Source organism: Maylandia zebra, linkage group LG9, assembly GCF_041146795.1.
Source record: "Maylandia zebra isolate NMK-2024a linkage group LG9, Mzebra_GT3a, whole genome shotgun sequence".
NCBI lineage: Eukaryota > Metazoa > Chordata > Actinopteri > Cichliformes > Cichlidae > Maylandia > Maylandia zebra.
Genome location: NC_135175.1, coordinates 37,341,533 through 37,412,521, shown reverse-complemented (window position 1 = coordinate 37,412,521; position 70,989 = coordinate 37,341,533). Strand labels below are relative to the sequence as shown.

The following is a 70,989-nucleotide window of genomic DNA, read 5'->3' as shown; positions in this document are numbered from 1 at the left end:
GACTCTCCACCATTTGCTCTTATAACTGAAGAAGCTTCTTGGATGAGAGGTGAAACGTCTTCATGGAAACCTAAAGAAGCCCAGACGCTTTTCTTTGCAAGCTCCTCAAACTACGATGACCTGGATGACCGAGAACCTTCACAGACACTTTGCGTGTTTCAGATTTGCTTCTCTGAGCATTGACTTTCCCGCTGCGGCGTAGCGGCACTGCATCCTCGAGGACTCTGACGCACTGCTCCTCACAGCCGTCCGTCTCTGAGGGTGGCGTGCTCAGGTTCTAACTATTGGGTAGTGGCTGTGTGACCTCATCGCATTTGCTCGGCATTCTGGGAAACTCACGGTGTGCTCCTGTGAATCGCGCTGCAAATTGATAAACATGCCGCCATTTCCTCCTGAAAATAAAGGATCGAACCTGAGATCAGACACACGCTAAGCCCTCATTACCCAGAAGGCACCAGGGAACTGCTCCCCTCCTTTACAGAGGGGGGATTCTGGGATAGAGCCTGATTGTCTCCCTCTGTCTCTCACACACACACACACTGTCACGTTAGCCTGATTTGTTCTCTCACCCCTCCCTCCCTGTTTACCTCGTTGGTTGTCATGGTGACAGTGTGATTAGCTCTGCAGTAATTAGCTGTTAATGAGGAGAGGGGGAGGGGGCGGAGCCTCTAATGAGATTTTAATATCAGCTGCTTTTGTTCTGTTTGTGTTTCTGTTTAATTAATGAGGCAATTTAATCCTGTGTGTGTGTGTGTGTGTGTGTGTGTGTGTGTGTGTGTGTGTGTGTGTGTGTGTGTGTGTGTAGGTGAAGTGTTGTAAGTACTGGCCTGATGACACGGAGATCTACGGCGACATGAAGGTGACGCTGATCGAGACTCAGCTGCTGTCTGAGTACGTGATCCGGACCTTTGCTGTAGAGAAGGTAACACACACACACATACGCACACACACATACGCACACACACAATCCTTCGTTATGTCCAAAAACCTCTGTGTACACACACCTCTACAGTTCAGTTCAGCTCCATCAGTGCAGCTGTTCTCCAGCTGTTACAATAAAGTTGAACATGCACATGAACAAAGGATCTACACGAGGTGTAGGCCGCCGTGACCTCAGCTCGCTGACACTGACACAGCACAGAGTTGTCTTCAGTTGTTTCCTTTCAGAGGAACTTTGACCCCACCTTACCTCAGGGACGTGGGTGGAGGAGTGAGGTAAATTTGTTGATTCCAGGTCAGAGGTCAGTCGTGTTTTTATATTGGAGAATTTTGTGGATAATGTTGATGTAATCTACAAGAGAGCGAATCTTATCAGGACGTGAGTGTAAGCATGTTGGACAGAGTGTCAGAGTCTGGTATGGTAACCTGACAGGAACAAACTGAACGGGAATATTACACCTGCTGGAAAAATCCACAACAAACGTCATCACGTGATCTGCGTCATCGCACCGTCTAAAGGGAAGCTCGTTCTAAACTACAGTCGTCAGGACGACGTTAGACCTGCGTCCACCTAGCAACAACCCGTGTCAGGGACCATAGCATCACCAGTGTGCTGAGCAATCAGAATCACAATCGTGTTTATTGGCCATGTATATGTGCAGACACATACAAGGAATTTGGTTCCGGTAGATGGTGACTCACAAGCACAGCAATGTAAATCACACACACACACACACACACACACACACACACACACACACACACACACGTGTCTATATATACATTACACATGCATACACATACATACACAAAGCTGTGTAAACCAACTATAAATAACCAATCCAAACTTATATACATAAACTACAGGATGACAGAAATGAATGAGGTGGAATGAATACTACAAAATGTACATAAGGTGCAGTTGCAGTCTGGCAGTGGGAGCAGTGTGACAGGTCAACTGTTTAGGAGGGAGATGGCGAGGGGAAAGAAACTGTTCCTGTGTCGGGTGGTCCTGGTCTGCAGGCTTCTGTACCGTCTGCCAGAGGGCAGCAGATCAAAAAGTCTGTGTGCAGGGTGTGAGGGGTCTGTGATGATTTTCCCTGCCTGGTTCCTGGTTCTTCAGATGTGCAGGTCCTGGATGGAGGGCAGGGGGGCATGATGATCTTCTCTGCTGCCCGTACAGTCCGCTGCAGTCTGCTCCTGTCCTGTTTAGTGGCTGCACCATACCAGACTGTGATGGAGGAGCACAGGACAGACTCAATGACCGCAGTGTAGAACTGGATCAGCAGCTCCTGTGGAAGACTGTACTTCCCCAGTTGTCTCAGGAAGTACATCCTCTGCTGGGTCTTTTTGAGGATGGAGTTGATGTTGGTCTCCCACTTCAGGTCCTGGGAGATGGTGGTACCCAGGAACTTGAAGATCTCCACAGTCGACACCGGGCTGTCTGATATGGTGAGGGGGAGCAGACTTGAGGGATGTCTCCTGAAGTCCACTGTCATCTCTACAGTTTTAAGAGTGTTCAGCTCCAGATTGTGCTGACTGCACCAGCGTACCAGCCGCTCAACTTCCTGCCGGTATGCAGACTCATCACCATCCTGAATGAGGCCAATGACAGTGGTGTCATCTGCAAACTTTAGGAGTTTGACAGCCAAGTTCTTGGAGGTGCAGTCGTTAGTGTAGAGGGAGAAGATGGCGCCGGTGAGGTTGGCTGCCGTCACGACTGCTCCGACCACTTTTTCTTTGTCTTTGTTTTTTAAGTTAGTTTTCAGCGTTTCTAAATCGGCAAAATCATCACCATTGGGTACATTAGGTATGACAGTGACACTCTTGTTTCTATTGGTATACAATGTACTCACAATTCGAAGTTTTTAACTCCGGATCCGAGCTGGCCAAGTGAGATCTTGAGGGAGAACAAAGGGAAGCGGCGGCGGCCTAGAGAGACACGAGCCGGCGTCAGGAACAGGCTGAGAGCTCGTGCACACCGCACACTTCTGCCTAGCATCCTGCTCGCCAGCGTCCAGTCACTGGAGAACAAGCTTGACGACCTCAGGGCCAGGGTAAAGTTCCAGAGAGACATCGGGACTGCAATCTCCTCTGCTTCACCGAGACATGGCTGAACCCAGCGGTGCCGGACCACGCCATCCAGCCGGCCGAGTTCTTCTCGGTTCACCGCATGGACAGGACACGGGACTCGGGGAAGTCAAGGGGAGGCGGCGTGTGTTTAATGGTGAACAACAACTGGTGCAACAGTGCGAACGTTGTTCCTCTCACACGCTCCTGCACACCAAATCTGGAACTACTGTCCATCATGTGTCGTCCTTTTTATCTACCTCAGGAATTTAAATCGGTCATTATAAGTGCCGTTTATATTCCACCACAAGCGGACACGGTCACCGCCTTATGCGAGCTGCATGAGGCACTCACACAGCACCAGACACAACACCGGGACGCTGCGCTTATTGTGACGGGGGACTTTAATAGCGCCAACCTCAAACGCGCAGCGCCGAACTTTTATCAACACATCACCTGCCCCACCAGGGGTGAAAGGACACTGGATCACTGCTACACTACGGTCAAGGACGGCTACGAGGCACAATCCCGCCCCCCGTTTGGCAAATCTGATCACGCCGCCATCTTCCTCATGCCAAAATACAAACAAAGGCTAAAACAGGAAGTTCCGGTTCAGAGGAAGGTCGCGCGCTGGACGGATCAATCGGTGGCCACGTTATAGGACACACTCGATGACGCAGACTGGGGCATGTTCAGAAACAGCTCCGACGATGACGTCAACGTGTTTACGGAAGCGGTTGTGGGATTCATCGGGAAACTAGCGGATGATACCGTGGAGACAAAGACTATCACAACGTTTCCCAACCAGAAGCTGTGGGTGGATAAAACCATCCGCGACGCTCTGAGATCCCGCACCGCTGCCTACAACACGGGACTCACGACGGGGGACATGGACCCGTACAAAGCCGCGTCATATAACGTGCGGAGGGCGGTGAAAGAGGCGAAGCAGCGCTACGGGAGGAAACTAGAGTCACAACTCCAACAGAGTGACTCTAGGAGCCTGTGGCGGGGACTAAGGACAATAACGGACTATAAAGCACCAACAACCGGTATGACGAACGCGGCCGTGACTCTGGCAGACGAGCTGAACACTTTCTATGCTCGCTTCGAGGCTGCAGCTAAGGACTCCAACAATGCTAGTGTTAGCGGCGCTAACGGCTGCAGACAGGAAGATACTGCCAGCACCGTCATCTCCGAGCATGAAGTAAGGAGAGCCTTCAAAAGAGTGAACACCAGGAAAGCAGCAGGACCAGACGGCATCCCAGGTCGTATCCTAAGAGACTGCGCATACCAGCTAGCTCCTGTGTTCACTGAGATATTCAACATCTCTTTATCTCAGTCGGTGATCCCCACATGCTTCAAAGAGTCCATCATTGTTCCTGTCCCGAAGAAACCCCACCCTGCTTCTCTCAATGACTATCGCCCTGTAGCCCTCACCTCAGTAGTGATGAAGTGCTTTGAACGCCTGGTCAGAGACTTCATCATTTCTTCACTACCAGACACACTGGACCCACTACAGTTTGCTTACCGTCCAAATCGTTCCACAGACAATGCCATCTCTCATCTCCTCCACACATCACTCACTCACTTGGACACTAGAAGGGGGAATTATGTTAAAATGCTCTTCATAGACTACAGCTCTGCATTTAACACCATAATTCCCTCCACACTCACCACCAAGCTGGAGCATCTGGGACTCAGCTCATCTATGTGTCAGTGGATCTCCAACTTCCTAACTGGCAGACCACAGGCAGTAAGGATGGGCGGACATGTCTCAGCCTCCACCACTCTCAGCACTGGAGCCCCCCAGGGGTGTGTTCTGAGCCCCCTGCTGTACTCTCTGTACACATATGACTGTGTGGCCACTACCAGATCCACCACCATCATCAAGTTTGCTGACGACACCGTCGTGGTGGGCCTGATCTCTGATAACAACGAGACGGCCTACCTGAAGGAGATTAGGAATCTGGAGAACTGGTGCCAGAGGAACAACCTCCTTCTAAACGTCAGTAAGACAAAGGAGCTGATAGTGGACTTCAGCACTAAGCAGGAGAGGAACTACCAGACCCCCGTCATCAACGAGTGCCCAGTGGAGAGAGTGGACAGCTTCAAATACCTCGGAGTTCACATCACGCAGGACCTGTCATGGTCCTGTCACATCAACACCGTGGTGAAAAAGGCCCGACAGCGTCTCTACCACCTCAGACGCTTGAGAGACTTCCAACTGCCCTCCAAGGTGCTCAGGAACTTTTACTCCTGCACCATAGAGAGCATCCTGGCGGGAAACATCTTAACCTGGTTCGGGAACAGCACCATGCAGGACAGACGAGCTCTACAGAGGGTTGTGCGGTCAGCTGAGCGCACCATCCGCTCCGAGCTCCCTGACCTGCACTCAATCTACAGCAGGCGGTGCTGGACCAAGGCCAGGAAGATGGTGAAGGACCTCAGCCATCCCAACAACAGACTGTTCTCTCTGTTGAGGTCAGGAAAGCGATTCCGCTCCCTGAAGACCAACACAGAGAGACTGAGGAGGAGCTTCTTCCCGCAGGCGATACGGTCTCTCAATCACACCACCACACAGTACTGACCCACACATATGGTTCTTACACACACACTGGACTTTCTGGACATTGTTTTCACTTCATTACTTAAATCACTTTAAGCATATTTGCACTGCACAAGACATAATGTGGATCGCACAACACTGGTCACTATATTCTTTATTTCCAGTTAATACTTGTACAGCTGCTGTTATTGTGTATATATTTATTTATATTTCTTCATACATTCTTATATAGTTCTATATTGTGTATTTTGTTGTACAGTTATTTCATTTTTAACCTTAATTTATATTTTATTCCTTCATAGTTAAATTTACCCTTTTTAATTTTTCATATTTATTTCCTATCTTATTCATAGCCTTTTCCTTTTTTGTTTTCTTTAGGTCACGAGCAGTTGTCCAAGCATTTCACTACATATCGTACTGTGTATGACTGTGTACGTGACAAATAAAATTTGAATTTGAATTTGAATTTGAACAGTAGTGGTGAGAGAACACATCCTTGAGGGGCACCAATACTGAGGGACCGAGAGGTGATCTCCCCAGCCTCACTTGTTGCTTTCTATCTGTCAGGAAGCTGGTGATCCACTGACAGGTAGCTGGTGACACGCTGAGCTGGGAGAGTTTGGAGGAGAGAAGTTCAGGCACGATGGTGTTAAAAGCCAAACTAAAGTCCACAAACAGGACCCTGGCATAAGTTCCCGGGCGGTCAAGGTGTTGCAGGATTTAATGCAGCCCCATGTTCACTGCATCATCCACCAAACTGTTTGCCCGGTAGGCAAACTGCAGAGGGTCCAGCAGGTGGCCTGTAATGTCTTTCAGATGGGCTAACACCAGTCGTTCGAAGGATTTCATGACCACAGACGTCAAGGCGACAGGTCTGTAGTCATTCAGTCCTGTGATGATGGGTTTCTTGGGAACAGGGATGATGGTGGAGCGTTTGAAGCAGGAGGGAACTTCACACAGCTCCAGGGATCTGTTGAAGATGCGAGTAAAGATGGGAGCCAGCTGTTCAGCACAGGTTTTGAGGCAGGAGGGTGAGACGCCGTCTGGTCCAGGGGCTTTCCTGGGCTTCTGTTTCTGGAATAGTCGGCTCACATCCTGAGTGTGTATTCTTAGTTTCAGGGAGGAGGAAAGGGGGTGAGAGGTGTGGTGGAGGTCGTTGAGTCTGAATTGAAGAGGGTGGTGGTGGTCGTTGAATCTGGATTGGGGAGGGTGGTGGTGGTCGTTGGGTCTGAATTGGAGAGGGTGGTGGTGGTCGTTGAATCTGGATTGGGGAAGGTGGTGGTGGTCATTGGGTCTGGATTGGGGAGGGTGGTGGTGGTCGTTGGGTCTGAATTGGAGAGGGTGGTGGTGGTCGTTGAATCTGGATTGGGGAAGGTGGTGGTGGTCATTGGGTCTGGATTGGGGAGGGTGGTGGTGGTCGTTGAATCTAGATTGGAGAGGGTGGTGGTGGTCATTGGGTCTGGATTGGGGAGGGTGGTGGTGGTCGTTGAATCTAGATTGGGGAGGGTGGTGGTGGTGGTCGTTGGGTCTGGATTGGGGAGGGTGGGGGTGAAGGGGGGAGAGGTGGAAGGTGTGTTGGGGGTCAATGTCTGAAGCAATGTCCCTGGGGAGGGGAGGGTGGGGCGTGGGAGTCTGTCCGTCTCAAACTTTCAGTAGAAAGTGTTTAACTCGTTGGCCAGGTCTTTGTTTGCTTCAACAGTGGGTGGGGGGCGTCTGTAGCTGGTGATTTCCTGCAGGCCCCTCCACACTGATGCAGGGTCGTTGGCTGAGAGCCGTTCTTCCAGCTTCTGGGAGTAGATCCTTTTAGCTGCTTTGATCTCCTTGGTCAGTGTGTTCCTGGCTTGCTTGTACAGGGCCCTGTCACCACTTCTGTAGGCGTCCTCCTTGGCCTTACGAAGATGTTGAAGTTTAGGAGTGAACCATGGTTTATTGTTGTTGTATGTGCAAAAGGTCTTTGTTGGCACACACACGTCTTCACAGAAACTGATGTTTGATGTCACAGTGTCCGTCAGCTCATCCAGGTTCTCAGATGCAGCTTCAAAAACAGTCCAATCAGTGCAGTCGAAACAGTCCTGCAGTTCCTGCTTTGCTGCGTTAGTCCACTTCATCACAGTTTTGACTACAGGCTTCGCACGTTTGAGTTTTTGCCTATAAACTGGAATAAGATGGACCAGGCAGTGATCAGAATGTCCCAAAGCTGCCCGGGGCACAGAGCGATAGGCATCTTTTAGAGTGGTGTAGCAGTGATCCAGTATGATGTTGTCCCTGGTGGGGCAGTCTATATGCTGTCTGTATTTAGGGAGTTCGTGGTTTAGGTTTGCTCTGTTAAAATCCCCAAGAATAATTGTAAAGGAATCCAGGAATGTCCTCTCCAGGGTAGTAATCTGGTCAGCCAGCTCGCACAGTGCGTTGTTCGCGTTGGCCTGTGGAGGGATGTAAACTCCAACCACCATGAAGGAAGAAAACTCCCGCGGTGAATAAAAAGGTTTACAGTTGATGAAAAAACTTTCCAAGTGTGGGCTGCAGTGTTTCTGTAACACTGTGACATCAGTACACCAACCTTCGTTGATGCAGAAGCAGACTCCACCACCCTTTGTTTTCCCTGACAGCTCCATTTCGCAGTCCGCCCAGTGAAGCCCGGCAGATTTAAGACAGCGTCTGGGATATGCTCACTGAGCCAGGTTTCAGTGAAGCAGAGGGCAGCAGAGCGTGCAAAGTCCTTGTTAGTCCAGTTTAAGAGAAGTAATTCATTGACTTTGTTTGGAAGGGAGCGGAGATTTGGGAGGTGAATGGAGGAGAGTCCCGTGCGGAATCCTCGCCGACATAGTTTCACCAGCGCACCAGTGTGAGTCCCCCGTCTACGTCTCCTCCAGGAGCCACAGAGAGCTGCTGCGCCTCCAACTAAAATCTCCAAAAAACTTTCCGGGTTTGTGAAAAATGAGAACTATTGTGAGATGACTGCCTGATGTTTAGCAGTTGATCTCTGGGGAAAGTGATGTGGTTCGAGTGATCAAAAGTGCAGAAAATAAACAAAAACAAAAAAAGTGCGAGAGAGCGCAGTACCGAGGCTGCCATCTGCAGCGCCATCTTGAAAGTGCACAGGTGTGTGAGTAATCAGAAGCTGTGTTTCTATGGATGCTTCATGCATGTGTCAGTGGGGGCCCAGTTTATCAGTGTTTATTATGAATGTATTTGGGACTGACGTGGTCAGTGAAGGTATTCTGATGTCACCGCCAGCAACTGAAGGACTTAAAGCTAAAATATCTTTATGTTACACCTGTGCACACAGAGGTGTAACACACACACAGACATGTACACACACCTGTGCACACACAGACCTGTGCACACAGAGGTGTAACACACACACAGACATGTACACACACCTGTGCACTGACCTGACCTCCGCTCTCTGTCTGTGTCAGAGGGGTGTGGCAGAGATCAGGGAGATCCGTCAGTTTCATTTCACCGGTTGGCCTGATCACGGCGTCCCGCTTCATGCCACCGGGCTGCTCGGCTTCATCCGCCGCGTCAAGGCCAAAACCCCACCCACCGCCGGTCCCACTGTGGTCCACTGCAGGTACGACTTTTACTGTCATTACTAGTAACAAAGAAACTTCATCACTGCTGACGTGACTGTGTGTGTGTGTGTGTGTGTGTGTGTGTGTGTGTGTGTGTGTGTGTGTGTGTGTGTGTGTCAGTGCGGGGGCGGGACGTACAGGATGCTTCATCGTGATCGACATCATGCTGGACATGGCGGAGAGAGAGGGCGTGGTTGACATCTACAATTGTGTCCGCGAGCTGAGAGCACGAAGGGTTAACATGGTCCAGACTGAGGTACACACACACTCACTCACTCACAAACACACACACACACACACACACACACACACACACACACACACACACACACACACACACACACTCACTCACTCACTCACTCACTCACAAACACACACACACACACACACACACACATTCACACAGTGAAATACCTTCTACCTGTGTGCAGGTGTTCTGACCTGCAGGTAAACACTGTTTTACGTGATCACTAATAACTTAATGTTTCAAACTGCACGTGCTCAGTTACTCAGCTTCATTCATGATCAAAGTTTCATCGATCATTCCTCATTGTCTCCGACTCGTCCTCACATCTTCGTCGCTGACTGACAGGAAATGACAGAAATGAACGCCGCGATGACCTTCTCTAACTTTGAATGTCACTCGCCTGTTCTCCAGCCGCCGTGCGCTGACATTAATCTTTTATGAAGTGACATTTCAGCAGCCGACGTCCCGTCAGTCAGAGCTGGGGAGGAGGAGGAGGAGCTTATTTAAACAGTGTCTGACCACCTTCCTCTGTCTACCAGGAGCAGTACGTCTTCATCCACGATGCCATCTTGGAGGCGTGTCTGTGCGGTGACACAGCGATTCCAGCCAGTCAGCTGCGGTCGGTTTATTATGAGATGAACCGATTGGATCCTCAGACCAACTCGAGTCAGATCAAAGAGGAGTTCAGGGTAACGTGACGACCATGTTAATATTCTTCACGCTTCGTTTAGAGCACGAACCTGCCAGCGTCCATGAAATAATCAAACCACATCACAGCTCTGAGTGATGACATCATTGCACCGCAGTTTCAAAATAAAAGTCAGAAATTCATATTATACAGTCTAAATATTGAGCCCGGTTCTGTCTGAGGTTTCTTCCTGTTAAAAGGAGTTTTTCCTTCCCACTGTCGCCAAAGTGCTGCTCACAGGGGGTCATATGATTGTTCTCTCTGTGTCGCTGTAGCGTCTTTACTTTAAATGGATACGTTATTGATCCCACATCGGACGCTTTTGTGTTACAGCAGCATGACAGCGAGTAAAAATACACAACAATAAACGACACGGTTAAAATAAAAGTGCCACAGACACCCAGTAACAAACTGGTAACAAACTGGTGACACAACACACTTACGCTGTATGAATAAAACTTAAAAATCAAACAAAAACAAACAACGAGATTAAAACTTGAACACATTTTAAAAAATGAAGACAAAAATTAAATCACTAATTAAATGATTACAAATAATAAAATTAATGTTAACAAAAATTAAACAAAATCAATGAAAATAATAATGTTCCGAAGTCTGAGAAAGTAAAAATATGACATGAGATCAACTCATTAGGTTAGAAAGAAGGTGTCAGGTGTGTGTCCTGTTACATGTGTGTGCGCGCACAGACGCTGAACATGGTGACGCCGACTCTGCGAGTGGAGGACTGCAGCATCGCTCTGCTGCCCAGAAACCATGAGAAGAACCGCTGCATGGACGTGCTGCCTCCAGACCGCTGCCTGCCCTTCCTCATCACCATCGACGGGGAGAGCTCCAACTACATCAACGCTGCGCTCATGGATGTACGTGACACACACACACACACACACACAGTGGGTTTGATGAATGTGACTGCAGATTCGCAGCTTTGATTCGAAGCTTTTGTTCCACAATAAGTGAAGCAGATTAAAGATGGGGAGCTGATCCGATATCTTTTCACTGGATCTCTCAGTTTGGCCCAAAGAGATGTGAGTGCAGGTGAAGGAGAACATTAGGCTGAAAAGTAAACCAATCAGAAACTCTGAGAGCGACCAGCCCAGCCGTCAGATTCTTTGTTTAGCAAACAGCACAGAGGACTGAAGCGGAGAACACTCAGTCGCTCTGCCATCGTGCTGTCCTGCTGCAGCGGCTTTCTCGCTGAGCGCAGATCATTCATGAATTCTGTGTGAAGTCCTTCAGGTGAGCTTGTTGCCCTGTTGTGGAGATGTGTTGGATTCTGTGTTATACTTGGAGCCTGTCATTTGGTGGCGATAGTGAGTGGAGGACTTCTCTTCTAAGCTAACATTAGCAAGTGCTGCTCGGTGTCGATGCAGCAGAGGCTTTAACACCGAGTGTTAGGGCACTCAGAGCACAAGCGTCACTGCCTCCGAGTCAGTTACACCCACATCAGACCTGCCTGAGGCAGCCAGACAGCTGTCGCTATAGAAACTCCAGGAAAGTGTTTAAAATATCAAAGTTAACGCTAAGGTTCAAAGAAGGAAGCACGCGTTCAGAAATCTGCTGAAAACACCGACGTCGGAAATCCTGAGCACGGCTGTGTACAACAGTGACATCCACCCTGCTGTGTCTGCTTGTGTGACATCACTTCCTGCTGTCTGACTGACCTCGTGTCATGCAGAGCTACAAGCAGCCGTCGGCGTTCATCGTTACCCAGCATCCTTTGCCCAACACGGTGAAGGACTTCTGGCGCCTGGTCCTCGACTACCACTGCACATCCATTGTCATGCTGAATGATGTCGACCCCGCACAGGTGAAGCTCCACCCACACACACACTCAAAGATTTTCAGATATATTAGAACAGGTGGGTGATGATGACATCATAGCACAGGTGCTTTGGTAAGGGCGGTGTAAAACTCATGAGCTGATCAATAACTTCCCTTTGTGTATGTGTGTGTTAGCTGTGCCCTCAGTACTGGCCAGAGAACGGTCTCCATCGCCTCGGCTCGCTGCAGGTGGAGTTCGTGTCCGCTGACCTGGAGGAGGACGTGATCAGCCGAATCTTCAGGATCTACAACACAGCCAGGGTGCGCTTTTAGATTACTGTTACTTACCCGTAAATATGCTGCGTTACTAAACCGTGATTTTGTTTGTGAGAGTGTCTCATGACAATGACGTGAGCGCGTGCGACGTCCGTGGTAGCAACAGACGTGTGCAGATCAACAATGGATAATATGGAGTGTTGGAGGGAGTATGACCATGCAGCATTTAAAGCTTGGAAGTAATCACATTACTTTAAGTCTGATTCTGTAAAAAGTGACAGAAACATTAGCGCCTGCTGTAAACTCTGCGTGGGAAGAAAACTTCTTTCTACAGCGAAAAATTAAACTTCAAATCTGATCAAGCACCGAGCACGCTGCCACGTTTTTTAAAAATCCCGTCCACACGTAACCACAAAAACGCGCTAGGAAGATGCCAAAGCAACAGGTGGCGATATATTCCTAACCGTGTAGAAATGTTGGCCAATCAGAAGTCTAGAAGCCTCGGTGGGAAAGAGTGAACAAAGATGGCGCATAGAAGCAGAACCGAGTCCTGTGTGTGGAAGGACAGTAACTGTGTGTGTAGGCGCACACCTTTGACGCTGCGTTTTCTCCGTTTTCCTCGTCCACATGTAAACGCAAAAACTGGGTTTTCAAAAATCTCCACCCTGGCAGGAGTTTTTAAAAATCTCAGTTTTCAGTGACTGAAAACGCAGTTTACGTGTGGACGAAAGGTGCAAACGCATAGAAAAATTTGCGTTTTCAAAAATACCCGGGTGGATGTAGCCTTAGTTTGTTTCCTGTAAAAACCTGGCTGCCCTTCACTCTGTAAGTATCAGTAGGTTGGAATGTCAAATAAAATACACTGAAATTTGATTTATTAAATTGATTTAATGTAAGTAACAAACTTGAGCCAAACTCAAGTCCAGCCAGGTTTACACCCAGGCTGCTCTTGTGCTTACATTTGGTCTCAGCTCACAGTCAGGGCTTTGTCACGCTCGCCTTGATCTTCACCAGGAGCGACATATGCGTTGGGTTGTTGACATGCTGGAAGACAAAGTGATGACTCCGACCTAGTTTAGCCTGACTGCTTCAGGTCTTCATTCACATATCCTTCTTTCTTCATGGATCCACCCACCTCGATGAAATTCCCAGGTCCAGACGCAGTGAAGCATGCCCACAGCATAATACTGCCACCACCGTGCTTCACTGTGGGGCCGCTGTCCTTTGGGTCGTAGCCTCCGTCTTCTTTCTCAGTCCGTCCCTGTGCAGGGTTCTATTGGCCGTCTTCTTTGAGACTAGGATTCCTGACTCGGCTGAGTCATCCATTAGTGTCTCTGCCGTGCTGGAGCCCTGAGAGAACCACCATTGTGGCCGTGGTCCTGTCAGGGCGATGGCTGTTCTCTCACTCTCCCCTGCCGTGGTGGCTGTTCGCCATCGTTAGAACCACCTCGCCTCTACGTGACGTCTCTGTGGATGTGTAATTACCTTTGTCTTCAGATCCTGACGGAGTAAAACTGCATCACCCTACATGGAGGGTCTGTTTGGTTTTGCCCTCACATATTCAGGGCGCGTTTGATTTCTGTGTAATAAAGCTGAGCTGCGCCTGTGTTTGATCCAAGCCTCCGCTCTCTCTCTCCTGCTGCACCAGATTTAGCTCAGGATGTGTTTGATTTAAGCCTCCTCACCTCCCCATCGGGCTGAGTTTGAGTGCGGCTGTGATTCAGGGCCTCGTTTCCTCCATGCGTCTCAACAAATATCGGCTGTGTTTGATCCGCGCTCCCGTCTCCACCCGCCTCGCTGTGGCAGCTTGATTTTGGTGTTTGAGTTAAAGCTCTCTCCTGCTGTCTGCTCACAGGAACCTGTCTTTGCTTTCTTTCCTGTCTCAATAAGCTTCCTAATATCTTTCCTTTCCTCTCATTTCCTTCCATCTACATTATATATCTTCCTTTCCTCTCTCCTGTTCTTTCCTTTCTTCTTTACTCCTAAAATGTATTTCTTTTGACTTCCTTTCCCTTTCTCCCTTCACAGTTTCCTTACTTCCTTTCTCCTTAGTGTTTAGTTTAGAGGTACACTTGGTTCATGTTTCTGTTCTTCTGGGGAAGTGTTTGATTATACATTGGTTGTTTGGGGCGAGCTTGTTTTGACTGCCTGGTTCTCCCTGTGTCTCCAGCCGCAGGACGGGTACCGCATGGTGCAGCAGTTCCAGTTCCTGGGCTGGCCGATGTACCGCGACACGCCCATCTCCAAGCGCTCCTTCCTCAAGCTCGTGCACCAGGTGGACAAATGGCAGGAGGAGTACGACGGCGGCGAGGGACGCACCGTCGTCCACTGCCTGTAAGAGTACACACAACACTGCACGCAGCACTGCAGAAAGTACTACACAGTGTACTACACACAGTACTGCAGACAGTACTACACAAACTACTACAAAAGTACACTGTCTTATAATACACACAGTACTACACACAATACTACATAAAGTACACTGTCTTTTAATAAACACAGTACTAAAGACATTACCCTTTAAGAGTACCACACAGTATTACATGCAGTACTACACATAACACTACAGAAAGAAAACTGTGTTTTCATTAATTTACTGCAAGAGTATCACTGTTTCTTACACAGGAAATACACACAGTACTGCAGAGAGTACTGCAGTATCAGTAGTTATAAAGTTTGTGTTTGTGTGGTGTTTTGTCTCCATCTAGTGGTCACAACATAAACTGCTTTCATTCTCATCTATGTAACCCCTGACTCCACTCTCCTCTCCTCTCCTTCCTGCACTGCATGCTGGGAGTGTGAGTGAATGGGTGTGTGAAGGTGTTTGGTGAGTGTGTGGAGCTGCTGAGTGAGTTTGGGACGTTTGGACTGTTTTTTCCAGAAAACTTTATGGGTGGTTAAAAGGTAAGGCAAGTTTATTTCATTGTGTTGTGTGAAGTGAAGAGTTTTAGTTAATTCGCCAGTTTTACCTTGAGCAATGGCGTCCCTCCCTAGTGAGGGTTCGCCTCCCCTGTCTATTAGACAGGGGAGGCCCCCCCAACAGTACACCGTGGAGCAGGCTCTGCTAGCTTTTGGTGAACAGGTGGGCCATGAGAACACAACTTGCGGCTCTCGGATGAACAAGGCTGTGGTTACCTTTCTCCGTGAGGAGCGGTTGGTTCACCTGTTAGTTGAAAGGGGGATCATTTTGGATGATTTGTTGTGGCTGTTTCACCACTGTTTGCGGTGACCCGCGTAGATGGCGTTTATCCCCAATGAGCTACTTGAAAAGGAACTGACCTGCTTTGGAAAGTTTGCTAGCGGGTTCAGTGTTGTTCGTCTTGGCTGCAAAGATGCCAGACTGCAGCACATTCAGTCACTATGAAGGCAGGCCTTCATGTACTTGAACGATCCTTCACAGACACTGGAAGTGTCGTTTAAAGTGAGATACGAAAACGGCTTGTATACTGTTTATGCAAGCGCAGTTAGCATGAAGTGCATGTTGGCCATAAACGCTCATCCTGCCCTCATAAAGAGCACGAAGTGCGCAATGACACAGGTAAACAGCAGGGCCATGCTAGTGAAGCAAGTGAGCGTGCCGTAGATGTCGGTACGAGAGAACAGCCCGCTAGTAGCGGTGTGGACGAACAGCCAGCTACGAGCTGCTAGCGGCGCTGGGTGACAGAATGGAGATCGCAGCCAGTGCTCCACAGGCCGGATGGAAGTGATGACAGACAGGACAGGAAAACTGTGGAGGAAAATCAGGACAGAGGCAACGACAAGTGAGGTAGGAAATGAAAATGTAATTTCAGGTTCTTTGAGCGCGGAAAATGAGGAAGAAGACTTGTTTGAAGATGATTCCCTGTCACGATGCTCTGACATTGTTTCACAAGATGAACATCAGCAGTCGTATTCCTTAGAAGATATAAATCGCTTTTTGGATAAGACATTTAGCAGGCAGTCTGTGGAAGTCAGAGTTTTTTCCAGATGTCGATCAATTTATAAACTCTGTTCTAAAGATAAGGAGAGTTGTTGGCTATGAACAGTTGAGCAAACAGAAAAGATGCCGCCTGAAAAAGATCCTGACTGTGTTGAGGAGGGAAAAACAAGGAAAAACTCATTTAAAACCACAGTAAAATGTTCGGAGTATTAAGGGTGTCTTTTTTTTTTTTTTTTGGAAGGGTCTCACTGTCTTTTCCCTCTTTCTCTTCTTCCTCTTCTCTCTGTCTTTATGGCAGGCTTGAGAGTGGGTACGCTTAACAGTAATGGGGGAAGAGTCAGAGAAAGGCGAGCAGTTTTGGTGGAACAGCAGGAACAAAAACATTGATGTGGTTTTTTTAGTAGTACTGTAGATAATGAGACAGAATGGGGAATGAGTTGGAGTGGGCAGGTATTTTTAAGTTATGGCACTAACCTCAGTGCAGGTGTAGCAATTTTATTTTCTAGGCACCTTCAGCTGTCACATGTCTCCGTATGTGAGGTAGAGCAGGGAAGGGCACAGGTAGTACAAGCAACCATCAAGGGAACACCTTTTGCTTTATGAATGTATGCGCCCACAACTCAGCTGCAGGTCGTGTGAGGTTATTTCGTAAAATTAATTATAAATTATCACAAATACATAGTGGTTCAATAGTGGTGGTGGGAGGGGACTGGAATTGCACAACCCACCCTTCAGTTGACAGAAACACAGGAGAGCCTCACCCACCTTCGGGCTCACTTTTATCTTTCTGACTGATGTGTGGAGAAGGCTCCATCCCACAACTAGAGAATACACATATGTGAACGTTTCTGAGGGCAATGTGAAGGCAGTGTTACAAGATAAATATATATTGTTAGTGCCTATTTTCTGATTATATTGTTTTATGTATTTTAATAATAAAGGCTTGTAAAGCAAAGCCAGTTTTGACTCATAAACCAAGTGCTCAGCCAAACTGAAAAACAGGAAGTTTAGTGCAGAGCTGCAGAGGCATATTAATAAAATACAGGAAACCAGACAGAAAAAGTGGAACTAGTAACACAGAAGGGGTTGTTTGTATCGAGGCTGTGTGTGACGTGTAAAGGACCAAAATAACACCTATATGAGACACATTTTTGGCTTCTAATGTTAGAGATTCTGCAACTGGCTTTGGGCTGTGCGGGGCTCTCTCTTCCAGAAGATGATTGAATAAAGAATTGTAAATGTTTTGACCACTCTGAGTCGGGTTTTCTCTCTTCTACCATGGGGATCAAAGAATCGGGTTTAATAGCTATCAATCAGACGTATAATAATAGACTAGTTAAGGCAGAAATTTCACCTGTTGGTTTTTCTGATCATCATTTAGTGACTGTAGATATTTCCTTATTGATGCACTCTAACATTTGTTCACCAACATGCTTTAACATGCAGCTGATTCATGACAAAGAGTTCTGTCGAGCTTTTTCTGACTTCTGGTGTCACTGGAAACAAAGGAAAAATTACTTTTGCAATTTGGCTGAATGGTAGGAGGTGGGGAAAACGCAGATTAAGCTTTTTTGTCAACAATACACGTCACATCCAACGGCCACTGTTAAAGACTGCTTTGAGGACTTAGAACGAGAGCTCAAGATGCTAGAGGATAAGATCATAAGTGGGACAGATAATGCAAATAGTACCTGGGACGGTAGGAGGAAGGCTTTAGGCAAGTTTCTCCACAAAAGAGCAAAAGGTGCTCTTATAAGAACTCGGATTTCTACTGTTGAATAGATGCCCCAACCAGATTTTTCTTCAAGCTGGAGAAAAGGGTTTGCGAGTCACACCACGTGATGCACTTAAGGCTTCCAAATGGGAAGGTGACATCTGACCCAGTAGAAATGAGGAAGCTTGCCATTGACTTTTATGCCAGCCTCTTTAGTTCTGACACGTGTGACCCTGAATGTGTGACGAGGATGCTGGAGGGGCTGCCACGGCTGTATGAGGCTGAATCGGCTGTGTTGGAGTCTGCTATCTCTTTTGAGGAGATGTCTTCAGCGGTTCAACAACTCAACGGTGGTCGGTCATCAGGAGTTGATGGGCTTCCTGCGGAATTTTACCAGGAATTCTGGTCGCTGCTAGGAGAGGACATTCATGAGGTTTTCACATTCTGTGTGACCACTGGGATCTTGCCAACAAGTTGCACGAGGGCAGTTTTGACTTTACTGCCAAAGAAAGGGGACCTGGGCTCGCTCAAACATTGGAGGCCTGTCTCTTTGCTTTGTACGGACTACAAGATTCTTGCAAAATGTCTTTCTAACAGGTTGAAGACCTGTATCGACATGATTGTTGATGTGGATCAAGCATACTGTGTCCCTGAAAGAACTATTATGGACAACTTGTTTTTAATTAGGACATTATTGATCTGGCTCAGAGACTTGGATGTGGGTTTTTTTATCTCTGGATCAAGAAAAAGCTTCTGATAGAGTTGATCACCGCTATTTGTTTAAAACTTTGGAAGCTTTTGGGTTTGGGAACATTTTCATTTCTTGGATCAAATTGTTGTACTCAAACACTGCTGTCATGTTAAAGGTGGGGGGAGGGTTAAGTCGGCCTGTTCCAGCTCAGAGGGGCATAGGGCAGGGATGCCCTCTTTCTGGTATGTTGTATACGCTGGCCATTGAACCCCTTTTACACCATCTTAGACAGGGACTCTCAGGTTTTACCTTTGACGAAGCAAGAAGCACAGTAAAATTGTCCGCTTATGCTGATGATGTTACGGTTTTTATAACCATATTAAAACACTCAGACTGACACTGGACTTATATGAGCAGGCATCCGCAAAGGTTAACTGGTCAAAGTGTGAAGGTTTCATGTTGGGAGGGTGGGTTGATAAAGAGGAGCCGGTGTTACCGGCAGAGTTACAGTGGAACAGGGAGGGACTGAAGTGTTTGGGAGTGTTTTTGGGAACTGATGCTTTTCAGGGGAAGAACTGGGAGGGTGTTGTTGAAAACATTACTGCCCGGTTGTCTCGATGGACTTGGGTCTGGCCACCATTGTCCTACAGGGGGAGGACTTTGGTTGTTAACAACTTGGCTGCTTCTGTACTCTGGCACCGTGCCACTGTTTTTGAACCTCCGGCCTCTCTTATCAAGGAGATACAAAAAAGACTGGTAAATTTCTTCTGGGGAGGGCTTCACTGGACCAGGTCTGCTGTGCTGTCTCTATCTGTGTCAGAGGGGGGTCAGAGTTTGATTGACCTTCACAGCCGTATCACAGCGTTTCGTCTTCAGACAGCACAACAGTATCTTTATCAAAAACAACAACCACCCTGGTTCAACACTGTATCTATGCTGCTTCACAGAATAAAGGACCTTGCATATGACAAGCACCTGTTTCTCATAGACCTGACTGGCATGGACCTTTTGCAGACCTCTGCTTTTTACCAGTCTGTTTTGACTGCTTGGAAGACTGAGAACAGTCTCTCTGTACTTTAAAAACAATTTGATGGTGATGTTGGTGAGGAGCCTCTTTTTTACAATCCCTTGATACCAAGTAGAAAGCTCAGCACTGCTAGTGTATAAATGCTGGTCTAACCAAGCTGGCAGGCCTGAGGACAGCAGGGCAGTGATGGATCTAAGAACAGGGAACCACTGTCTTTTCTGTCTAACTGAGGAAACACTGCAGCACCTGTGGCTTGGCTGTCCAAGGCTATCTGGCCTTTTTTCATCGCTGCAGCAGTGGCTTTGTGGCCTTGGAAGAGTCTCTTTATCCTGGGTCCGAGGTACTCTGCAGTGGAGCGTAGGAAGGTTTGCTTGATTAATTTTTTAATAGGTCATGCTAAGATGAGTATATGGCATTCAAGGAGGAACAAAATGAAGGGAACAGGATCTGTTCATTTAGAGATTATGTTTAAAGGGTTAGTAGGTGCACGTTTGAAAGTAGAATTTGTTTATAAGATGTTGTCCAACATTGAAGAGTTTGTCTCTATTTGGGGAATTAACCCTTTAAAGTCGGTCTGAGCGGGCACGCTCCATTTTGCGTAACTATTTTTAAATCCCGGTAGAACTGCAACCACGTAAGGTAGCGCAATAATTTTTCTTGCATATAAAACCGGAGGAGTTGTACTTACATCTTATGCCATCAGCTTGTCCTCGGTCACAGTTTCCTTCCACATAAAGCTTTGCAAAAACTGCATAAAAAGCACTTGCAGCAACAAAAACATAATATTCCAGAAACACGCTTTGCCGATCCGATCAGCTGTTTGTAACACTTCCTATGCTGGAATAGACGTCAGCGCGAACTATTGCATGTCCGCCATGACCTGCCCAAAACCGAAAGTGACGTCATATTCGTGGAAATGTAGTTTTTTACCAACTTGGCCTTGTAAGACTGTACTGGTGTTTTTAAAAGTTATATTTGACTTTATGACTCTCTGTGTCGTTTCTGGGATGCTTAGGACTCATATTGCACTGCTGGAAATAGTTTATTTTGATGCACATGCTGTTTTTTTTGCAAATTTGCTTTATAATATTTATTTTCGTTTTTTCTGCAGTATATAAAAATTGGTGCATTTCAAAAATAAAACTATGAAGACACTCAAAATAAATTTCCTGTGGTGGGAAACTATTTTGTGCAACTTTTTTGTATTTACAGTTTTGAGGGATAAGCCTCTTAAACTTCTCTAACTAGAAATATATGTTAAAAAAACAAAAACGATTTTCAATTTTTTTCTGGTTTATTGCACATTTTTGCAATTTATGTAATTTCTATGCACTTAATGCAGACATATTATTAAAATTTGGGCTATAATGGTTGTATTGATGTAAAGCAACTTGAAATGCTCCCAAAAATGGGACTACAGCATGTAAACATATAATATAAGCTCTGGCGGACTTGGTTCTATGGTAGGTCTTAAAGGGTTAATGCAGTTTTGTGTAAAATAACTGATGATAATTTAGTTCTGAATTTTTGAAAAAAGCCAAATGGAGTGTCTTCTGTTTCTGTCTTCATTTTTGTGTTTATTGTATTTGGGTGGGGTTGATGGTGGTCATTTATTGGACTGATGATTATCGGTTGGAAAAATCGCCCAACCTTAATGGTTAGTTGGTTAGTTACAAGGTAAGACAGGTTTATTTCATTGTGTTGTGTAGAGTGAGTAGGTTTAGCTAATTGGCCAGTTTGACTTTGAGCCATGGCGTCCCTCCCCAGTGAGGGTTCGCCTCCTGTGAACAGTGAACAGACAGAGGCAAGGACAGGTGAGGCTGAAGATCGAACTGCAGGTTCTTTGAACTTGTTTGAAGATGATTCCTCATCACAGTTTTCTGATATTGTTTCACAAGATGAGCATCAGCAATCCTACTCCTTACAAGACATAAACTCATTTTAAGATGGAAAATTTGGCGGACAGTCTATGGATTATTTTCCATATCTTGATGAGTTTATAAAATCAGTTCTAAAGATAAGGAGAGTGGTCAGCTATGAACAGTTGAGCACACTAAAGAGATTCTAAGTTGAGGATGAAGAAATTAGGGAAAACTCATTTAAAGGCACAGTAAAATGTTTGGAGCACAAAAGGTGGTGTTTTGGAAGGTTTCGCTGTTTTCACAGTGTTGCTGTAGATTAAGAAGTAGGCACCAAAAATGATGGATTTTCCTAAAGGATGAAGGAGGGACCTTCCGGAGTCGATGTAGTATTTCTGCAGCAGGTTCTCCCAGACGTAGCTAGAAATCCTTGTACAGACCTCACTTGGAGAAACACACCGTGGATCTTCGGTGGTGGGTGGTCCATGGGGCCATGGCCACAACCAGACATGTTGCACATATGGACCGAGTGTAGAGGGTAACTGTGCTTTTTGTCAAGCTGAGCACACCCTGCAACATTTGTGGGTTGGGTGTCCCAGGCTTGTTCTTCTCTTGCCATTACTGCAACAGTGGTTGGCTGGATATGGACAGGTGCTGGAGAATACAATGTTCATTTATGGTCCCAAAAACAGCAGCACAATGGAATCAGATTTATCTTTGCAGCTTTCTTACGGGTTGGGCAAAAAGGGGAATCTGGCTAACCTGCAGAAACAAAATGTAAAGGTCTACAAATTTAGAACTTATGTTCAAAGGTCTGGTGTCTGCATGTATTATGATAGAATTTACTTCTTATATAATGGTGACAGGTGTGGATCATTTTATTTCTGTTTGGTTGGAAACAAATGTCTTGTGTACAGTGTACAATGATTTGCTTGTTCTTGGTTTATGACAATTGTAAATGTTTTTGTTTTTGAGGGGTGTTCTTGTGAATATATGCAGTAATATTTTTATGTGCTACTTTATGTAACTGTTGACAGAGAACTCAAAGGTCTTCTTTCTCCTGACTCCTCTGTCCTGTCTCCTCCTCAGGAATGGCGGAGGTCGCAGTGGTGTGTTCTGCAGTATCAGTATCGTGTGTGAGATGTTGCGTCAGCAGCGCTGCGTCGACGTTTTTCACGCTGTAAAAACTTTGAGGAACAACAAGCCAAACATGGTCGACCTGCTGGTAACCACCAACCTTCATCACAGACACTGGCTCGCTTTAACTTCAATCATTATTATTTCTATTCTCCATTTCTTCTGTGGTTTAGCAAATTATTTTGTATTTGTATTTTATGACTAAAATGAAAAAAGGTTAATTTTACAGTAAATCAAAGAGGAACTTAACACTGAATCCATAACTGTATTTTTTAAGACTAAAATATAAAAACATTTTCTCAGTAATAATGATATATTATTATTATTATTCATAATTTTCTGTTATGTTTTATAATAATTATTGTATTCTATAAACATACACTACCGGTCAAAGGTTTTAGGACACGCCAATTTTTCCATTTTTTTATTGAAAGTTATGCAGTTTAATGTCTCACTGCAGTCTGACATGAAAGCATAGTACAAATACTGTATGCACCTAGTTGATCAGGGGTTCATCCTGCAGCAACATAATGACCCAAAACATAAGTCCAAGCTGTACCAGAACTACCTCAGGAAAACAGACCGTGATGGTGAACTTGAACACATGGAGTGTCCAGTGACCCGTAGTGGATACTGAGTTGTTTTTACATCATACTGTGTAATAAAAAGTGTTTCTTTTTTAAAAATGTGAATGAATGACATCTGATGTCTGTGTTTCCATAGGAACAGTATAAGTTCTGTTATGAAGTCGCTCTGGAGTACCTGAACTCTGCTTAGAGCCTCCTTCAACATAGAGGAGGAGGAGCAGAGAGACTACTGACTGAAGAGGAGGAGGAGGATGAAGGCATGTTTACACTGCCTGGTTTGAACTGTTGGATTCTGTGAGCGACGCTCAGCGTTCACCTCGTGTCACTTTGTGTTTTTTTTTACCCTTTTGTTGTTTCAATGAAACTGAAACGATAAAAACACCATCAGAGCGGGTCGCCTCACCTGTCAGCCATCCCCACCACCAGCACAGGAAGTCCTTACAGCCAGGATTCAAAACAGGATGTCCTTGCAGTCATGTTTTGTACAGGAATCTTTAACCGTGTCCGATTGCTGGTTGAAATCAGCTGACCTGTCAGGAAGAAGCTGCTGTCGGCGGAGAATCATTAACTCTCGCATAAACCCTCTTACCTCTGAGATTGAAGGGACCCTAAAATCTGATTGACTTTCATTTGTGAATTCATGTCATGTCAAGAAGTGTGAACTTAATCATCCCTCTGGAAACAAGACTGGGAGGTGGCTGGATCACGCTGACCAAGGTAGCTAAGATGGTTTGACCCTGCAGAGGCCCAAGCCCAGGAGGCCAGAGGAAGTCACTCGGCCTGAATCTGAGTGCCATAGTCTGGCCAGTTATGATAAAACTTATTTAACCAAACAAACTTCACCAATTTGAATCTGCCAACTCTTCCCCCAAAGAGGCCCAAAATCAAACCAAATCTGGCAGACATCACAGAGCCAGAGTTGTCAGAACACGTGTCTGCCTTCACGCAGCCGAGAGTCTGCCGACATTCAGCTGAGTCTGCCAAAATTAGCAGAGTCTGCGGACACGCTTATTTATAAAGATGATGTGAGTCCTGGCAGCTGTCTGGTATGAAATGATCACAGCAAGTAATTAGTGATTAGTTCACCATTGGTCAAGTTGTGTACATCAGCAGTCCCCAACCTTTTTTGTGCCACGGACCGGTTCATGTCCGACAATATTTTCACGGACCGGTCTTTAAGGTGTTGCGGATAAATACAACAAAATAAAAACAGTACCGCTACCAAAAAAAAGAAGATTTATTCATAACACTCAGGAAAAGACCTAGGGAAACAGCGTTAACGATAAAAACGGTTTAAAAAACGATAAAAACCATAAAGTTCACACCCGAGCCTCAACTCTCACAGCCTGTTACCAAACGACCGGTCCGTGGCCCGGGGGTTGGGGACCGCTGGTGTACATGACATCAGAGCTCAGGCTTGTTATTGTGTTTAATTAAGCACAGTCATGATTAGAAGCTGAATGATGCCAACATTTGTTAATATATTTTTCTTTATTTATGTGTAGGGATGGGTATCGAAACCCGGTTCTGTTTCACTTCCTTGGAATTGTTTGCCATTTTTGCAAACGATTCCCTTATCGATTCCAGTCGCCCCAAATGACGTCACCACGTTGCGGAGCGTCATTTACCTGGCAGGAAACATGGCGGCTCAAACGCTCAAAAGTTTGGTTACACTTTTCGAGAATGGATGACAACAGTGCAACTTGCAATACTTGCAAAGCAGATATTTCATTTAAGGGAGGAAACACTACGAATATCAAAAGCATTTGCTCACAAAACACACGATGACCTTAAATGAATGTCGTGTTTTTAATTCCGCTCGACTCGTGAATCTCAACCCAGCAGCAGCGGTAACGTTTGCACGTCCTCTCCCGTTAATGCAGCAGGTAAATAATCAGCTAACAGTGCATATTATGTTAGCGCGATCTGCCTTATTACAAACCTGCCATTACTGTGCATTTAGTGACCATGATGAGAGAGACAGAGTCTGGCTCAGATGCTGGCAGTTCTCGCTGCAGTCTGCCGGCAGCGTCTCCTTTCAGGCAGGATAGACGAACGTCACCGAGCAGTGACTCAGTTTGTGGTCAAAGGTTTGCACCCATTTGCCACAGCAGATGATTTTCAGTAAGTGAATGTGTTTAATTGTAGGCAGGGACATTACTGGATATTCTTGTGTAATTACTACAGAATAATTTATGTTATGCTTTGTTATTGCTACAGAAGAATATTTATTTTATTATTTTACATTTACAATGTTTTTCCTGGGGACCCTGTGACACCCCATTGAAGAGCCGTAGGCTGGATCTCTTAAGATCTCATTGTTGGGTTTGTAAGGCCATGTTACTCCTAAATTTCTATCTTGTTCAAAGAGAAGATATAAAACAAAGTTCTGAGCTATTCGACCTTAGTGTTCTCCTTTTTTAAAAAGAATCAATAAGAGAATCGAATCGTTAAACAGAATCGAAAATGGAATCGGAATCATGAAAATCTTATCAATACCCATCCCTATTTATGTGTATCATTTATTTATGTGTAAAAATGCCAACATGATTTTCACAGGTTTTAAATCAAAACACTTTCCTCTGATGAGTCTGACGTGAATCCATAATCTCTACAGAGCAGCATGTGGATGTGTTAGAAGAGCTTGGTTTAATCAGTTATAGAAATATGTGAGGAGGACACAGAGACGGCAGAGAGATACCAGGATATAGTGATCCCTGATACATCATGTCATCATGGACCATCAGTACGATCCAGTTTGAGAAGCTGGAACCAATAAACCAAATTAAGTTGATGAACTGGATCCTCAAATTAACCTCAACTCAAGGCCAATTGCTGTCCATTGTTCCAGAGCTCACTCACAGAGTTCATTGCTGAGAATGAAAAGATGATTTTTTTCATGTTTTCCACCTGAGGACTTGTGTATGATTCTGGTTGGTCTAACCTTCTTGGGTTTTTTTCCACTTAGATGTTTAAAGATGTTTAAAGACACATTGAGAGTCATCATCCGTTTTCTTCTCTGACGTTTAATCTCTGCTGCTTCAGATTTAAAAGTAACTGAACTGGAAGCATCGAAGCACATTGTCCTTCGTCTGGTCCTTGACTCCCATCACTTTGTGGTTTTCAGTGTTTCTTTGTTGTGTCGTCACGCAGCAGGTGGGCGAGGCCAGCTGCTGGGTTGTTTCAGACTGTTAATAATGTACATAGAGCAGCGGGAGGCAGGAAGAAGAATATTTATTCCTTCATTTGTTCTTGGTGTCCATGCCATCCTCGTTCTCCTGAAGCACACAGAGAGAGACAATCATGGTGGACAATTTCAGCGTTTCGCCAACAGAATCACAGGTCGCGGTCTCAGCCCGGTCCTGTGGGTGTGGCTTCGCCTGAACCCTGTCGATGAATGGCTCTGGTGCTGAGGAGAACTTAATGAAAGCTTTTATTTATGTTGCTGATTCCAGAATATAACAAATAAAAACCTGTATACACTCTCCAGCCTGTGTCTGTCACCTCACTGAGCCAGCCAATCATACTTTGTGTTGGACGACGCACGTAAAGCACTTATAAATGTTTCAGTTGTTTCATTTTTCTTAAGAACAGTTCCCTGATTAAGGCAAGGCAAGGCAAGTTTATTTGTATAGCACAATTCAACAACAAGGTGATTCAAAGTGCTTTACAGAGACCTTAGAAACAAGAACAAATAAAAAGCATGATTTAAAATTGATTAAAACAAGCAAATAAACTAACTAATTAACAAACAAACAAACAAAACAGTATATAAAACAGTATGAACTAACAGTATAAAACAGAAATTGTAAAAAAACAAAAACAAATCAACAACGAAACTAACCAATAACCTAAGCTGGGTGAACTAAGATTAAAACATGAAAAACCCAGAGCACGGATACATAGAAAAACTTTGAAACACGACATGAACACACAGACTAAACGCACACAAGAGGTGATCAGGGGAAGTGGAGACACATGGAGAAACCGCAGATTAGAATGAACATAACAATGTCACAGAGTAAAATTAGAAGAGTAAAATCAAACACACTGAACACAGAAACACAAGACTTTCGAAATGAAACAGGAAACGTGGAGAGACAGATATGACAACACAAGCTTGACAATATGGAACACAAAGACCTCAAACACATGACAGACTGGAGACCCTAAATAAGAATAACACAAGAACTTATAATCACAAACATTACATAAGAAACTCAAAAATACAGAATACAATCAAAACGCTGGCTCAGAGACCCAGCCCCTGACAGGTATTCTGGATAGGTTTTGTGACCCACGGGTCTTTAGTTTCAAAGGCTGTCAGGGTTGAGATGATTGTGCCAGTCCAAGCCAAGAGTGGAACCCAGTACACGTACAGACTAAGTAAGGACAGGATCAGAAGTTCAGTTACAATCATCTAAAATCTGAATTTGGAGTAAAAACTGAGAATAACTATGCAAACAATTTGGGTACAAACCCAAAGTACACAGTAAAACTGAAAGGTTCAGTAAAAGCTGGAGTCCTTTTCAAATATTTTCTGTAAAAATCAGTAACCCTCCCTGAATACTGAAGTGGCTATGACATGAAATGATGGTGTAGAATAAGACTTAAACTGAAAGAGAGCCTTTATTATGGCTGATGACATAAAGTTCAAACAAGGCAGAAGCACAGTGACTGAACTAAACTATAACTAAACTGGGAAACTGACACTGTGATAAACTATGAAGACTCAGAAAACTATGACTATGAATGTAAAGACTGGCTGTGAAAACACGGAGGGTGGGAACACGGACGACGCGATACAGACTGAATGAAACACAGAGACTAAATACACGTAAGGGATGATCAAGGGAAGTGGCCACGCATGGGAGCACAGCTGACACACATGAACCTAAAGACAGGACAGGAGAAGTGAAACTAAATACACTGACATTGGACACAGACTTTCAAAGTAAAACAGGAAACGTGGAGATTAGACATGACATGAACTTAACATAACCACACAGACATGACGCATGACAGGTAGACGCACGAACCAGGGAGACTGAGTACAGGCGGAGTTGACATAAACAACTAAGAAACAAAGGACTAAACAGCAACCTAGAAATTAACTAGATGAACTAAACTAGGGCACAAATGAATATACATTAAAAAAAACCTCAAACACTGGGTCACACGACCCAGGACCATGACAGATGTAGCCGGCTGAGGATGCCGACTTTGCAGTTTCCAAACCACATGGTCCGAACGCTCTATGGTGCCCCTGTAGAACATGGTGAGTGTGGGAGGAGGGAGGTTGGCCCGCTTCAGGTATCTCAGGAAGTGGGGAAGCTGCTGGGCCTTTTTGGTGATGGAGGTGGTGTTGGTGGTCCAGGTGAGGTCGTCTGAGATGTGAACTTGGTGCTGTTAACAGTCTCTACCGTGGAACCGTGGATGCTGAGTGGTGTGTGAGTGGAGTGGTGTGAGTGGAGTGAGTCTTCCTGAAGTCGATGATTCTCCCTGGTTTTGTCCACATTCAGTGACAGGTTGTTCTCGCTGTACAAGAACACTTCTCCAACTCCAACCCCCGACGCATGTGGCAAGGACTCCAGACCATTACAAACCACAGGACCACCAAACCCTCCCCCGCATCCTCTGATGTCTCCTTCCTCAACGAGCTCAACAACTTTTATGCTCGTTTTGAGCGAGGGAACCCCACAACCACAACCAAAGCAGACATGACGCCAGACCACCAACCTCTGACTCTCTCCCCCACCGATGTAGGAGCAGTGCTGAGCAGGATCAATGTCCACAAGGCTGCAGGCCCTGATGGCATCCCCGGGCATGTTCTCAGAGCGTGTTCTGGGGAGCTTGCAGGAGTGCTCACAGACATATTCAACCTGTCCTTGGCCCACGCTGTGGTACCGGCCTGCTTCAAATCCACCTCCATCGTCCCGATACCCAAAAACTCCAACCCATCTAGCCTCAGTGATTACCGCCCAGTAGCACTCACCCCCATCATCACTAAGTGCTTAGAGCAGCTGGTCCTAGCACACTTCAAATCCTGTCTCCCCCCCACCCTGGACCCCCACCAATTCGCATACCGCCAGAACAGGAGCACAGAGGATGCAGTCTCCATCGCACTGCACTCTGTCCTCTCACACCTGGACAACAACAACACCTACGCCAGAATGCTGTTTATAGACTTCAGTTCAGCATTCAATACAATCCACCCCTCACAACTCATCAGGAAACTGACAGACCTGGGCATCAGTTCCCTCATCTGCAAATGGTTACTGGACTTCCTGACCAACCGGCCCCAACATGTCCGGCTGGATAACCGCTGCTCATCTACCATCACAATGAACACCGGTGTACCACAAGGCTGTGTGATGAGCCCTTTCCTCTACTCCCTCTTCACCCACGACTGCAGACCTGCTGATGGTTCCAACACCATCATTAAGTTTGCAGATGACACCACGGTGATTGGCCTCATCAGTGACAACGATGAGGCCGCCTACAGGGAGGAGGTGGATCGTCTGGCTGAGTGGTGCGACACAAACAACCTGCTGCTTAACACCGAGAAGACCAAGGAGCTCATCGTGGACTACAGGAGGAATGCTGACCCACATCCACCCATCCACATTAAGGGGACGGCTGTGGAGCGTGTGAGCAGCTTCAAGTTCCTGGGAGTCCACATCTCCGAGGATCTCACCTGGACGACCAACTGCTCCAAGCTGGTCAAGAAGGCTCACCAGCGCCTCTTCTTCTTGAGGACTCTGAGGAAGAACCACCTGTCCTCAGACATCCTGGTGAACTTCTATCACTGCACCATCGAGAGCATCCTGACCAACTGTATAACAGTCTGGTACGGGAACTGCTCTACCTCGGACCGGAAGGCGTTGCAGAGGGTCGTGAAAACTGCCCAGCGCATCGCTGGAGCACCACTTCCTGCCATAAAAGACATCTACAGGAAGCGGTGTCTGAAAAGGGCTGGGAAAATCATCAAAGACCCCAGTCACCCATCACATGGACTCTTCACCCTCCTGCCCTCTGGGAGGCGCTACAGGAGCCTCCGGACTAAGACCACCAGGTACCGGAACAGCTTCTTCCCCACAGCTGTCAGACTCCTGAACTCTGCCTCCTGACATCTGACCCACGTTAACACATGGACTGAACATACACACACACACAATGGACAACTGTACCCTCAAACACACAATAATAACATGGACTGAACCACCACTCACAACCACTAGCACTTTATAGCCTCTGTAGAAACTATCTACACCCTCACTTATCTTAACTGCACTGTGTAAATAATCATTCTGTACATTCGATAATCTTTAATCCTACAACTGTTTACAACTTGCATAGTTCCCATTTCTGTATAGCTGTATATCTCAGATTCTGTAAAGTTATTTATTTCATATTCTGTATAGTTTTTCATATTTATATCCTGTTCATATCCTGTACATAGCTTGTACTCACTACAGCCTGTACATACTTATAGTTATAGAATATTCACAACATACTTCATACCGTGTACATTATAACATACCATAATAGACCCATTTCTGTAATATACTCACATATCTATATTATTGCTAATATATATTGTAATATATCTATATCACTAAAGGACTTCTGGATGGATGCAAACTGCATTTCGTTGCCCTGTACCTGTGCATGTGCAATGACAATAAAGTTGAATTCTAATTCTATTCTATTCTGTACCAGAACGCCAGCTGCTGAACCACATCTCTGTACGCTGACTCGTCGTTGCTGCTGATGAGTCCAACCACGGTTGTGTCGTTAGCGAACTTGATGATGTGGTTAGAGCTGTGTAGGGCGGTGTAGTTGTGTGTCAGGAGAGTGAACAACAGAGGGCTGAGAACACAGCCCAAGGAGCTCCTGTGCTCAGCCTGATGGTGCTGGAGATGTTGTAGCTGATCCAGATACCACCATGATACTCCCTGATGATTTAGTAGATTTCACACTACTGAACAAAAAGAACAAGAACAGGGATTTTTATCTTAAACTCACATACAGTGCAGGAATATATTAATCGGTATTACAGTTATGTCAAAATCTACACAGATGCATCAAGGAATACAGCCAACCAAAGCGGGATAGCATTTATTGTTCCTGAATTTAAGGTAGGGAAAAGGATCAGTGACGAGTTAAGAGAAATTAAATAGCAGACAGAATGGCAAAGGAAGCTACAAAGAGACCGCTGGTGGATGTGGATATCAGTAGGACAGAGAGCAAGAGTAGAATACAGCATAAAATGAAAGAAAGGTGGCAAAAGCAATGGGAGGAAGAGAGTAAAGGATGAAAAATCCAAAGGAAAACAGGCGAAATGAGAAGCAGAGGAAGGAACAGGAGAGAGGAGACGGTTATAGCTCGACTCAGATTTGGGCACACTGGTTTGAATAACATGTTGTTTTTAATAGGAAAACACTGTTTAGGAAAGTGTGACTGCAATAGAGAAGAAGTAAAATGGTAAATGGCCTGTATTTGTATAGCGCTTTTACTAGTCCCTAAGGACCCCAAAGCACTTTACACAACCTGTCACACACACTGGTGATGGCAAGCTACATTGTAGCCACAGCCACCCTGGGGCGCACTGACAGAGGCGAGGCTGCCGGACACTGGCGCCACCGGGCCCTCTGACCACCACCAGTAGGCAACGGGTGAAGTGTCTTGCCCAAGGACACAACGACCGAGACTGTCCAAGCCGGGGCTCAAACCGGCAACCTTCCAATTACAAGACGAACTCCCAACTCTTGAGCCACGATCGCCCCAGAAACAACACAACATGTTTTAATGCATTGTCAGAAATATGATGCTAAAAGAAGACAATTGATCAGAAAGCTTGGTGATATGAAAGTGAAACTGGACTACCTTGATTTATTTCACAAGAACTCTAGAAGTGAAAGTTATCGGGCCATATTTTGGTTTTTAATTCAGACTCATTCGTTTGGGAGGATTTGAATTGTTTGTTTGTTTTTTGTCATTTCGGTGCTCACTCCACACCAGTTGGTAGCGGTAATGCACCATTTTGCTGTTTGCCAACCGCCAATAAACAATATAAAGAAGAAGAAGAGTTCCCGGTGTGGCCGCTGAGATGGGGGCAGCACTGAGCTGCTGCAGGGGAAGCTACAGAGGAGCAGAAGAAGAGCAGCAGCAGTGCGTGTGCGGCCTGCCGTTCCGCTGTGTTTCGCTGTTTTCCCGAGTTTTCGGATTCATACTGAAGCTGTTCTCTGCTCGCAGCTCTCCCCCCGGATTCCGCCGCTCTCAGGTACCTGAAGCCGCTCCGTGGCTCCTCTGCCGGTCAAAGGGCCGTTAGCCTCTGCTAGTTGCTGTTAGCATGGCGCTAACGGCTATCATAGATAAACATCAAGTTATTGATCACATTATTGATGAGATTGTCGGTGCCTGTTAACGGTCAGGTTACTGATCTTCGGACGGGGCGTGGCTGTGTAATGAAGCGCAGTTTGCGCTGTTTTAGCGTGTGTACGGTGGCCGAGAGGAGTCTAACTCCATACGCTCTTTAAAGCCTTCAGAGTGAATTCGTGGTCACGTGATGCAGCTTCAAACATTTAAGCGGTTAATTCTTATCGATTGGAAATCGTTGGTTATCGATCTGAGTGACTCTTCGCGCTTCAGTCTGAGTGGGCGGAGTCAGTGTGACTACTTCCTGTCCGGGTACCAGCTGAAATAACCTGACGGTGGTTTGTTCGGACCAGCAGGGGGCGCTGTGGGAGATGGAGCCTCCCGCAGAAGAAAAGCAGCTCTTCCTGCTGGGAGCTGCAGGAGAGGAGGAGAGGAGGAAGGAGGTGGGCTGCCAGTGGGAGAGCCCCGAGGAGGACAGGAAGGAGGTGGGCTGTCAGAGCGAGGCGGCAGAGAGGAGGGACGCCGCCGTCCAGGTGGACCTGCTGAGTCAGCAGCTGAGCTGGAGACACTCAGGTGAGAGCGCCGCCCTGCAGGTGGAGGGAGGAAACTTTCAAAGAACTTAATGGGGGGAAAAAAGATTTTATTTAAATGTTAGTTTTAAACTTTATTTAATATGTAAATTATTTGATTTTTAGGTTTCCCTAAAAATCAAATAAAATCAGAGTCAGCTGATCGTGACATCTGATCGTCTTTACTATATTTTTGCTGCTCGTTAAATAAAATTATGTTCCGGTTCTTACTGAGGTTCACCTGAACTTTTCACCTGCTGCCATCTTTTGTTCTGAAGCCCGTTGGTTGTCACCTGTTGTCGTCATAGTGACGGGTCCAGTTGGGCGGTGCTTCCTGCTCGCTGGTGTGGGGGCTGGAGCTGGTTGTGTTTGCACTTCGTGCACGTCGCTGAGACTCCCAGGTTTTTGCTGGTCGGCGAAGCTTCTCTGATGGATTTTGGCAGTTTGGGGTTTAAAGGTGTTTGATGGTGCGTCTCCGTCACGAGAAGCTACTGGACTTAATTCCACCTTTACCTCATGGGCTGCTTTTAAGGTGGAATGTTTAATCAGTCAGCTTAGATCGTTGCGTCAGTGCTGATAGATCTAATTTAGTCTGAACTTTGAAGTGAGGTGCTGAGGCGCTCGCCCCTGAGCGTCTTCGCCCCGATCCACTGATTGAAGAAGAACAACCCCAGGTTTCTCTTCAGCACTGTAGCCAAGCTGACAAAAAGTCAGAGCTCTGTTGAGCCAACCATCCCTTTAACGTTAACAAGAATATTAATAAGAACTGATTTTAAGAAATAATTACTACAGAAGAAGAAAAGTGGTGGTCGGCCTCCCTGTAAACCGCCCTCAGAGGTTATGATTGAACCAGGTTTGTTTCAAATGGATAGAATAGAATATCATTGTCACATGTACAATGCGATTTAGAGCATCTACTCAGTGCAGACATGTAGAAATAAGGAGGGTGAGGTGCACAATTCTTCTCCACTGTATACATTTGAATAAAAAAATATCAAATATAATTATTAGAGGCTTTGTAATTAATCTCAATTAATCGCACAAGAAAATTTGCTCCGAAGCACAAATGTTTTTATTTATTTTTTTAATTTTAAAGGAATTTAGTGTGCGACAGAATCAAATAATAGACATGCACATGACTATTGTAATCTCAAGCTTTTAATTTATGGGGAGAAGGCATTTAAACTACATTTCAATTCAAAACAAAAACAAAAATAATATCACTGGATAAAATTGGAAGACTTAAAATAAAGTGTTACTTTAAGTACATTTTCAAAATGATATCGTCTTTAAATAATAATAATAATAAAAACAAAGTGCAGTTTTTCTTCTTAAAAAAATAAGGCAGAAACATAAAAGGTTATTTGAGCAGCTTCACCTTTAAACTCTGAGTAACCTTAGCCAACATTATTTTGTACATTAGGCTAAAACTGTCACGGTCTGGCTGGCAGACCGTGGGGATGTGAGAAATGAGGACCCAAAATGCAGGACTTAGCGCTGAAGGCAGTGCGTTTATTTACAGTGGTGACAATCCAAACAACAATAAACTCCCCGTGCGATCCCAACTCCCGTTCCGTGTCTTCTCCTTTATCCCGTGCTCTGTCTCCGTTCCCTGTGTACTGTCCGTGTGCTGCCTCCTGGTCGCCACAATTCCTCCTGAGGAAACACGCATACAAAAGGCAGTCGTGAGTACAAAACCTAACGGCAGACTTGCACTAACCTTGCACGATAAACTAAGACTGACGGGAAGTCACTCAACGATCCAGCGTCGAGGAGCTCTCAGCCACACTGTTTTGAAGCTCCTCTGACGAGGCTTGATCGGCGCCAGGTGTGTGTGGATTCCTGGGTGGGACCGGTCAGCTGGCAGGGCCACACCCACCAGGCCTAGAAGTGCCTGCCACGACCGCACCCTCACACACATGCACACACCCATAAACACCTGACAGTACACCAACACGGAAAACAGGACAGCAGACACAACCATAATAACAATAACCACAATAATAATGATAATAACTACAATAGTAGTCCAGACTGCTCACGGACCCCGAATCCTTGGAACTGGGTCCGTGACAAAAACAGTGTGATCATCGAACATTTTAGTGCAAAAATAACAAACCCGTTGGACTCACAATACCTCCATGCTTATTTACTGTCGGTCTCTTTCAGCCAGTTACTTGGACAAACTAGCCTGTTCACATGTTCAGAGCAGCTCTAATTTTGTTGCTATGTTACTGTAAGTGAGAACAGTCTGTCACATGGGACAGAAGTGGCAGGACCAATCAGATACTTGCAGGCCAGGACAGAAGGTGTAGGTGGGTCGCTGCTCAACTGGACCGTCGCTGCTCAACTGGACCACCACTGCAGCATGCAGTCTGTCTGGCTGATGGTGGATTCTGCTGTGTACAAACTCAGGGCCCTTTTACACAGGGCTTCCTCATCTGAATCAGAGAGGAGGAGGCTCTTTGTCTTTGCTGGCTCCTTTGTGGTGGCATTGTTACACTGTTACTGCAGCAGAGCTGGTCCAAACCTCTTCTCGCTCTCCCCTTGCAAGACACTCTAAATCAGTGGTCTCCAACCTTTTTTGCACCACGGACCGGCCTTTGAGGTGTCCCGGATAAATACAACAAAATAAAATGATAGGACCAAGGCATAAACGGTGGTATTTTGTATATAAAATAATAAACGCTAATTCACTGTGTACTTGTGTAACTTTATTAGCAGCGTTCTCCTGAAATGCGCCAGCAACATTGAGAATAACATCCTCCTCTCTGCCCTTTAATGCTCTCTGGTCGCTATGGTAACGTGTGCATTCTTCTTCCAAAATAAGACACACAACTACAACACAGGAAAAGACCCATGGAAACCGAGTTAACGATAAAAACCCTGAAAACCATCAGTTTCACACCCGAGCCTCAACTCTTGCAGTCCGGTACCAAATGACAGTGGTCCGTGGCCTGGGGGTTGGGGAGCACTGCTTTAAATCCTTAAAGTGTGGCTGAAGCACAGCAGCTATCGGGAGCCACTGATGGTTGGGACAGGTCCTTTGTGAAGGCGGTCTTAGATTTCACCATGTAGTTTGAGTCATCATCAGAGACCTCCATGGTGAGATGCAGGTGGCAGAAAGCAGGTAAAACCACTGAACATGAGACATGTCTCACCTCCAAGAAGCTCAGCCACACACCTGTAGTAGACAGTTCAAGAAAGTCGTTATTCATCTCCACAATAACTGTCAACTACAGAGCGTTTTGAAGAAACAGTAACAATAAGTTAAAAATAGTTTTATTTACCTGCATGGCTCAACAACAGTGGCCAGCGTTTGGTGGTTTACCAGCTCTGGTGGAGTTAAAATGACTAGCTTGTGCTTTTGTTTGCCCAAAGCAGCAAAAACAACCTCTTGATACTTTAGCAGACGAGACACCACATACAGGATTGAATTCCACCGTGTGGAAATATCCTGTATGAGTGGCTCTTTCTGTTGCCCCAGTCTTGTTTGCTCCTGGTGTAGTTCCTCCATATTTGCAGGGCTGTCTGTAATACATCTCATTTTGCTTTTCAGTGTCAAAAAGTCAGTTTTCAGGCAGTTGGAAAGTTGGATCACCTGACGCAAACTGTAGCACCCCCTATCTTCTACCACTGGTAGTGGTCTACAGTCCAGAGCAATCCATTATGGGAGATAGTAACATAGTTTGTCCGATGTTGACTTACTAATTTTGGTCCTGAAGCCAGTCATTTCATCAAGTTTGGTCAGCTCCCACAGTTTCTGTGCTCCCTGAAACATGTTTTGCATTTAGATGGTACCGTAAGGTTGAAATGCTTTGGGTGGTATCCAAACTCGTTTTTGCACAGTTTGCACAAAACCTCACTTTTATCAAAGCTTCCATTGGGTAGTCTTTGGAAATGAAATTTGCCTCTGATCAGTCCTAGCAATGTGCTTTCTTCTGATTCTTTGTAGCTTTGTTTTGTGCATCACTGTAATTGGTATAAAAGGAAATCATGCACTGACAATAGTTCCCCTTTGCTTGGAATGCAAAGTGCGATTAAATTAGTAACTTTTTAAAAAAATGAATTAATCACAATTAACGCATTAAAGTCTCACCCGCAATAAAAATATTAGAAAAATAAACAGTGTTTGCATTTCCAGTGTGGGCTATTGCAGGTAAATTAAATAGTGCACAGTAGTGATAGTGGTGTTTGTAGTCTGTGTATTACACGAATAAAACCATGATTAACCCGTCAGTGATGATTCTGTGGGTCAGTTTGCATCACAGACTCAGATTCTGAGTCCTGGTCCTCGTCCCGCTCTGACGCCGGTCTTTGTGTGCAGGCTCGTCTGCGATGCTGCTGCAGTGCATCGCCGTCCGAGCTGACGGACCAGACGGGGGCGCTCTGCTGCAGCACTGCACCACCAACAGGACCAGAACCAGAATCATCCGCCCCGCCCCCAAACTCTCCGATGAACCCACCCCAGCCAAGTCCAGGACTCAGAGGAGACGGTTGGTACCTCAGAGCTCCAATACTGACAAAAAGAGTCGCCGCCGCCGCCACGAGTCATCTGACACTGACCAACAAGAGGAGGCGGAGGTCATGACAGTGGAGGAGGACGTCACAGCTGACCCCACCTGGACTCCATCTGAAGGAGGTGAGTCAGATTTTACTGACGTTTAATATTTGTAGCTTAAAAGTATTAAAATTTTTATTTCCACTCATTCACATTTTTTTTTTAGACTGCTTTAACTCTGGATTAACTCGACTTTAACTCGTCGTGAGGTTGTTTTTTACTCTTGTGTAAATCAGGATTAATCTGATGTTATCCTTGGCTTAAGTCTTTCCTCTCGTGTCCCTGCAGGTGTTGCGCTCCCCGCGGCTCCCGGAGCCCTGCCGGCGGACTCCCAGGATGTGGCCGCAGTGAAGCTGGAGCTCGACAGCACCGTGTGCGACGTTTGCGGCAAAGTGATGAAGAACAAGTCGAGTCTGGCTCGCCACTCCTTCATCCACACGGGGAAGAAGCCGTTCGCCTGCCACCTGTGTGAACTGCGCTTCAATCGCCGCGACAACCTGCAGCACCACCTGAATCGGCTGCATCCAGACGGCGTCGCCAAACGGGAGAAACAGCGGCAGGTTCAGGCGTGGCTGTGTGCCGTGTGTGGCAAGACGTTCAGCTGCCGCTCGCGGCTCAAGACGCACGAGGTCATCCACTCGGGGGTGAAGCCGCACAGCTGCGACCTCTGCCCCAAGGCCTACATGAGGGCCAATGACCTTGAGCACCACAAGAAGGTTGTGCACGTGGACGGCACCGCCGAGCCCCCGCGGCCGAGCTCACTGCTCTGCGACTTCTGCGGCAAAGAGTTTAAGTGCAGGTCGCAGCTCGCTGTCCACTTCCAGACGCACACAGGCGAGCGGCCGCACCTCTGCGACATCTGCGGCCGCAAGTTCGCTCGCCAGTACCAGCTCAAACGCCACAAAGTCCTGGTCCACAGCAACCATGTCAATGGAGAAGACAGCCCACTGGACGCCCCGTTTGCCTGCGGCGTGTGTGGGAAACGGCTCAAATCTGAGGCGCTGCTCACTGCTCACGCCCGCATCCACACAGGTGACAAGCCTCACCGCTGTGGCGTCTGCCTGCGCAGCTTCCAGCGTGCCACCTGCCTCAAACAGCACCAAGTCCGCGTGCACCTGCGGGTCAGGGCGGGCGACGCCAGTGCCAGCCGCAGGAGGAGCACCGCCACCTCTGAGAAGGCGTTCCCGTGCACCGTCTGCAGCAAGGTGTTCAAGTTTCGGTCGCTGCTTGCAAGCCACTCCACCATCCACAGCGACGCCCGGCCCTTCGCCTGCGACTTCTGCAGCCGCCGCTTCCGCCGCCTCAGCCACCTGAAGAGGCACCGAGAGGTCGTCCATGCCAATGGGGCGCGCCTGCCGCAGAGTTTCGTCTGCCACATCTGCGGCAAGGACAAAAAGTGTCGCTCGCAGCTTGCCAGGCACGTCATCATCCACACCGGGGAGCGCCCGTTCGCCTGCGACCTCTGCTCTGCCCGCTTCAACCGCCACGGCAACCTGCAGCAGCACAGGAAGCGCATGCACGGTGTTGGGACACCGCCAGACGAGGAGGCCCCGCCCATCCTTTTTGACGACGACGCGGTTCTGACGTACAAACAGGAGGAGACAGTGGTGGACTGCGCGGCAGAACTGTCTGAGGACGACATGGACGCCGCTCAGCAGCTGGACGCCACCTGACAGCAGTGAGCGCGCTCACGGAGTCTTGATGCACCCGAGCAGCTCTGCAGGGTTTGACAAACAGACGGAGCTCTCAGAGGGTCTCATGATGTTCAAAGACAAGCAGAGGCAGCTGATTGGCTGGCGGGCTGGTCTCAGATCAGCTGAGATTATGGTAGAAGGAGTTTGAATCAAACTTTATTTGTCTGTATCATGGTTTCATTAAAGATGGTTAAATCACTGCTTCTGTGGTTTCTCAAGGTTCAGTCACATGATTTCATTAATATTGACGGTGACCAATCGGTGTGGAGGAGGAGTGTAACTGTGTTATCTTTGGCAGTTTAAAGGGTCAGTTAAAGAAATGTGTTTGTGTGACTGCTGGGAGCAAAGAGCTGACAAAAACAACATACACCTGGCTCTTTGCTCAGGTGTGCAGACACAACACTCATCCCTCGCGTTACGAGCCTTTTAATGCTTGAATGATTGAGTTCAGAGACATGTCACACTAGGGCTGTTCGATATAACGATATATATCGATGACGATATATAAACATCTGTCGTTTCATTTTACGCTATCGTTTGTTTCGTGGTGTTGCAAAATAAACTTTACGGCAATATTTTTTTCATGTTCTGATGTCACTGTAGTTATTATTAATTTCTTAAAGTTCTCTCTTTCTCTTATATTTAATATAACCACACTACGGACAGACAAGCGCCTGTTTTTATGCGTTGTCGTTAGCAACAACGACGGTAACACCATCGCGTGTCCGCTTGTTTATGTTCCACATAAAGCTTTCACAATAAAGCTCAAGATCCTGTTGAGACTTTTCAAAATAAACTGAATCACGTGAAAGATGTGTTTACGGATGAGAATCAAAAAAAGATGCCAGGTGCTAAAAAATAAACCTTAGAGTCAAACGTTAGAACAGGCTTTTCCCCGCAGCACGCCGTGTAATAAATACAAAGAAAACGGCGCCGTTACAACTTTTGTCTAAAAATGTATCGTTTCATGCATCAGTTAAAACACTCGACTCCAGCTACATGACGCGCAGCTGGAAACACTTCAGGCAGGTCGAGCTGCCCGAGATTCACAGAATTTACAGAAAATGTTAAATTTTTGTGATTTATATAGTTATCGGGACGATAGATGTCTTATATCGGGATATGAGATTTTGGTCATATCGCACAGCCCTATGTGACAATGTCAGGTACAAGTAATGGACAGGAGTGGAAAAAGCAGTCAATGTCCACAGAAGACCTGTATAAAGAGATAAGGGGTGGCTCAAGACTTTTGCACCTGTTGTCTCATGTAAATAGAAACCTCAGTCCAGCTGTGAGCAAACAGCTATGCTGCACACAAAGAAGTCAAACATCACCACTGATTATCTGCAGGTACAAATTTATTCACATGATCTCAGACAGTTGTACAGCTCAATGATTGGTTCACAGCTCAGCTGTGTCCTTGCAGGGGGCGCCATCCATACAGCCTCTGTGACCGCTGAGCGCCAGCACATTCAGGTAAAATGGACCCAGCTGGACACTTTATTCTCAAACCAATCAGAACATGCAGAAACCTTCACATCAGGAAGTATCGACTCCAGCTGACGGAGGAGGCGGGGTCTGTTGTTATATCACAGAACCAAGGTTATAGAGCCGGGGTGGGGAACTCCAGGCCTCAGGGTCCGGTGTCCTGCAGGTTTTAGCTCTCACCCTGGGTCAACACACCTGAATCATATGATAAGTTCATTAACAGGCCTCTGGAGAACGTATGGTTATGGTGTAACCTTGGTTCTATTAGTGAGAGACAGGAAAAGACCCAGGGAAACCATTACATATGTAACGGTGTGGAGAGTCTCGATATGCTAGGGAACTTCAGGGCACGTTGAGGAGGTCATTTAGCCATTTGAATCAGCTGACACATCTAAAACCTGCAGGACAGCAGCCCTGGAGGTCTGGAGTTGGACAGCCTTGGTTTAAAGTGAGATGCAAAGCTACTGGCACATTGCAGACAGGTGGTGTTACACAGCAGCAGGTTAGAGAAGTCACCTGACCCAGAGACTGAGGCCATTCAGCTGGTCTCGCCTGTCCCAGGGTCAGGTGATCAGCACGTTCTCACGCCCCGAATCACATCTTGCTAAAGCGAAACTATCTCACGACAGACTGAGCTGCAGCGACAGTGTAACACAAACAGTATTTAAAGTAACATTTGGATCACCACCTGAAATCACCGACATTACAACAATAAAAACACAGAAAAACTCCACATTTATTACAGGAACATAAATGTGCAGAGGCTCCATCAAACACAGACATGTGACGTGTTCTGAGCATGAGCAGACTCGTCTGGTTTCTGCACATGCTCAGAACACGTTCAGGTCATGTTCATGTCATGAGGCGAAGGAGCTGCAGCATCGGAGGCCTCGTTAAACCGAAGCACAGAAGGAATGATGTGCAAACACGTCAGCCAGGTATCAGGGTGAAAACAATCCGCCTCAGGCTCCGCCCCCAAACCACATTAGCCATATGTCTGTGAAGGTTCTCAGTCATCCAGGTCATCATAGTCAAAGGAGCTTGCAAAGAAAAGCGTCTGGACTTCTTTAAGTTACTTGAAGACGTTTTACCTCTCATCCGAGAAGCTTCTTCAGTTTTAAGGTCAAATGGTGGAGAGTCCCAGATTTAAACCTAGTGGGAGTGACCCCCCACAGAGGGACAAAAGGACCCCCTGATGATCCTCTAATCGCCTGAGCCAAGGTGTGAAACTGGGTGTGGGTCCCAATCAGCCAGAGTTTCGGGTGAGCTCATTGTGAAACCTGGCCCCACCTGTGAAAGGATAAGACAGGTCCATTTCACTATAGATGCCCTCCAGATCGAGATCAGCCAGACTCTGCAGGAACCGGAAATCCTTCTACCCTCTCCAATCTTAGAAGAGGTTTACAAGTTTGTGGACAAGGCTCAACAAGGCCAACACTCTAAAGGAAAAGAAAGACAACGCAGGAAATTTCACACCTTGCTTTCAAAAACACACACACTCCTCATTCTGAACCTACACAACCCAGAGAAGAAAACACACCTGAAGACAGTCAGGAGAAATGGGTAAAGAACTTTTCAGACCGGAATCTCACTGAACCTTAAGAGAGAGTATTAGCCAAAGGACTCTATTTTGCCATTTCTCCACAACAGTTGCCCATAGTGGACCTCATCACAGCCACAGAATCTGCCATATGGATTAATACATTATCACAGACAGAAGCAGAGCAAATCAGGATGAAAGTCTCAGCCACGCTCTCCAGTGCCAAAGTCCCTCCGTCCAACCTCACAATACAGGAAAAGAAGGCCATCGCTTCCCTGAGCAAAGACCACAACATCACTGTTTTACCAGCTGATAAGGGAAGATGCACCGTGGTCCTAAACACTACAGATTACCACACAAAGATCACTACTCTCCTCAGTGACAACAATATCTACGAAGCCTTAAAGCGAGACCCCACAAGCAGCTACAAAAAGAAAGTTATAGCTTGCCTTCAAGACTTTGAAAAGGACAAAATCATTGACCGCCTTAGATACCACTGCCTTTACCCAGGGGATGCCATACCCTGCATTTACGGACTTCCTAAAATCCACAAGGAAGCTGTCCCACTCAGACCCATAGTCAGTAGCATAAACTCAGCCACTTATAACATTGCTAAACACCTTGCTACCCTCCTTGCTCCTCTCGTGGGGAACACCCCACACCACATCAAGAACTCCACCGACTTCACCGACAAGGTCCAGAAACTTACCCTGGATCCAGATGAAACCATGGTGTCCTTTGATGTAGTCTCTCTCTTCACTTGCATACACACCACGGAGGCCGTGGAAACTGTCAGAAAACGACTACAAGAAGACAGCTCCTTGGAGGACAGGACCAACTTCACACCCGATCAGATCTGCACACTGTTAGACCTCTGCCTCACCAATACATATTTCAAATACAACGAAGGCTTTTACAGACAAAAACATGGCTGTGCCATGGGCTCCCCCGTGTCACCTATTGAAGCCAACCTTTACATGGAGGAAGTGGAAAGGAAGGCTCTTGGCTCTTTCAAAGGAAGAGTACCCAGCCACTGGTACAGATATGTGGACGACACCTGGGTCAAAATCAAGACACAAGAAGTGGAATCCTTCACTGCGCACATTAACGCTGTGGATAAAAACATCAAGTTCACCAGGGAAGACACAAAGGACAACTGTCTGCCTTTCCTGGACTGCGCCGTGCACATTGAAGAGAACGGCAAACTCAACATCGAAGTTTACCGGAAGCCCACACACACGGACCAGTACCTCCTCTTTGACTCCCATCACCCTCTGGAGCACAACCTTGGAGTAATTAGGACCCTACACCACCGGGCAGAACATGTTCCCTCTAAGCCTGAAGGAAAAAGAAGGAACACACACATGTAAAGGAAGCACTCAAAACGTGCGGCTATCCTAAATGGGCGTTCTTAAAGTCAGCACAGAAAAGAAGACCAGACACCAGCGAGGGAGGATAAGAAGGACAGACACAACAACATTGTCATCCCCTATGTAGCCGGTGTATCAGAGAAACTCAGGCGAGTTTTCTCCAAGCACAACATCCCAGTGCATTTCAGACCCAGCAACACGCTCAGACAAAAACTGGTTCACCCGAAAGACAAAATGCCAAAACACAGACTTAACAATGTGGTGTATGCTGTACAGTGCAGCGAGGAATGCCCAGACCTCTACATTGGAGAGACCAAACAACCACTTCACAAGCGCATGGCACAACACAGAAGAGCCACCTCCACAGGACAAGACTCAGCAGTCCATCTGCATCTTAAGGATAAAGGTCACTCTTTCGAGGATGCCAATGTTCACATTTTGGACAGAGAGGACAGATGGTTTGAAAGAGGAGTGAAAGAAGCATCTATGTCCACTGTGAGCGACCATCTTTGAACAGAGGCGGGGGTTTACGACACCAACTCTCTGCCATCTATAATCCAGTTTTGAGATCCTTCCCAGATGCCTTAACGCCCACTCACATCCTGGGCCATCTGACCTCAGGAATGCGCATGATAAGGTGGAGCCAGCTTTCACAATGAACTCACCCGAAACTCTGGCTGATTGGGACCCACACCCAGTTTCCCACCTTGGCTCAGGCGATTAGAGGATCATCAGGGGTCCTTTGTCCCTCTGTGGGGGGAAAATCCCACTAGGTTTATATCTGGGACTCCCCAACATTTGACCTTAGAACTGAAGAAGCTTCTCAGATGAGAGGTGAAACGTCCTCCAGGGCTCTGACGAGTATTCGTGTTTTAAACTGAAGCTGTTGATCAGTCAATTACGTCGTCCTCAGCAGCACCGTCACACTGATTGACAGCTGTGTTTCTGATCCACAGCTCAGGTGTGTTTTGACTTAAGGCGGAGTATTAGGTGGCCCTCCTGAAACTCATCTCCACACCTGAGTTACAGCGGTTGTTACGCCTCGGGATGCCACTTGCCCAATCATGACCATAAAAACTGCCAGAGGACAACGTGTGCGGAGCCTGAGGCTGATCCAGGTGAGCTGATATTCAGGAAGAGAGCATTTTACAAACATGAGTATTATTAGTTTTTGATCCCTCACATCTGAAGTCTGAATAACCAATCAGTGATCCGAGGACGCGATCCTCAGAGGGACTCATTCAGCTTCAAGCTCCACCCTTATTTTATTTTCTTGAAAACTTTTCCGACCCTCTAACTCTCCTCAGTTATTAACTGGTCTGTTAACACCCCCCGTCTCCGTGGAGCAGCTGCTTCATCAGCTCTCTGTGAAATCAAACGCACCTCTGCTGTGACTCCACCTCCCGAGGGACGCATTAACTTCACCCAATTTACTCGTTTAATTAAACATGGAGCGTCTGGCTGACAGTAACAAGAGGAGGAGCAGGGAGGGAAGAAAAGGAGTAATCAAGGAGGACAAAGAAGAGGGGAGCAAAAAAGAAACGAGGAGGAAGTGGGGGAGATTGAAGAAGAGCAAAGGGACGGTTGATAAAACGAGAGAAAGGAAACTGGAATAAGAAGTACAGAAGAAGAAGTCTCTGTGATGACATTGCCGCCTGTCCGTAAACACCCTGCGATGAAGATGATTGATTGGTTTGACCGTAGAGTGATGTCCTCCCTCTGCCCTGCTGACACTGTCCTGTGATGTCAGACCTCCATGCTGTCAGCTTTGGGTGACCCGGAAATCCACAGATTTGATTGGTCGCCAGGTGTCTTGGTTCGGGAATCACTAGGTGGAGAGAGAGATATGTTGACATCGTCACTAGAACGGCCGCTGTCATGGAAAGAGTCGAGTGAAAGTCACATATTAACCATCTCAAACTGCAGGAAAGCAAAGAGGAGCCAAAGGTTCAGTCTGACCGACACAGGCAGCAACCACCATCAGGAACTGATCAATGACTCTGATCAATGATTCTGATCAGTTACTCTGATCAGTGACCAGTGTTGGGTGTAACAAGAATAATATTACATTTTTCAGTATTGCAGTAATGTCACAGCTGCACAGACAGCATGTGCTAACGCTAAGCTAACCAGACAGCAGGGGCGTCCAAATTGATGGGCTGCATCCTCCTGAGGCCGCATTTGTAGGCCGATTATGTCACAGCGACCCGACGAAGGATATCCAGATTCGTAAATGCGTCCTCCTTTTCCCCAGATTTGAAGGATGGGTCGAGTGTGTCCCTCGTGGCCCATCATATCCCAGAATTCAGCCAATTCCAGTTTACAACAATGGTGGCCGCTACAAAGTTTTAATATTACTCTTATTACTCTTTCTGGGTCACAAAATAAACTTTTAACATATTTTTAGGCGAGAATGCAGCTGTGTAAACTTCAAATATCTGCTTGGTTTTGTTCCTGAGTAAATTGGTTTGGCTGAGATTATAGTTTTCACACAGCTTAATAAACGTCAAACAGAAAACTGATTAAACAAAAGTGTGAGACGGTTGAGAATTTACTCCAGTGTCCTGTTATACTTTAGACAGCAAGGAGCAGAGGGCTGAGTTTATTAAACTCCAACGAGACAGCGGTGACGCAAGTCTGAAGGCTAGACCATTCAATTTACTTCTGGCTTACCTGACCTCCTGAGGACCTGGCCTTCGCAGTCTGTGTGCGCCGGGTCCTCAGAAGGATGCAGCCTCTGAATTTGGACACAGCTAGCATGTGCTAACGCTAAGCTAGCCAAGAACCCAGACTGATGTTAAAGCTGAGAGTATGCAGACCCCAGTCCAGTAGCCAGAGCCTGAACTTCAACAGGTAACAAGCTGATGAGCAGTCAGGCTGTTTTTCTACTTTTTCATGTTTCTACAGTTTAATCACAATGACAACTGCTTTGTGCTGGTTTCCATCTTTGCTTTGTGTGTGAATGGGTGGATGACTGGATGTGTAAAGCGCTTTGGGGTCCTTAGGGACTAGTAAAGCGCTATATAAATACAGGCCATTTAAAGCGCTATACAAATACAGGCCATTTACCATTTGTGTTCATACATAAGAGCAAAGGTGGAAGATCACATGTGTGTCCTCATTATGGGATGTGTTAATGTGTGTGGGGCTGTAGCCTCAGGTTTATGTTGTTAACTGTAATTATGAGACAGTTTGAAACGTAATTTTCCAGTATAATGACAAAGTAATGTCACGAGTAGTATAATGAATTACTTTATCAGACACGTAATTAAGTACTGCATACTTTTAATGAAGGTAACAAGTAATATGTAATACATTCCACATATCCCGTGTCACTTCACACCATACCTTCCTCCCATTAAAAAGGACTAAAACCTTATTTCAGAATACTCTGCTGCTTCATGTTCTGTGTGTTTGTTTCCATCATATTCATTAAAAGCTGTCCTCAGACAGGCTGACGTCCTCCTGGTTGTAACACACAGCCGTCCCTTTACGTGCTCTAAGTAAAAGCCGGACTTCAGGTGTCATCTCGATCTAGGGCAAAGAATAAAATGCCACACACTCTCACCTGAAGAGGGAGCTATGCTTACCCTGCTGCAGGGAAAAAGTCAGAAATGTTCAGAATAATCCTTCTTTGTCTGACACTCTGTCTGAAACAAGCTGTTCTAGCTCCTCCCCCTTTAAGCCTACTCTCTAAATAGAAAACATCTGGAAACCTGCCAAGGGGCAGACTCTGGTCATCATGAGCTTTGCAGCATTTACAGATCCACGTTAGAGGCGCGATATTTATCACACCTAATCATCTGCCTTTGACCTCTGACCCCATCAGGCTCCAACACTGAGCTCCATCCCGCAAGCAAACAGCTGCTTTGGTTCAGCTGAAGCCGTGGCAGGACTGGAGTCAGCCAGCGCTGCCTCGCTGCTTCTGATTCGACAGCTTTAAGGAGTGAGTGGTGAGCTCAGTTGACCCAGCTGGGTCGTGGAGGAAAGTGGGAACAGAACCAACGAAAATACGCAAGTCAGCAGATTTTTTGCTGCTGTAGACTCCTGAACTGATGCCAGCAACACACACACACGCTGGTCTTTCTATCACTGTGAGGACTGCATCAGAGGACCAAACCTGACTCCTGCCTAAAAGCATCAGGACTCGATATCCCCACCAAACGTCCCCTCAGAGTGAACACCTCCGGCTGCTGTAAATCAGCTTGTTAACAAGTTGACTCATTACAATCATGCAGGAAACGCTGCAGCGGCAGAGGACCATGATGGGATTCGTAGCTGCTCTGCATGTCTTACCTTCTGCTGAGCATCTGAAAACAGCAGGTGGCAGAAGCCACCAGGATGAGCAGCAGCAGGGGGATGGTGGGGATGACGACGTACAGCAGCAGCATACCTGCAGAGACACCAGACCACCTGAGCATTAGGTCATGAGCCCAGATCAGGTCAAAGGTCGCAGGTCTTCTTACCTGAAGCTCCGGCCATGGTGACCTGAGGTGGAACGTCTTCGTTGTTTGCAGGCTGTGTGGCCACGCCTCCACCTGCAGTCACTGCTATGGACACAAGAACACACCTGTGCCTTAATACAGAGCTGCAGGTGAGTCCCACCTATGGCTCCACCTGCCTCTATGATCTTATATGGACCTTCCTCCTTACCTGTATCCTGCCCACCAGGTGTGTCATTCACCAGATGGCTCTCTGAAAGACAGGAAGTAAAGAACCTGAGTGAGTGAAGCTGATTGGCTGACAACACCAGGGCTGCTTATCTATGATTGAAGCTGACTGGCTGATGGCACCTGGGTTGTATTTGCAGATGAAGTTGTGTTTCATGTTGCACCGGTCGTCGTTCCATTGGTAGAGATAAGCCCCGCCCAGACCAGAAGGCGCAGTTGGCTGATGGTACATGACAACGCAGGCCTCACCTCCACAGGATGGTTCATCGAAGTACCAGTTCCTGCATCATCAGCACAGTTGGTTAAGCCCAACCCACCCCCTTTAGTAAAACATGCCGGGAGTCACCTGACACAGCTCTGACATCACGCTCACCTGAAGGAGGCCACGCTGCCGTCGGTCCACTGGTAGAGCTGCGGACAGGAAGTTAAGGCATTGCTGAGCTCCGACTGAGTCTGATCCACTCCCTCCACCCGAGTCAGGCCGATCCAGAAGTCCCCGTCAGCTATGCCCCCGCCCCCTCCTGCCCTGTCCACCGCACCTGAACGCAGCTCCTGGAAACAAAAACAAGGAGAAAGGGTCACAGAAAAAGGAGGGGAGGGTCTAGAGAGAACCAGGTGTGGGTCTCACCTGCAGCAGGTGCTCGATGTCTCGCTGTTCCGTCGAGCTCTCGATGCTGAGAAGCGCTCCTCTGTCCATCTCGCAGGCCTGACGCGCCTCGCTGAAGGCGACGCGGCTCGACACGTCATGGAAGTACGCCATCTTATAGCAGGGACGCTCGGCCCCGCCCACACACACTGTCTGACCTGAGACATGGAGCCCCGCCCACAGGAAGATGCATCAGAGCAGCACTGAGTGTGTGTGTGTGTGTGTGTGTGTGTGTGTGCACAACAGTGTGTTAATCACTGTTGCGCACACACACACACACACACTTCACTACTTTAAGTGATTAGCTGGAGTGTCTTCTGCACCATCATCACTTTACTGTTAAAGCCACTAAAGAGCTCCATATATATCTGTCTGCTGTCAGCCCGCCCTCCACCCATCCCTCCACCCACTGTTCCTCCACCCGTTCCTGCTGCCTGTGGTTCAGGTATTTTAGCTGCTCCCCTGATAAATCGAACAGATCTCTGAAACATCAGCTGGCCACATGACCCATTACAAACCTGCAAACCTTACACCAGACACACCACCCAGTGGTAGGCCTGCAAATCCCACATCGCCCCTCCTCTGTCCCCTGAACCTTCAGTCTGCACTCTGCTTCACCTCCCATCTTTTTTTTTAAATTTTTACTAAACCTTGAAAACATCGGCTTCAAGAACGCACATAAGAGTGTGTACGAGCACGCCCGGCTGTGGGCGGCTGCCTCCTATCCCCTCCTCAATCTGTCTGCTGCATCTGTATTCTGACATCTGCAGGAGCTCCAGATGTACACACGAAGCAGTCGTAGTGAGTGTCTACAGAAAATCAGCTAGGACTCAAACAGACAACAAATATGACACAAAGTGAAGTTTATTTTATCGAATCTGTTGAAGGCATCTGAGCTGATGGCCGCGTGTCATCATTGCCATGAAGGCGATGGTTTGAATACTCGCAGTGGTTTGTGTGACTCGATCCTCACTTCGATCAGGTGTCACGTTTCACCCTGACAGAAGAACAAAGCTCTTTCATTTCTCTGATCACAGTCAGATGATGTTTGCACAGGTCAGAAATTCTTTAATGTGATCAAAGCCACAGACACACACACGCACACACGTATACACACACGTATACACACATGCGTACACGTATAAAGACACATACATATAAACACACATACACACAGACACGTATACACAGATTTATACACACACGTAGACACACATTTATACACACAGGTATGCACACATATACACAGACGTGTACACAGACACACACACCACACACATGTGGCTGTACTTTGGTGGACGAGCATCCCTGTAAGGCTGACAGATTTCAGTGAATGACTCTCTGGGAACACGTCACATATCTCACTACATTAATGGTTCTTTTCACTGGTTTAACTGTATTTCCACTTAAACCAGTGCTGCTGGTTTTCCTTCAGAGTGGAAAACATGAAGTGCAGCAGGATGAGCTGCTGCCTGCGCCGCTGCGAGCTGCAACACTGAGGTTTCTGTAACATGGAAACTTTTCACGCCTCAAAAGAGCCACACTGTTTAAAAAGTAATTGGATTACTGCAGTACTCACCGCTCACCACCCGTGCTGCCTCCACCTGGACCATCCCCATCGCCACAACGACCCCGAGCATCAGTCGGTTAATTATCACGATCCTTGAGCAGGTCATCTTTATTTCTTTAAATATGAAATTAAATCTACAAAATAAAAGTGTTTCTGTGGAGAGCTGTTCCAGAGACGTTTCAAAATAAAAGCCTGCCTCTGGTCAGCGTGCTCCTGGTGCCCATGTTTCCTCTCCTGTCTCTGTACTCTGAAGTGAAGCGGGAGGCAGAGGAGCGCCTGTCTCCTCCTCCTCCATCGATCCTGCCCACTGAGCCACAGCTGTAACCTCCTCCTTCAATAAAGCCCGGGGGACCACACACACACACACACACACACACACACACACACACACACACACACGTTTAATTCATTTACTCAGAGCCTCAGCTGATTGGCTCCAACAGAGCAGCTGATCAATAGATGAAATGTGCAGTTATGAGCATCACTTGAGCTCGCCGCTTCCTCCATTGATCCCCGAGCAGGAGGAATTTTCTCTCATTATTCACACAGCAAGCGGCTCCAGTTTCACATTAATGAAAGCTGAACGCAGAATCGGTTTCATTCTGACACACGCCGTGGAAACGCTTCCTGCGTTTTAAACCCCGATCCGTGCACAGATGCTTCCCGTTAAGATGTCTGATTTTAGGTTTCCTTCATCCTGTCAGAGGTCCTGAGATGTTTGTGGGGACATGGATCCCAAACTGCGGACTGGAGCTCCCCCCTTTATCCTCAGTGTCCACACAGCCACTGCAGCAGCCACTGTATGACAGCCGTGGGATGAATGACCCACTCACACTCGACTGTGGTGTCACCCACTGTTTTGACGTCCACCATGGTGGGTTTGTGGAGCATTATCAGTCTGCATTCACAGACTCTGGCTGTATCCCAATCCAGGGTCTGCAGCCTTAAAGGCCACATTTTAAGGCCGGTTAAATCACCGCGACGCGACGAAGGCTGTCCCAATTCAAAGGCTGCTCGAAATGCGGCCCTCAAATGCGTCCTTCATTTCCCTGAATTTTAAGGACGTGGCGGTGTAGACTTCGTGGCCCAACATATCCCAGAATGCATATGTAACATAGTTAAATAGAGTTGAAGTTAAATCCCGCTAAATGGGACTGTCGAAAAAGTGACCCTGCAATATTCACAAAGGGCAAGGGATTCTGGGTAATCCTCAGAATAATGGAGGATTCCTGCGAGGTAAGGAATGCGCAAATGTCGTGGGGAGGAAAAATCATATCGCAGGCTGTTAAAGTAATACAGTCTGACCCGATTATTTCTGTTGTTTATACATCATTTGTTGCGGGTCATTTCTCCAGTCTTTATGTTGAACTGAGTGCACGTTTATGTGAGATTTCTTTATTGGGAGGAGAGGAAACAAAATGGGAGCATAGTTAGCTAACTCTGTTGTTGCTTTCCCGTTTAGATTTTGTGCTGATTGCCCACGACATTAAAAAGAGAGCATTCTAACCATTGCCTTTTTGTTGTGAATGCAGACCAGAGAAGACACTACACAGAGGTCACACATAGCAGCGCGGTGGGTGTGGATAATTTTGCTGAAAAAAACCGGCGGATGAGGGGCGGCCGAAGAGTAAACTTTAAGTAAGTACTGAATATTATGTCACTTATTTATGTGCAAATGTTTAATAACGAAGAACATTAAACATTACTGTTGGCCAAAGTTATGTGACATTAGTGACGTTTGTGCTAACTTGGTTTTAAAGCCTTTACTTTAAAATATACGCCGTTCAATAGCTGAGCTTAATCAGAGAATGATCAAAGTTCATGTAGAAACAAACAAACACATGAACAAAAGATTTTCTCCTTCATTTCTGTCAAACAAAGCTGTATGAAACGTTTCCAGCTGTTAGTATCATTGTTGCTAGGCAACCTGGGCAGCGCAACGAAGGCTAGACTGTCCCATTTCACAAGCCTCGCACTTCCGGCCTTAGCGGTCTTTAAGTACGCGGCCCTTATGGACCGTTAAGGCTGCAGACCCTGAATTGGGATACAGCCACAGTTACCTGCTAATCAGAGCTGAGCAGAGCTGGAGCTCCACCTTCCTGTACGCTCTGTTCCTACAGTGACCGCACAGCAGCATGTTATTGGTCACATGATGTCATTAAAATGCTCCAACAGCACAAACATGATGCAGAGGTCCAGTTCAGGTGAAGCTAGCACACAGTTAGCAGCTACAGCCACCTGAGTCACCATCCACCTGTCAGCCACAGAGGCCACGCCTCTAATAATGCAAATCACATCGTCACCAACATCATCACCACTATCATCACCACCGTCACCATCATCATCATCACCACCGTCACCATCATCATCGTCACCATCACATCGTCACCATCATCATCATCACCACTATCATCACCACCGTCACCATTATCATCGTCACCATCACATCGTCACTATCATCATCATCATCATCACCATCATCCGCACCATCACCATCATCATCATCATCATTATCACCATCATCATCGTCACCATCACATCGTCACCATCATCATCATCACCACCGTCACCATCATCATCGTCACCATCACATCGTCACCATCATCATCATCACCACTATCATCACCACCGTCACCATTATCATCGTCACCATCACATCGTCATCATCATCATCATCACCATCATCCGCACCATCACCATCATCATCATCATCATTATCACCATCATCATCGTCACCATCACATCGTCACCATCATCATCATCACCACTATCATCACCACCGTCACCATCATCATCGTCACCATCACATCGTCACCATCATCATCATCACCACTATCATCACCACCGTCACCATCACATCGTCACCATCATCATCATCACCACTATCATCACCACCTTCACCATCACCACCGTCACCATCACATCGTCACCATCATCATCATCACCACTATCATCACCACCGTCACCATTATCATCGTCACCATCACATCGTCACCATCATCATCATCACCACTATCATCACCACCGTCACCATTATCATCGTCACCATCACATCGTCACTATCATCATCATCATCATCATCACCATCATCCGCACCATCACCATCATCATCATCATCATTATCACCATCATCATCGTCACCATCATCTGCACCATCACCATCATCCGCTCCATCGCCATCATCATCACCACCGTCACCATCATCATCGTCACCATCACATCGTCACCATCATCATCATTGTTGAGGCAGGTGTTCTCTGGGTGCAGAACATGATCATGTGTTTGATGAGCTCGCATATGATGGACAGAAATCGTTTGAGGACGTGTGCAGTCATATGACAGCAGCACTTTACTCTTCCTCTCACATCAATAGAAGCCTGAGATGTTTTCAGTGTCACTCACTAGTCTGCATCGATCAGCTGAGCGTGTGCCGACGGTCCCTGAACGCCACAAGGAAACCAGAATTATCCACTGATGAAAACGCTAGTGGATCGTATCGAGCTGCATCGAGAGCAGCAACAAACACAGGACGTGCAGAAGCAGACGCGCCTTTCAACATAAAACAACTGCCAAGTGTGTGTGCGTGTGTGTGTGTAGCATGTTTACATATCTTTGTGGGACCCAACAGTCACTCACATGGGACCAAAGAGTGTGAAGATATTTTTCAGACTCGAAATGTGGTTTTAGTGTCAGGGTTACAGTTATGTTATGTTTAGATTTAGACTGACGGTCAGGCATTATGGTAGATGTCCCCACAATGATATGAAAACAGAATTGTGTGTGAGTGTGTGCGTGTCGGACAGTAAAGTGTTAACGTGTTGCAGTGAGTTCTGGGATATCGGATGGCTTTACTGACACTCGGGCTGAAACTGGAGCTGAAATTTGAACCATAATTCAGTTTAAAGGTGGAGAAGGAGCTGGAGGTGAGAGCAGTGCTGGGAGGGACAGAGATCTGAGCCTCCTCTTCACTGAAGGAGCAGCTGCACAGAGCATGCTGAGGCCCACGTTCCTCCTACGTGGAAGCTTCTGGAAATGTTTAAAGCTGCTGATCCTTAGTCAGCAGTGAGCGTCTGTGATATCATCAAGTCATCAGCACATTTAAAAACAACACGGGGCGACCAAGAGCGGCAAAACAACGAGGCAAAGGAAAGAAAATCAGCAAAGCTCAGATTATACAGCAGCACACCTGTGTGTGTGTGTGTGTGTGTGTGTGTGTGTGTGTGTGTGTGTGACCAGAGTTTGAACCCATAACTTCACCATCATCTTTTTAAACATCTCACAAGAAGAGTTCATCTGACAGTCACACACACACACGGGTAATGATCTGTTAGATCGCTCCATCCATGCCCTGTATTGATCGTAGTATTGATCGGTCCAGGCGGCTGATCGTCTCTGTCCACAAACGCGCTCCACTTACAGCTGATTACCTCACACACACACACACACACAGAAACGTGCTTACTGCTCTTCTGGGGACCTCACATACACTTGTGTTCATATCCTGAGGAATTAAACTTGTCACCATTTTCATTCATTGGACTGGTTTCAGTGGAGCCTCCCATGCTTCCAGAGACAAACCCGAGCAGCTTCAGGTAGTCCTGCAGGTCTCTTCATCACTGAGAAAAATCTCTGTTCCACCAGGAGCTGGAGAACGAGCGAGAACCTCAGCAGGTGTTTGTGAGAACACGATCAGAAATATCAGGAGTACCAACGCTGCTCTGCAGCTTCAACTAATAAAGGCTGATCACTCAGAGCTGCGTTTTTTTATGTGGAAAAGTTTCATCAGAACTTTCTGAGATCCTTTCGACTTTGTGAGAACCTGTGACTAAAACTAACTCTGGAAACACCACCTGTGCAGGTGTTTGTCTACCAGCTACACCTGTTAGCTTCCTCACGGGGTGGTCTGAGCTCCAGTACTGATGTCCTCCGAGCTCCACGCCAGCCGACTAAACTGATCACAAAGCGCATGTTTCTGTGAAGCACTACATTGCTCTTTATTATCAATATTTCTGAAAAAAAAAAAAGGAGCGTCATACACACACATACTTGTATTTGTGTCTCTGTGAGCACCCTCAGTGTCTTACTGCCTTCCCTGAACCATAAATCGAAGCCTCCTCCTCGGGGTTGAGGAAAGAATCCAACGCTGAATCACCAAACCTGCAGTTCCTCTAATGTCCACTGGAGGCTTTATTTAGACAGTGCATCTTCCTGTTGGTCCTCACAGTGGAACAAAAACTAACCGTTGCAGGTTGATGTGCCATCACACAGTCTGGCCAGCAGCCGTCTGATTGGACGCTTCCATTGAATCAACCTCATAAATCTCAATTTAGAAATTTAGAGAAACTTTATCGATCTGCTACTCTGTGGCCAAACAGTGTGTGATCGACAGATAGCCCTGTGTGTGTGTGTGTGTGTGTGTGTGTGTGTGTGTGTGTGTGTGTGTGTGTGTGTGTGTGTGTGTGTGCGTGTGTGTGTTTGTGTGTGTGTGCGTGTGTGTGTTTGTGTGTGTGTGATTGAGGGTTTCCAGCATTTCAGCCCCCAAATAATTTGCTTTCTTTTCTCATCAATACTCACACACACACTCTGTTTTCCCTGCTCAGCTGATCCACTCTGCAGTGCTTTGACTCCTGGATCCGGCTAAAGGACAACAGGAAACTACTGAAGGATTCCTGGAACACCGGGATGTTCTTCAAGGAGCGCAGCCCTGTTGGAAGCTCCTTCTTTAAAGGTCTACAGTTGAATAACAAACCAACAACACTTTAAGGCTGATAATTTCATCAGGTTTCCTTGAATCTCCTCAAGAACCCATAATAGTGCACAGGTGTGTTTCCATACCCTCAGCGACTCGTGCAAACTACTGAAGAACCCAAAAGCTCACATATGAATCCTTCTGGCCTCACTGTAAACAAACTGTAAATTTCCAGATTGTTTTATTTTATTTTATATTTATTGTCCTCCTTGTATATACTCATTCACTGTATATAAAGTTCTGTCTCTCTCTCTCGTTTTTTCTTTGCACATTCGTGGAGCGTATCAGGTCACATTTCACTGCGTGTTATACCTGTATAACCATGCACGTGACAAATAAAGAATCTTGAATCTTGAATTGAAAGCTTCTCAAGGACCAAACTGAACCCTGCTGTTGATCCTTGGATCATCATTTATTATATTTTCCTGGAATTTACTCGAAGATCTCCAGAATCTTCAGGAATCAGTACAAGAGGGACCAGGATGCACTGAAAGTAATACAAAACACAGGATACCTGCAAACATCTAAAAGGACACCTGGAAAGGGCTTCAGGTTCAAGCAGTAGCGGTTTTTGATATGGGCAACATGGGCGGGGCGGCAGGCTGAAGCAGCATCTAATAACCAACTCGCAAAATAAAACAAAATAAAAACAAACCAACAAACACGAAAACAACAGACATCATGATACAGACTTATAATTTGCACTGATGGTGTTTTGAAATTCTATAAAGTGAGCGCGCGAGCCCTCGGTGCACCTGCTCGCTGCTGAAGTCAAAGTAAACTTTATTGTCATCTCCGCTACAGTACACTATATATAGAGATGAGACGACGAGGCTCCAGTTACAGCAGTGCAAGTAAACAAACAATAAATATAAGAAGAGTAAGAAAATAAATATGAACTTTAGGACCAGGGGTAAAGGGATCAATAACAATTTAATATTTAGAATTTACAGTTTGATGATTTAAAGTCTCACACAACCCGTCGAAAGGGGAGGGCCTGGCTGCTTGCAAATAGAGCACATTTCATTCATAATGTTGTAAATCCAAGATCGTTTTGTATTCATGATTTGAATCCTGGGTTGTGCGAAATCCCAGAAATAAACCCTAGAGAAAGTGAATCTGTGAACTAAGGTGTAGGTCTATTAGGTTATGTTGTGGTGATCCTCGGGTTGAGGGATGGGTGTTCATACTGGAGTGCAAAATTAAAACCAATGGAAGATGGAAGTTCAAAGCCATCAGGTGCAAAAGATACAGGTAAACAGATGTGTCATTGGATTGCATTTATATAGCGCTTTTCTAGACACTCAAAAGGCTTTACAATGCCACTATTCATTCACACACTGGTGGAGGCAGCTACAGTTGTAGCCACAGCTGCCCTGGGGCAGACTGACAGAAGCGAGGCTGCCATATCGCGCCATCGGCCCCTCTGGCCAACACTAGTACGTGGTAAGGTAAGGTGTCTTGCCCAAGGACACAACGACCAGGAAAGACAGAGCAGGGGCTCGAACCGGCGACCTTCCGGTTACAGATGAGCTTCCCAACCCCCTGAGCCGCGGTCGCCCATAAATATAAAATAATGGAAGGTCATGTATCCTGAAACAATTAGAATCAGAATACTTTATTAATTCCTAAGGAAATTATGTGGGTTACAGTTGCTCCAAGAAGAAATGGTAAAAAATAGTAACAGTAACAGACTAAACTCCAAACAATACATGATGTTACAGATTTTACACATTTAAGAAACAGCACTAATAAATGCAGGTCACTCAATTATAAATATCAAGGACTAACAGAGGTGATTATAAAGAAATATCAAGAAAATTGACAAGAATATTACAGAGTAGAAAAGAGCGTGTGTAAAAAGGGTGTAACTATTGCAGTGTTTACAGTGTGTTAGATGGATGAGCTGTACAGGGAGATGGCCAAAGGCAGGAATGACTTCCTGTGTCATTCAGTGGTGCTTTTTGGTAATCTCAGTCTCCCACGAGACTATCCAGCACGTCATGGAGTGGGTGGGAGCAACATTATCGGCCTTGTGGATCAGTTTATTTAGTCTGTTGGCATCTGTGACCCTCAACCTGCTGCTGGAGCAGAAGGAGTGTTCGCCCACGGCGCCAAACAGGCTAGGACCGCCGCTGGGTTCAAGATTAAAGTAAATAAAACTTCAAAACCTCACAGACCTCATGAAAAAATGGTGGTGTGGTTTATGGTAAGTTCAGGGTCCCTGGATACTCAGTGGGAGGAGCTTGGATAAAAGGCCATGCGTCAGGAGAGACACACCTTTGCCTTTGAAGGAGGTTGATTCACCACAGCAGATGTGAAGACGCAGCGTCTCATGTAAGTGTTAATGCAGTGAGAGACTGATTGGTTACCCGGTGTTAGGTTAGGCTAGGGTGACCATATTTTGATTTCCAAAAAAGAGGACACTTGGCCCAGTCATGAAGAACTTTAATAATACTGTTTGCTTAAAGAAAACGTTAACATATTTAAACGATGCCTTCTATGTGCTGTTAAAAAATGGTGAAATAAAAAGTGTCATACAGGCTTTTACAAGTCAACAAGTGCAAAAGAAGAGGACTGTTGGTCACCCTAGCTTAGGCACATACTGTGTTGCGGTCTGTCGGCTTCCTGGTGGAGCCGGCGTGCTCCTGTGTCGGGTTTGAGGTGCAGCAGTAACGACCACCTCAAGGACCACCCAGACCCTGCCTTTGCTTTAGGACAGGGGTGTCCAACTCCAGGCCTCGAGGGCCAGTGTCCTGCAGGTTTTAGATCTCACCCTGGGTCAGCACACCTGAGTCACATCATTAGTTCATTACCAGGTCTCTGGAGAGCTTTCATTTAGCCATTTAAATCAGCTGGATGAGGGGCACATCTAAAACCTGCAGGACACTGGCCCTCGAGGCCTGGAGTTGGACACCCCTGATTAAGACAGTCATCTTGTCAGGCTCTTTGTCCAGCAGCACCTGAACACATCACTGGAAGCACTGTCTCTGCCCCTCCCTCCCATTCATTTGAATACATTGCACTACAGCTCCCCGGATCTACCCCCACCATTATATGTACTGTTTATCCGCCACCTAAGCCAAATAAGGATTTTTTAAATGAATTTTCTGCTCTTCTCACTCATTTCTCTGTACTTTCTCCTAATCTGATAATTGTTGGTGACTTCAATATTCATATGGACAATGACAAAATCCCTCTTTCCAGAGATTTTACCTCCTGCCTGGAAAGTTTTGGGCTTCTACAGTACATAAAGTTTTCTACTCATCTAAAGGTCATATCTTGGATTTGGTCTGTTGTTGTGGCCTTACCCCCACCCATTGTAAAGCCACATTGTTTCTCCAGTCTGATCATATGTTTATTTCTTTTAATGCAAACTCCCACAGTGGGCTCCCCTTAAACATTGAACGGTCTCATTTTCCAGTTCAGCACCATGGTTTACCCCCGACCTGCGTCACCTTAAAGCTAAAGGACGCCAACTCGAACGTCTATTCAAGAAAACTGGACTTAGTATTGTTACAGCTGTGGCCATAAGAACACTGTGTGGACTGTTTTGTTCTGTGTCTCTTTACTGTGCTTAAGACTCTTTGCAGGTCCCTCCCCTAATGAAGAGTAGTGAGCAGCTGATTGGACCGTGGAACACGTGACCATGTTCAAAAAGCCGCTCTGACAGCTCCCGCCGGAGAGAGAGAGAGAGGAGTAGTTTGACAGCCGACGCGGTCCTGACCCTGGTTTCCAGCCTATACTTTTGCTGTGTATGTGTGTGAGCGTGCTCTGTGAGAGCCGCTCCGGGTGTATTAACTTAGTGCTGAGGCACCCATAGACTGAAGCGGAAGGGGTGAGCCGCCTTTTTCTTTGGAACAGTTTTCTCCTGTTTTCCGGGTTAGGGAGCGAGGGTTAGTATTGTTATTTGTTTGTTCTGTTTCTTTCTTAGGGTTTAGTTAGTTTTCTCTGGTGGGACTTAGTTGGTTTTGTTTATTATTTTGGCCTGGGTTCACCCTGGAGCTATGCTTCATTTTATTATTATTTATTACCTTCAATAAAATCACCTTTTTTACTCGCAACTGGTTTTGGATGTTTGGCTTGGGAATCAGGGCGGGGATTTGTCTCTCTCTCCTCCAACCCTTATGTGCGTCTCTACACGCCTAGACTAGGGGCGTAACATAAATGGGGGCTCGTCCCTTTTCGTTCGTGTGATTGGTTCGTTTCCCTTTTGCGTTTGCGGTGGGGGGGAAACGTTGTGGAGGGTGTGGGAAGACGTTTCATTCGTCTATGCGGTAGGCGTGAGTTTTGCGGGTCTGGAGTGCGCGGATGCGGTTAGTGGTCTGCAGTTTTTCTTTTTTGCTTTGCTCGTGATGTCGTTTGACATGGATGATTTTGCGCAACAGCCCTCCATTGAAATGTTGGAGCGGTGCACAAAAGCAGATTTGTTAGTAGTGGCTAATTTATTCAATGTGAATGTTCCTAAGAAGGCGGAAATTAAACAATGTTTGATAGAGAAAGTGGTGGACAGGGGAGTGTTTGGGAGGCAGAAAACTTCGCCGAGTGGGTCTGGGAGTTTGGAGACGGCAGTGGGGGCGGAAGCTGCTGGGGCCGTCCCGAAACCTACCAAGGGGCGGATGACGTCGGGGGTGGAAGCTCCTGTCGCCGTTCAATCTCCTAAATTTGACCCGACTGGCCAGGTTGCGGCGGGTTTGGTGACGGATGATCTCAAGCTTGCCCTTCGCTTGAAGGAGGTGGAGCTGGAGGCTAAGGCTAAGGAAGTCGAACTCATGCATCTCCGCATACGAGCTATGGAGCTGGATCCTTCTCAAGCGAAAGACGCTGTTCCCGTCCGTGTAAGTACACTCCCCGACACTTCCATCGTAGACCAGTTTAACGCTAGCAAGCAGGTTGTTTTGGTACCTCCTTTTAGGGAGGGAGAGGTTGATTCCTATTTGTTGATGAGTTGATTCCACTGCTTTTGAGCGCATCGCAACCACTTTAAAATGGCCAAAGGATGTCTGGAGTCTGTTGTTGCAATGCAAATTAGTACCACTACACAATGTGTTTCTTCAATCGACGCTCGTTTCGGGCGCGATCAGTTGCCAGTGCCCGGAGTTGCAATGATTCTGGGGAATGACTTAGCGAACGGGAAAGTGTTTTCTATCCCGAGAGTGGTTGAGAATCCTGTGCCTGATACTTTGTTATCTGACCCTGCCGCTGAGCGCTCCCCCTCTGTTTTTCCTGCCTGCGCTGTAACTCGCGCGCACAAGTGCAAGTATGGTGATGTTGATTTGTCTGATTCTTTTCTCTGCGCTGGTGGTGAGCCGGAGTCTGGATCTAAAACCTGTGACCCGCTGACGGGCGACTCTGAGGCGATGCTGTCTATTAGCCCATCAGTGACATCTCAACTGCCTTTGGGAGTTAACAAAAAGGATTTTGTTTTGGCACAACACAGTGACCCGACTCTTGTGGGTTGTTTTTCAGCTGCCAACTCTAGTGACCAGTATCCTCGTGTTTATAGTGTTGAGGATGATGTGTTGATGCGTACCTGGTATCCGCCTACAGCTGGTGATCTGGGCTGGAATGTGTTTCAGCAGGTTCTGGTGCCTCAACAGTACCGACACAAAGTTCTTAGTCTTGCCCATGACAGCTTTTCTGGACATTTAGGTATTAGAAAAACCTACCACCGCATTCTGCGTCATTTCTTTTGGCCAGGATTGAAGAATGACATTGCTAAGTATTGTCGTTCTCGTCACACCTGTCAGATTAGTGGTAAGCCTAACCAAGTCATTCCACCCGCTCCATTACACCCTATTCCAGTTTTAGGGGAACCTTTTGAACACATACTCATCGACTGCGTTGGTCCACTTCTTAAAACAAAATCGGGCCACCAGTACCTCTTGACTTTGATGTGCGTTGCTACACGTTTTCCCGAGGCAATTCCATTGCGCACCCTTAAGGTTAAACCAGTTGTTAAGGCGTTGGTGAACTTCTTTTCTACTTTCGGGTTACCAAAAGCGGTCCAAACCGACCAAGGCTCTAATGTCATGTTTAAGATTTTTGCTCAAGTTTTGCAATCACTTGGCATTAAACATCAGAAATCTAGTGCCTATCATCCGGAGTCGCAAAGTGCGCTCGAGCGGTTTCATCAGACATTGAAATCTATGATGCGGAAATTTTGCCTTGAGTCTGGAAAGGAGTGGGATGAGGGGTTATTTCAAAAATTCTTGAAAAAGTAACCATAATAGAATAGAATTAGAATAGAATTCAACTTTATTGTCATTGCACATGCACAGGTACAGGGCAACGAAATGCAGTAGCAATGCAATAACCTCTATGAACAATTTCAATCTGGTTTCCGCCCCAATCATAGCATAGAAACTGTTTTGTTAAGGATTACCAATGACCTTCTGATGGCAGCTGATTCTGGTCTCCTATCCATCTTCATCCTTCTTGATCTTAGTGCGGCGTTTGATACCATTTCTCACAATATTCTCCTGAACCGGTTAGCATCCATTGGCATTAGTCACACCCCCGTTGCCTGGTTCACCTCATATCTCTCAGACGGCACTCAGTTTATCCAATTTAAATCACACTCTTCAAGTCTCTATCCTGTTTTCCCCTCCACTCAGGTTAAAAGTTTGGGTGTCTTACTTGACAGTACTCTTTCATTCCAGTCTCACATTAATTACATAACACGGTCTGCATACTTCCACTTACGTAATATTAACCGACTCCATCACTTCCTTCCTCCCCATGCTGCTGCCATCCTTGTCCATAGTCTTATTACGTCCCGTATTGATTACTACAGTTCCCTCCTATTTGGTCTGCCTAAAAGGTTCCTTCATAAACTCCAACTTCTTCAAAACTCTGCAGCTCGGGTCATAACTTGCACTCCGTCATATTACAACAGTTCTTCAGCAGCTTCGCTGGTTGCCTATAAAAGCCAGGATAAACTTTAAAATCTTACTTCTCACGTATAAGTGTATCCATAAATCTGCTCCTTCCTATTTGTGTGACCTGCTCCATATCACCACTGTCTCCCGCCCTCTCAGATCCTCATCTGCTGTTCATCTTACTGTTCCTTCCGCTCATCTCATCACTATGGGACACAGAGCCTTCAGTCGCTCTGCACCTCGGCTCTGGAACTCTCTATAAGAAATATAGACTCTCTTCCCGCATTTAAGTCACAGCTCAAAACACATCTGTTCAAACTGGCTTATTCGCTTTAGTGCTGATTTTAATCTGTTGTCAAGTTCTGTTTTGCAATTTTAACTTATTTTATGCATTTTATGACTAATGCTCCTTTTATTAATTTTGTTCTTTGTAAAATGGTAAACGGCCTATATTTGTAAGGTGACCATGGGTTTCTGAAAGGTATCCTCAAATAAAACATGTTATTATTATCACACATGAAAGCCTTGGAGAGGAGGATGGCGCGGTTTCTGTTCTGAAACTTAAAAGTTATGATGCTCATATTTTTTTGTAAACCCCACCTTTGGATGTTTTCCTGCGAGCTGCTCGGATTCAAACGACGCCTGTAACATTTCACAGCGGCGGTCCCCTCGCCGTGTATCACTGTGGGGGACGAGGACCCTACAATCCTCCAGCTAAGTTTGACTTCTCCGTGAGTTTCCCTTTGATGACTCGCACTGTTAGAGCTGCACGACGGTTATTTTGGGCACAGACGCACAGAGGTTAGCCTTCATAGACTATGGGCACATTTACTGTAAACCGACACACGGGCCAGTGTTTAAGGTTAAAGGTCGGAGAGCTGCAGTCAGCTGAGACTGACGGAGTCAGCTGATGACGACACGCGTCCCACTGAAGACGTCCAGATGAGCACAAGACTTTTTCAGGATCATTTACAGTCATTTAAGATACCTTTATTAGTCCCACACATGGGAAATTTGTTGTTAAGGCTGCCGACCATTGCCAGCGCCATCTTACCCTTCTGACCTTACATACATTACACAAACATCACATGGGGAAGACAGGTCAGAGAGGTATAACAATGGAAAATGCACAACATGAGGAAAGACAAGGAGACAAAAATAACTCCCCTAGACTGACCTCCAACAGGGAGATCAGTTTGAGAACAGAAAAAAAAAAAACAAAAAAAAACACCTCAGCACATGAATCATCACATCTCACAACATAGAAGACATGAGCTTCGAAGGCGTTTGGAGGGGGTGAGTGTAGGTCTGTGTCAGTGTACATGCGTATGTGTGTGTGTTCAACCAAGAGAAAGTGTCCCTTCACCCGATTAGGCAAAAGTCAGTCTTCGGTCGATGCGGGTGGCCTTAAATGAGGAGGGAGAAAGTCATAACACAGTCTTGTTATCTAAGGGAGAATTGTTATTCCCGTCAGCTTTTGCCTTGAGCATCCAACTGGCGCCACATGAAATGAAGATGGTAGCTGTTTTGGTTAGTGCGAACAAACTGCTTCAAATTTTACAGTTGTCTAATGTCCGTCACTGGTCACAAGTCTGGAGCCGTGAGCCTCTCCACGATGTTATCCATCCATGCCGAGATGTTATCCATTTTGCTCATAGGGCATGAGTGTTCACGACAGCCGTGAGCCTCTCCGAGATGTTGTCAGATGTTGTCAGTCGGTCTCAGTACTCACAGCAGCCCAAACTTCTCCAAGATGTCATTCGTGCTGCACCTGATGAGCCCATTCTGAGAAGCCACAGCTCGCTCCATCTTTCCAATCAACAAAGCAGGCAGCCTTGTGGGGATTTGAACAGCCGTTTCCGCTTTCTTTATCCTTCAATAAGCCGGGGCCAATCAGCAAGAACCCTGTTATCATGGTTCCAAAAAGGTGTCTTCAATGTCTTGTCACGGGCTCTCCCGAACCCAGGCTTCTCGTCGAGGGTGTCATTGCATTCAGGGACCAGTTGATCAAATCCATAATTCTTTAGGTTTTTAGAGAACAAGTCTGGGAGACTCTCTTAGGGTTAGAGAATAAGCGAGACTATACAAAAGACATGAGAAGCCAAGCAGGAAAGATAAGTGAGAGGGAGAGGGAGAAGGAGAAAGTGCGACCGCCTCCGTCAAGAGCCAAAAGCAGTTTGGTTGTCAATGGTGACCTCGCAGCCCGAGCTCACCATTGACAACACTGCAGCTGCTACGATGGGTGTTTACGCCATCGGCCATGTTATGTGCATGCCTCCTCCCAGCTACTGCAGAACGAGCTGAGCCAGCGGGCCGTCTTCACTGAACTGTGTTTACATCATTCACACTAACCAATCACACCCTGCTGCTGTCTCACGTTTGGCCACTAGATGTCACTGAAACGCAGCTCTCAGCGTGTGACTCTAGAGGGCGCAGTTGAGCAGTGGCAGGTTTAATCAAACAAACAGTAACATTTCAGTAAATTTGTATAAATATTAATCTGCACATTCACGGATATTTCTCCTGTAGCTGTAGATTTCAAACAGTCAAAATTTAAAAATAAAGGTTCACATCCTCACTTTTTATTCTACAAACTCACATTTACAACATTCTGACCTTCACGGTTAACGAAGGATAACGAGCGAGGCGCCTCTGTGACAGCATAGCGGCACTTCGTGTTCTGGGGGAACAACCGGCTCGAGGAAATTGGCTGCGACGCCCACTGTGGATTACCCTGACGGTAAGTAAGCTCCGCCTTCCTTCCTATCATCGGTGGCATCAGAACTGATCTCACGTGCATGCTCGCACCAACTTCATTGAGGAAGCTCCTCATTAGAAATAACTGCAGATATGGTTCTGGTGCATGAGCAGCGGGTCAGCATCATCAGGGTTCCACGGGGAGACACGAGAGCAGTGGCGACGCTCCGAGTCCTTCAGTGAGTGAGTGTTCGGTTTTATTCCAGCTCTCTGCAGCTAACGGCCCTCTGAAGCAAAACTTTTGGACTTACAGCAACCTTTGACCTGAGGAGGACGGGAAGTGCTGTCGCTGCTTTAGAAGCACTTCCTGTGTGAACACGATAAAAACCCTACAGAAAAGCCTGCAGTGCTTCTCTGAGGACGGAGATGCCTCAGAGGTCACATGATGAAGCCAGACCAAGTAAACATCAGATCACTGATCAGATTAAATCAGTCGCCAGACTCCAGGACTTTCCAGGTCCTTAAAAGGACCTTGAAGAAGTTCCAGGCGTGCCTGGGCATGGCGTCCGGCGTGGCGAAGTTCTTCTGCGACTGAAACATCAAACTTAAAATGAAAAACACGAAACATTAAATGAGCAGGTGAGAATCGGAGATCATTCCATCCACGGCACCGCGGCGTCCTCCTCAGGCCTCCAGCTGCCACTGCTGTGTCTGCGAGCCATCGCATATCGCCATGGAGACGTAACCTTTCTGTCCTATTGGCTGGGAGACAGCTGCAAGACACTGACCGACAGAGACCTGGTAGATCCGGTTGGACTTCTACAGGAAACACAGAAGGACACGTGACACTGACTCCTCCTCCTGATGACAGTAAACCCCACCCACACTGTGAGGACTGTGTGTCTCACCCCCAGGCTCCACTGCTGCGACCCCCCCGAGCCGTGACACTTCATCAGCCTCGGGGGGTCAAAGGTCCTGACCTCTGACACGTCCAGACACAGCAGACCTGCCAGGATCAGCTGACCCTCCTCGTCGTACGCCCAGTCCTGCACACGTAAAGGGTTAAAGGTTAAAGGTCACGGTGAAGACAGACGCTTTTATTGTGATAAACAATTGTGTTTATTAAAAACGTGCGGTCAGCGAAGTCGCTGACTCGTTTATGAAGCCGTGACGTGCAGGTCGGGACAGTCCGCATCTTCAGGGGCGGAGCCCAGCAAAGACTCGAAGCCTGATTGGATAGAGGTGTGTGAGAAACAACCTTCAGCTGACCTCTGGGCTTTGAAACATCATTGGAGTCACAGAGGCTTTTCATTGGCTAATGACTCGTCAATCATAGGTCGTTAGCGAATGACTGCGAGCCTTTACTGTCACGTCTGCTGTGAAGATGTTACCATGGTTACATCTATATTTTACGTTTGTGTAAACGTGTACTTTAGCTCCGCCCGTGCCGCCACCAGGAATCACAAATCTCTGCGGTGATTCGGTAAACCGATGTTGCGTGTGGTCATGTGATCGGCTCACCTGCTCGGGGTCTTGGGGGTCACACGGTCGCAGAACGACGGCGCCGCCCTTCTGACTGACCCGGCCCTGGGCTACCAGACAGCGTCCGATGGCGAGGTTCCGTAGCTGGAAGATGGCGGACACAGAGGACGGAAACATGAAGGTAGTTCATGTGACAGGGGGCAGACACGAACGTGTGGTGAGTTAAGGTACCCGTCCTCGCTGCAGGACTTTGGGCCGCTTCAGGCCCTTGTTGATGAACAGCGGCTGCTGCTTGTTGCCGTTGGCGGCGGTCTGCATCTCAGGGTAGACTGTGTCCAGGTACCAGCTGAATGAGTGGCACTGCAGCCGCTTCCTCAACGCCACGCGCTCGCCGATGTCGCCGTAACTCCGGTTGCGCAGCTCTGGACGCAAAGAGAGATACTGCTCCTGATTGGATGAGAGAGGCACAGGAAATGAGGCCACCGTGCCGGCATCCAGAGAGTGCGCACGTGTTTGTGTGTGTGTTTACCTTGTACCCGTCCATCCACACGTGTGCCAGCCGCAGGGAATTATGGGCCATGGTGTCATGGCCGCCCGGCGAGCCATAGGGCCGCCGTTTCCTGAAGATATGGCCAACCCTGGAGCACGGGATGATGAAGAGCTGACCACCGCACATCCAGATCTGAGCGAGACAGCGAGAAGGTGTAGCAGCAGCTGCTCTCCCCTCTTCCCACCACTTCCTCTCTATGCGCTAAGCTAACTGCTAACTGAAAGAAATGTGCGACTGCTCCTTTAATGACCCCTTCACTGACCGTCAGTAAAACAGAGTCTCACCCTGAAGGAGATTTCCAGGTTCTCTCCCCCCCAGATGTCCATGCCGGCGTCGTATTGGCCGAGCTCGTTAAAGTACTTCCTGTTCATAGCAAACAGCCCGCCTGCCATGGTGGGGGACCTGAGGGGGAGCAGAGCAAGGGGGGAGGAGTTAGAGGTCAGACCAAAACTGTACCTCGAGGCTGTTAAGACATCACCTGATGGGTCCGGAAGCTCCCTCAGGCCCGCGGAGCTCGGAGGGGGGCACGGGGTCCCACTTGAAGTGCAGCCCCCAGTTGAAGCCGCCCCTGACGATGGGGGAGGGCGAGTAGGCGAGCGTGTCGGCGGAGATGATGTCGATAACGGGGCAGACGACAGTGCGGCGGTCCTTCTGGATGGGCGCCAGCAGCGGCTGCAGCCATGCCTGGTTCACCTCGCAGTGGCTGTCCAGGAACACGAGCACCTCACCTGGACGCGCACACAGGTGAATCAGACTGCGATCTGACCTAACCTGATCAGAAGGCCCCGCCCCCTCAGAGGCTTGTGAAGGCTCCTAAAAACACTGAACACTGAATTCAAAGCTTAACAGGTGAGACCAAATACTTCTGTCCACATGGTTACAGAGCTGTGCAAAAGTCTTGAGCCGCCTGTCATTTCCTTATAGTTTTCCTGTATTTTTGAAGTGCTCTTGAGCAACAGATCTCTGGCTTTCTGGAGCTCTTTCTCATCTTTGGCTGCTTTTCCTTGTTCCGGAACATCCTTCAGGAAGCTCGGCGAACTATTCCTGAGGGTCCAGAGATGACACAGAGCTGCTCAGAAGGATGACGCTCCGCCCCCAAACACTGGTTTTACACGTGTATGTGCAGACGTTGATTCTGACTGATTTACACGCACGTTTACACGTTTCAATAAATCGCTGCACATTTTTCTCATTTAAAAATATGAGGGGAGGCTCGAGACTTGTGCACAGACCTGTGCGCATACAACACCAGACTCTGGCTTTCATACGGTTATTGGAGGAAGAGAGAGAGTAGGGCTGAACGATTATGGAAAATAATCTAATTGCGATTTTTTGCCCCAATATTGCGATTGCGATGCGATATGCGATTATTTTTTAAGGTCTTTGTCTTCTGTATTATTAAACAAAGACAAGCAATACATCATATAGTATGGCCAATACTATATTACATTAATTTTAAACTGTTCTTTCCTGGAAGACAGACCTCTGTTATGATGACATGAGGTGATGCATGAACTGATGACTGACATTTTTATTTAACTTCTTCAATCACAACAGTATATTTGAACATACACAATAGTTTATTTTTAGCTTACAAACATCTGAGCATAAAGTGCTGACAAGGAACCCTGGTGTAAACATTAAAATGAAAGTCAGTACAATGTGCAGATTGCAGAAATATACATAAACAAAATCAGTGGCTTTACCACACTCAGTTTTTCGACATCTGTGAACTACTAGACAGTCATTCAATTAAAAAATAATATTAAATAAATAAAACTAATAAATAAAAAATACACACATCTTACTGATCTCTGCAGTCAGTAACATTACACATAAAGTGCAAACATAATAGCAATTGTATAAACACACACACAAACACGCCTTTAAAGTTTAAAGGCGTGAAATTGGACGGTCTAGTTCTGATTAGCGTCACCGCTGTCTCGGTGGAGTTTAATAAACTCGGCCGTCTGCTTCTTGCTATCTAAAATATAACCAGACACTGGTGTAAATTCTCGACTGTCTCATACTTCTGTTTAATAAGTTTTCTGTTTGACGTTTAGTCAGCTGTGTGAAAACCAAGGAGGAACCCACCCGGGGGATTAATAAAGTTTTATTTTATCTAATCTAATAACTTTAATCTCAGCCAAACCGATTTACTCACGAACAAACAAAACACTGAAAAAAGCCCAACAATAACATTTTTAGGTTGTCTAAGTGACTTATATATTACGTTTAACCCGAGCAGCGAAACTCCGCGGTGATCTGAAAATGATGTGCCGGGAGTTGTGCCGTTCTCGGCCGCATCAGTAACCCTCGAGCTCCCGGCTAGCTGTCGAGCTGGTGGGTAGCAGACGCCTCTGAAAACGTCGAAGCACTTTTGCAAATATGGGATATCTTGATAAACGGAGCAGATATTTGATGTTTACACAACTACTTTCTCGCCTGAAAATATGTTAAAAGTTTATTTTGTGACCCTGAAAGATTAGTATGAGTAATTTTAAAACTTAGTAGCGGCCGCCATTGTTGGAAACTGGAGTTTGGCTGGGCCGCGCTATGAATTCTGGGATATGGTAGTAATTTGGACAGCCTTCGGCGCGTCGCTGTGACGTAATCGGTCTACAAATGCGGCCTCAGGAGGATGCAGCCCATGAATTTGGACATGTCCAGAGTATAATCGCAGCCTTTGCGGTAGAGCTGGGCGATATGAGATTTTTTCATATCACGATATGTTTTTTTCATTTCAGGCGATAACGATATCTATCACGATATCAGCCAAATAACTATATTTGTAAGATTTAAATGTGCCGTTGCTCACAAGTAAAATGTGAAATAATCAGCAGCTTGTTTTGATTTAAATATTTATTTCCCATAATAAGTTCAACAGGGTAGATGTACTTAAGGAACATGAGACTTTTTCAGATAAATAAAGGCAAATATTGCAAACTACACAAAAGGCAGCCGCTAAAGCGTTTAAGTTTCAAAATAGAACAAACGAAACAGACTAAATTGTCAATTCCACTTAGAAACAAAATATTAATTCTAAAAATAAATCTTA

General features: G+C 46.5%; 4 protein-coding genes across 15 annotated transcripts in view; 2 read left to right on the top strand and 2 right to left on the bottom strand.

The window, feature by feature from the left end:
* The window catches only part of LOC101480758 (receptor-type tyrosine-protein phosphatase mu), a 222,954-nt gene extending 196,386 nt beyond the window's left edge, over positions 1-26,568 (top strand). For all 11 annotated transcript variants that reach the window (XM_024803717.2, XM_024803716.2, XM_024803718.2 and 8 more), the window contains 10 exons: positions 806-922; positions 8,998-9,152; positions 9,274-9,409; positions 9,940-10,089; positions 10,796-10,969; positions 11,785-11,916; positions 12,066-12,191; positions 14,317-14,480; positions 22,449-22,584; positions 23,220-26,568. In XM_024803717.2, coding sequence (XP_024659485.1) covers positions 806-922; positions 8,998-9,152; positions 9,274-9,409; positions 9,940-10,089; positions 10,796-10,969; positions 11,785-11,916; positions 12,066-12,191; positions 14,317-14,480; positions 22,449-22,584; positions 23,220-23,273 — 1,344 coding nt within the window. In that variant the 3' untranslated portion in view covers positions 23,274-26,568. The remainder of the gene's footprint in view (positions 1-805; positions 923-8,997; positions 9,153-9,273; positions 9,410-9,939; positions 10,090-10,795; positions 10,970-11,784; positions 11,917-12,065; positions 12,192-14,316; positions 14,481-22,448; positions 22,585-23,219) is intronic.
* Positions 26,569-32,164: 5,596 nt separating this feature from the next.
* On the top strand, positions 32,165-39,487 carry LOC101475030 (zinc finger Y-chromosomal protein 1). Of its 2 annotated transcripts, none has more exons than XM_004570735.5 (4): positions 32,165-32,369; positions 32,821-33,037; positions 37,361-37,675; positions 37,883-39,487. In XM_004570735.5, exons 1-4 carry the CDS (start codon positions 32,196-32,198, stop codon positions 39,265-39,267), a joined length of 2,091 nt encoding a protein of 696 aa, XP_004570792.3. In that variant the 5' UTR covers positions 32,165-32,195; the 3' UTR covers positions 39,268-39,487. The 2 variants fall into 2 exon arrangements, with proteins under 2 accessions (XP_004570792.3, XP_004570791.3); XM_004570734.5 differs by having other exon boundaries at positions 32,818-33,037.
* A 5,022-nt stretch (positions 39,488-44,509) lies between these two features.
* chodl (chondrolectin) lies at positions 44,510-50,794 on the bottom strand. Its single transcript, XM_014409931.2, has 8 exons — positions 50,582-50,794; positions 48,985-49,160; positions 48,730-48,908; positions 48,480-48,637; positions 48,340-48,381; positions 48,153-48,236; positions 47,983-48,079; positions 44,510-45,514 (listed from the first exon to the last, which is right to left on the bottom strand). The coding sequence occupies exons 1-8, from the start codon at positions 50,676-50,678 to the stop codon at positions 45,433-45,435; spliced, it is 915 nt and encodes a 304-aa protein (XP_014265417.2). The 5' UTR covers positions 50,679-50,794; the 3' UTR covers positions 44,510-45,432.
* Positions 50,795-66,473: 15,679 nt separating this feature from the next.
* Positions 66,474-70,989, bottom strand: part of galnt11 (UDP-N-acetyl-alpha-D-galactosamine:polypeptide N-acetylgalactosaminyltransferase 11 (GalNAc-T11)) — a 10,584-nt gene continuing 6,068 nt past the window's right edge. Inside the window, exons 6-12 of the mRNA XM_024803706.2 lie at positions 68,410-68,659; positions 68,216-68,333; positions 67,911-68,063; positions 67,613-67,828; positions 67,421-67,525; positions 66,808-66,945; positions 66,474-66,718 (exon numbers count right to left, since the gene is read on the bottom strand). Of these exons, the coding sequence (XP_024659474.2) occupies positions 66,584-66,718; positions 66,808-66,945; positions 67,421-67,525; positions 67,613-67,828; positions 67,911-68,063; positions 68,216-68,333; positions 68,410-68,659 (1,115 nt within the window). The 3' untranslated portion in view covers positions 66,474-66,583. The remainder of the gene's footprint in view (positions 66,719-66,807; positions 66,946-67,420; positions 67,526-67,612; positions 67,829-67,910; positions 68,064-68,215; positions 68,334-68,409; positions 68,660-70,989) is intronic.

What these genes read in the sequence shown, in the direction of transcription:
- LOC101475030 (XM_004570734.5), top strand. Translation starts at nt 32,196, where the DNA reads ATGGGGGCAGCACTGAGCTGCTGCAGGGGAAGCTACAGAGGAGCAGAA. An exon ending in CCGGATTCCGCCGCTCTCAG is followed by an intron (nt 32,370 to 32,817) that starts GTACCTGAAGCC and finishes TGTTCGGACCAG; the next exon opens with CAGGGGGCGCTGTGGGAGAT. An exon ending in CTGGACTCCATCTGAAGGAG is followed by an intron (nt 37,676 to 37,882) that starts GTGAGTCAGATT and finishes GTGTCCCTGCAG; the next exon opens with GTGTTGCGCTCCCCGCGGCT.
- chodl (XM_014409931.2), bottom strand. Translation starts at nt 50,678, where the DNA reads ATGACCTGCTCAAGGATCGTGATAATTAACCGACTGATGCTCGGGGTC. An exon ending in ACATCGAGCACCTGCTGCAG is followed by an intron (nt 48,909 to 48,984) that starts GTGAGACCCACA and finishes TTTTGTTTCCAG; the next exon opens with GAGCTGCGTTCAGGTGCGGT. An exon ending in GGCAGCGTGGCCTCCTTCAG is followed by an intron (nt 48,638 to 48,729) that starts GTGAGCGTGATG and finishes CTGATGATGCAG; the next exon opens with GAACTGGTACTTCGATGAAC.